This window comes from Miscanthus floridulus, chromosome 3 (genome assembly GCF_019320115.1).
Source record: "Miscanthus floridulus cultivar M001 chromosome 3, ASM1932011v1, whole genome shotgun sequence".
Classification (NCBI taxonomy): Eukaryota; Viridiplantae; Streptophyta; class Magnoliopsida; order Poales; family Poaceae; genus Miscanthus; species Miscanthus floridulus.
The window spans coordinates 114,568,522-114,640,610 of record NC_089582.1 but is presented as its reverse complement, the minus strand read 5'-3'; the positions used below and the strand labels follow the sequence as shown (position 1 = coordinate 114,640,610).

Genomic DNA, 72,089 nt, shown 5'->3' with positions numbered 1-72,089 from the left:
ACCCTCCAGGCACCATCGAGGAAACTTGGTCTTCCAAACCGGCTGATAACAGGTCCCAGTTGATTCTACATGGCGTATATTAGGGTCCCTATAGAATATTTCTTCATCGGGAACTCTTGCGTTTGCCATCTCCTCAAGCTCCTCTTGATTCCTTAGAAAATATCCAGCACGTTTACCAAGCCTTTCATGTACACTAAGTCTGCCCTCCAGCCGATCATGCACTGATGCTCTGCCTCTGATCGGCTCATTGATAAATAAACCCTAATTGCCAGGTTGAAACCTCCTTTCTGACCGATTGACCCCATAATAACCACTGCACTCAGGGCAATTTTCAACAGTTGGCAATTTAATACCTTCTTCCCAACAATGGATGAAAAACGGGCACCTCCAATGATTTTTATGCCGATACCATTCTTCCCGATGTCTCTCTTCTTGCTGTTGTCGATATCGGTCCTTACGCTGATGCCAATCCTCCTGCTGCCTTCGATGGGTAATCACAATGCCAGGTCGAGGTGGGTTTTTGGAACTACTGCTTTCTCCTAGCAAACCCTTACTTTTTGCATCATCGGTAGTTATCCGATGTTGGGGATCCACTGATGCGTTTTTCTCAGCAGCTTCTGACGTCAATACCTTGGTCTTCCCTTTGGCCTCCAACATATTTGCTGGAAAAGGGTGTTGATCAATTTTCATCGGCTTCTGGGCCTTGGAAGTACCAAACTTAATTCTCCCAGATTCAATAGCCGATTGTAACTATTGCCTGAACACCTTGCACTCATTTGTACTGTGTAAAGTTGCATTGTGCCATTTGCAGTACAAGATCTTCTTCAACTCTTCTACCGATGGGATCACATGATTAGGTGACAGCTTAATTTGGCCCTCTTGAAGCAGAAGATCGAATATTTTGTCAGCCTTGGTGATATCAAAGGTAAACTTTTCTGGTTCTTTCTGACCAAAGGGACAAGATATCGGCTTTTTATTCTTAACCCACTCAGCTAAGCCGATAACTAGTTTTTCATCAAAATCAGAATCTCCTACTTCTTCAACAAATGATATTTTTTTACTCCAATTCTTTTTAGGCTCAAAAACCCTAGTATCTTGATCAGAGATCCTTTGCACAAGATGACTGAGGCTTTCAAACTCCTGAGAAGCATATCTGTCTTTAAGATGTGGCAATAACCCTTAGAAAGCTAGATCAGCAAGCTGCCGATCATCTAGCACCAGACTGTAGCACTTATTTTTTATGTCTCGTAGCCTTTGCACAAAGCTTTCTACCGATTCATCATTACGCTGTTTCAATTTTACTAAATCGGTAAGCTTCTTTTCATGGATTCCAGCAAAGAAATACTTATGAAATTGTTTTTCTAGATCAACCCAAGTAATAATAGAATTTGGTGGTAATGAAATGAACCATGTAAATGCCGATCCAGACAAAGATGATGTAAATAATTGAACGCTTAATTCATCTCTGCTAGCTGCCTCTCCACATTGAATAATGAAGCGATTGACGTGTTCCATTGTTGATGTATCATCTTGCCCAGAGAATTTAGTGAAATCTGGTACCTTGTACTGATTTGGGAGAGGAATTAAATCATATGCAGGAGGGTATGGAGTCTGATAAGAATAAGTATTGACCTTGGGTTTTATCCCAAACTGATCCTTCATAATTTCTGCTATCTTATCGGCCCAAAAAGCATCAACCTCCTGCTGACGAACTGGCTGAATTTCTACAGGAGGTACCTACTGATATCCCTCCACATATCTTTGTGGCCCACGATATCCAGCAATCGGCATATTTGCCGTTACTTGTGGTCCATTAACCTGTTGGAAAGGATTCATCGGCTGAGCTGCCGATGCTTGATTCTGGAAACCAGCTTGCACATGACCTTGTTGAATCCCTGCAACCTGCTGATTTTGCTGAACTATATGTTGAACAGGTAACTGTTCTGACCAACCATTATTAGAACTTATCGGTACAAAACTTACCGATGGCTGGTAATTTGCTGACATTGTTGGATAATTATAGCCAGCTTGAGGCATGAACTGAACCCTAGTTTGACTCATAGCAGGGGCTTTCTGCTGCGTCGGCAGTAAGCTTGCCGATGGACTTGAATTGGGTGTTTGAACCAAAGGCATCTGGAAACCTCCTAGAGTTGGTTGCACAGTAGTTGCTGTGGCATATTGAGGCACTTGAGCCATCGGTGAAACAGCCGATGGTATAGGAGCTTTTCCTACTGCATCAAACACTTGAGGGAACCCAGGATTGAAAGCAGATGACTCCGGAGGCATACCATATCCCCACCAATTAGCAGGAATCTGGCTATTCTGAGACACAGGGCCTGACATAGCTGATGCTGATAGATCTGTATTAAGCTGAACTCGTCCTCCTGGTAGTATCGGATCTGATCGTATCGGTGTAGATTGAATATTAGGTAAGCCTGCAGATATTGGAGGAGAAGTAACTTCTGTACCCACAACGGCCGAGGGAGCCGATGGAGTATTGACAGATGCCGGCTCTGGTTGGTGATAGGTAGGCCCAACGTAATGCGGTGACGCTTGTCCTTCTTTGAGAGTTTGAACCATAGCATTATGAACAGTATTGGACAACACATTGGAATGATTAATCAAAGCATGATTTACTGCAGAATTAACCATCTCTTGAAGTTTACCAGGATTGGAGTCAAAGGTAACCTGCCAAGGCAACGGCAAATCTTGCTTCTGGATGACTTGTCCACTCTTGTTCAGGCTAAACGATTTCAGACAAAGCTACCTGTATTCTTCTACAGCCTTTTGCATAGCCTGCCTTTGCTCTTCCTTAAGATCTTCTTCTGATACCGCGATAATGTTCCCTGAATTGATCTCGGAATTGAACATATTGATCGGATTGATTGGTCCCACCAGGCGTGCCAAAAGATGTGTTGATGCAAAAGTGGATCTGCAAACACAAAGGGTAATACCCGAATCGATATCCAAAGCGTGCCAGTCGATTTGACCTATTAATCGACAAGGATGAAGATACGAGCACTTTGGTCCTGACAACAGCGATACGCCCGGAAGTCACGGCCAAGAGGTACTCACGCGGAACTCGAGAATCGTCGAAGGTCGCACTGAAGCTATGCAACTCACCGAATCAATGAGAACTCGTAAAAAAGAAAAATATGCAAATTGACGAAGTCACCGAAAAGTAAGTAGATGCAAATAGGAGTAAAAATTGGTTTTGATATTGATTCATTATTTTTATTACATTGCCCCTCACTCTATATTTATACCCTGATCTAAAGAGACATAACCAAACACAACTAGGACACCAAGTCCATATCTAAGGAAACACGTGACTCTTACATGAATCATACTCTAACAAATATAGAAAAGGAAATCAACTCCTATCTATTTCCCTATCCGCCTCAATTATGATGGAAATCTCACCAACCTCCTTTCCATCGGCATACTTCCTGTTTCATCGGCAGTAGTCTTCAAGCCTTCCTTCATCGGCATCGACAATAACATCTCCAACCTTATTGGCAACGCCCGAGTCTAAATCAACCTTTCCATCGATCATCACCATTCATCGGCAACCATCTTTACAAGCTGATTTTCATCGGCTGTCAGCGTATACAATAACTTTCCTCTGCCAATTAGCCCACTCTGATCATTTTGACATGTGCAAAAAACGGTGTCAACAATTGTAAATCAAGCCCGGGCTCCATCCATCTCAGTCGAATCAAGCCACAGCCGCCAGTACTCAAGTCACTCACAACCACCCAACCAACGTGGTTTGTGCAACAACAACCCATCAGACAACCGTCAAGGTAGAAACGGTGGCCATGATGGTGGTCGGGACGACAACCGCCGTCGGGATGACAACCATCGCGACTTCCGGGATGACAACCGCCAAGACAACCGCAATAATTGCTGCGATAACCATGGTCATAGGGTTAATTAGGGTGGCAACCGAGATCGCCGTGATGGCAATAACGATCTCCGCCATTACCTCAGAGAACGCAATCTGCGCGATTGCATCAACCAAAGAGCCAATGATCATGTATCCCACAAAAGCTATTGCTGTATGGAATATGATACTGCCCACGGCCCTCCGGATTTGAAGCAGTTTACTCCACATGTTCGCCAAGTCATATGGCCCAAGAACTTCAAGCTTGAAAAACTTTAGAAGTACGACGGTTAGGAGAACACTAAATTATTGGTCATGCTCTATGAAACCTCATGCAGATCAGCCGTGGCTGACGAGCATGTCATGTCTAACTACTTCCCAATTGCTGTTGGTCATGCAGGTCACCAATGGCTGGTCAGCATGCCGGTGAACTACTTCAATTCTTGGCAAGAGCTCAAGCAAGCTTTCATCGACAACTTCATTGCCACTTGCGAGCAACCCGACAACAAATATGATCTACAGCGGATTCGAGACCAGAAAGATGAGCCACTACGCGAGTACGTCCGACGTTTCTTGGAGATGCGCATCAAGGTCCTGTCAATCTCTGACAATGAGGCAATCGAGGCTTTCATCACTGGTCTCCGCTTCCACGATGCCCTACAGGACAAGCTCCTCTACAAGAGACCTGAATCAGTCACAGCGCTCCTGGCCACTGCCAAGAAATATGCGGATGCCGACGATGCTAAGAAGATAATCATCGAAGAAGCAGCAAGAGTTCCATGCTCCGACCCCCCCCCCCACACCATGATGACTACCGCGACAACCGTGGTCGAAACGACAATTTTGATCGCCGCAACCAGCGCAACGACCCCCATGACCACCGCGACCAGCGTAATCAGCGGTGTAATCGCCATGACGATTACAGGGGTAAGTGTGCTCAGGAAGACAATGGCAAGGTCAACACCGTTAAGAAAGGTGGTAGACGTCGCAACTATGAAGAAGACTATGCTAAAGCACTGAAAGGACCCTACCAACTCCACCCCAAGTCAAACCATACCTTGGAGAATTGCCATGTTCTCAAGTCTATCTACACGCGTCAATAGGCTCAGGATACGTCTGACAAGCCTAACGACATAGGGGAACAGTGCAACGAGGACAACGATGATGAAGACGTAGATCCCTGTCATAAGTACGTCAAGCCAACCGATTGCGTCCATGCCATCATTGGAGGCAAAGTGTCCATAGAGACCAAACAAGAACGCAAGCTACTCGCCCGTGCCTACTTAAACGTGGCCAACACCGACAACCTCATTGCCAATCCGTGGCTCCCTCCTTGGTCTCACCACGAGATCTCCTTCAGTAGAAAGGATCAATGGGCCGTAATACCTGAGCTAGGATGTTTTCCTCTGGTTCTTGATCCTTGTATCAATAGGGTCTAGTTCGATAGAGTGCTGACTGATGGTGGTAGCTCCATTGATATACTGTTCAAGAATAGTTTGCTAGCTCTAAAGATAACCCAGGCTGATCTCAAGCCATATGAGGCACAGTTCTGGGGTGTTCTCCCCGGACAGAGCTCTACTCCTCTTGGGCAGATCACGCTACCTGTGCAATTTGGTACCCCAGACCACTTCCGCACTGACTATGTCAACTTCGTGGTCACCGACTTTGAAGGCACCTACCATGCTATCCTTGGTCGACCAGCGCTCACCAAGTTTATGGCCATACCTCACTATAGGTATTTGGTGCTCAAGATGCCTACTGAGAAGGGGGGTTCTAACTCTTAAGGGCAACATGTACGTAGCTTACACCTGCGAGGACGACAGCTTCAAAATAGCAGAGGCCCACGACCTCTCTATTTGCATGGCCAAGACCACGCTCGATGCCAAGAAGACCCCAGCCGACCACCTAGAGATCCCAAAGCTCGAGGCCCCACACAAGAACATCAAGTCCAAAGAGCACAAAATGATTCAGCTGGTCAACAGTGATCCCAGCAAAATGGCCCTTATCGGGGCCAACCTGGATCCTAAATAGGAAGACGCACTCGTCTGGTTCTTGAGGAGCAACATGAGCGTGTTCGCATGGAAACCTGCTGACATGCCCGGTGTACCTCGGAACTTGATCGAGCACTCCATGAATGTCGACAGCAAGGCCAAACCTATCAAGCAAAAGCTACGACGGTTCGCTTGTGACAAAAAGGAGGCAATTAGGGTAGAAGTTACATGGCTTTTGGCAGCCGGATTTATTAAAGAAGTGTATCATCCGGAGTGGTTAGCCAACCTGGTTCTTGTACGCAAAAAGAATAATGAATGGATAATGTGCATTGATTACACTGATCTCAACAAACACTGCCCTAAAGACTCCTTCGGCTTACCTCGTATAGACGAGGTCGTAGATTCAACTGCCAATTGCGAGCTGCTTTCCTTTCTTGATTGCTACTCTGGTTATCACCAGATCGCTCTTAAAAAGGATGACTAGATCAAGACATCGTTCATCATGCCTTTCGGAGCTTACTGCTACACAACCATATCGTTCGGGCTCAAGAATGCCGGGGCTACCTACCAATGTGCCATATAGGCCAGCCTTAAAGACGAGATAAAAGATGACCTTGTTGAGGCTTATGTTGATGATGTAGTTGTCAAAACTAAGGAAGCATGTACCCTTGTTGACAACCTCGAACGCACCTTTGCAGCCCTTAATACATTCCAATGGAAATTAAACCCAAAGAAGTGCATCTTTGGTGTTCCTTCTGGTATACTACTTGGCAACGTCGTCAGTCACAACGGCATACGCCCTAACCTAGAGAAAGTCAAAGCTGTCTTGGACATGAAGCCGCCCAAAAAGGTGAAAGATGTTCAGAAGCTTACCGGATGCATGGCCGCTCACAGTCGTTTCATATCAAGATTAGGCAAAAAAGGATTACCGTTTTTAAGCTGCTCAAAGCATCCGAGAAGTTTGAGTGGTCGGAGGAAGCAGACGTTGCCTTCCCACAACTAAAATAATACCTTACGTCACCTCCGGTCCTCACTGCTCCCAGAGAAGACGAAACCCTTCTGCTTTATATTGCGGCAACTAATCGAGTGGTCTCCACTGCCTTGGTGGTCGAGCATGACGAGCCCGGCCATGTCTACAAGGTACAATGACCAATCTATTTCATCAGTGAGGTACTCAATGAATCCAAGACTAGGTACCCTTAGATTCAGAAATTGATCTATGCCATACTGATAACATCCCAAAAGTTGAAACATTACTTCGACAGATACCGTGTGGTGGTCATGACTGAGTACCCTTTGGGAGACATCATTCGCAACAAGGATGTGAATGGGCGCATCATCAAATGGGCAATGGAGCTATGCCCTTTCTCCTTGGAATTTGCAAGCCATACTACAATCAAGTCTCAGGCACTTGTCGATTTCATCGTCGAGTGGACAGACTTAAGCACACCTGCCTCTTAGGGGCCCGATGAGTATTGGAAGATGTACTTTGATGGCTCTCTCAACATCGATAGCATGGGAGCAGGAGTCCTTTTTGTGTCACCATCCAAGGAGCAGCTCCGATACGTCCTCATGATTTATTTCCTAGTGTCTAATAATGCCGCCGAGTATGAGGCATGCTTGCATGGTCTGCGCATTGCGGTCGAGCTCGGTGTCAAACGTCTCTATGTCTATGGGGACTTGGCTTTGGTCATCAATCAACTCAACAAGGACTGGGATACGACTAGTGAAAAGATGGATGCATACTGCAAATCGATTAGAAAGCTAGAAGGCAAGTTCTACGGCATCGAGTACACACATGTGGTGCGGGACAAAAATCAAGTAGTAGATGTGTTGTCAAAGTTAGGATCATCCCAAGCTCAAGTCCCACATGGCGTATTTGTTCAAGACCTGCTCACACCTTCCATCGAAGAGGAAGATCCCACGGTCGACAAGCCTCTAGACCAGCTTTTGGTGGCTACGGTTCCTGCATCAAACACCATCGAACCACCTCCGACCACTAAGAAGCCTGACTAGAGAGTACCTTTCATCAAGTACCTGATAGATGGTAGTAGTTACACCGATCGGATAGAAAATAAACGCCTGATGCGTCGCAGTAAGCAGTATCTGCTCGTCGATGGCAAATTGTGGCGCAAGAACGCAAAGGAGGAAATCTTGATGAAATGTATAACCTAGGAGGATGGCGAACATCTCCTAGACCAAATCCACTCTAGCTCCTATGGCAACCATGTGGCCTCGAGAATGCTAGTTGGCAAGGATTTCTGAGTTGGGTTCTATTGGCCGTCAGCTATAGCCGATGCAGAGAAGCTAGTCCACCATTGTGAGGGTTGTTAGTTCTTTGCCAAGAGAATCCACATACCAGCACATAAGATTCAGACAATACCAGCCTCTTGGCCCTTTGCATGATGGGGACTGGATATGATCGGGCCCTTCAAGCCGGCTCCTGGGAAATTTATATGTGTCTTTGTGCTGATCGACAAATTTTCTAAGTGGATAGAGTACATGCCTATGGTACAGGCATCTTTAGAAAAAAGCCATCATGTTCATTACTAGGTCATCCACCGCTTCGGCATACCCAACAGCATCATCACTGATCTAGGTACTCAGTTCACCGGGAACACTTTTTGGGACTTCTACGATGAAAGGAGCATAGTAGTAAAATACGTCTCGGTGGCGTACCCTAGAGCTAATGGACAGGTCAGGTGGGCAAATGGTATGATCTTGGACACACTTAAGAAGAGGATGTACAGAGAAAACAACAAAGCTCCCGAAAGATGGCTCAAAGAGTTACCAGCCGTGGTCTAGGGCCTCAGAACCCAGCCCAGTCGCAATACCGGCGTATCACCATACTTTATGGTTTACGGTGCTGAGGCAGTGCTCCCAGCAGATATAGCCTTTAGATCAGCACGGGTAGAGAACTTCGACGAAGACAAGGCCAATGAAGCGAGGGAGCTAGAAGTGAATAGTGCAGAAGAGAAGCAGCTCGATTCTTGCGTACGTACAGCCAAATACCTTGCTATTTTGCGTAGGTACTACAACAAGAACATTAAGGAGTGGTCCTTCATGGTTAGGGACCTAGTCCTGAAGTGGAAGACGAATCAGGCTAGTGTCCACAAACTCGCAACTCCATGGGAAGGGCCCTTCATGATCAAGGAGGTTATACAACCAACGTCTTACAGGTTAGTTCACCTGGACGGTATAGACGTACCCAATTCATGGCACATCAACAAGCTTAGGCATTTCTATGCTTAACTGTTAAGCTGTGTGCTCCTCTTGTACTTTCGATTTAATTCAATAAAGCTATTATGATTTCTCCGACCACTCTAATGTGTCACTTCGAAGTCTACTGTTATTCTAACTCAACCAGTCAAAATCGACCACCATTCCTTCCTGGGTTTTTGGAGCAGGCCCTGTCTCCAGTTCCTCCCAACGCGTGCATGGGATCTGTTCTCTACGCTATGAGTGATTGGTAGGTACCCTCTAGTTTGACTTGTTCATGTCTATGTGTGCATAGGTTACGCACCTCACACTCTGACCATAGGAAAAACCAGAGCCATACAAATCTGTCAGGATGACATGTCGACTAAACTGGTACAACTAAACAGAACGCTAACATGTTCTCACTTAGTTACACCAACACGAGATCCAAGCTTAAATACGTTTTCTACAAAACAAACAAGCTTTTACAGATATACAGTTACGTTATTACAAGCTTGCCTGAAAAGGTCTAAGTTTACAATAACACAACTACATCTTCTTCTATAGCTATTCTATTGGCTGGTCGAGGGACGCGGCACCTGCTGCTCACTGGTCCTGACATCGTGCTCGAGTCTCGAGGACTCTTGTACTAGTCTAGCTAAAGAAGATGGCCCCGCCGATGCCTGGCTGGTCGAGACCACAGGCCTCGCCGGTTGGCACAAAACTAATGGCTCTTCCAGCTGACTTGTTGATGGCGTACCTTGTATATGTGCTGTCCCGTCTCCACACAGGTTAATGTCGCCAATTATTTTTGCTGACAAGTCCAGCTGGGTCATCCAAAGCTCCTCAGCCTTGTCTGGATCTACCTCCTTCGGGTATCTAGCCTCTAGGCGCTTGAGATCGATCAGGGGGTAGTGAGCACGCACCATGCTTAGCACATGTGCGCCTGTGTACTCACCCGCCTCCTTCACGAACTCCTGGAACCATCCCCATGCCTTTCGGCATCTATCGACTAGTCTAAGCTGCGGCATCCTTGGCATGTCCTCTGTAAGCGTTGGATCAATAAGGTTGAGCATCGGCAAAATGCCCGTTGCCACTTCCTGGCATCGGTTTTTCCATGTGTCTCGATCCTTGGTGATCTCTTAGCACTATGCCTTCCAGCCGTCGTGATCTTTTATCACGGCCTCCAGATGCTTTTTGGCATTAACTTTCACAACTACAAACTGCACAAGCTATTACAACGTCATACCATGACAAGATAAGGCAGGAAACAAAAGTGAGCAAAGGGGTTTGGAAAACTTACTTTTTAGTTCCTCTTTCATCTTGGCCGTGTGGTTTCGAAGCTGTGACTGGTCGTGTGCTAGTTTTCTATTGTCTTCCTTCAGGCAATCACGCTCTATGACCGCACGACTGGTCTCCTCTCGGAGATGAACCACTTCGGCTTCTAAGCCTGCACTATAGTTGTTACTACTAACAACGCAACAACACTTGTCATGCACTTGTTGTGATAAAGTGACTACTTACTTGTTCTTTCCTGCTCTTTGTCATTGAGCTGGACAACTAGGTTTTGGTTCTGGGACTCTTGCTCCCTCCTCTCATGATTGGTGGCTTCAAGTTGGTGGCGCAAGCGTTCCACCTCTGCCGTCAGCTCTTTATTGCTTGTAGTGATCCCCTCGATCTGGTCGAAGCACTTCTTATGGTACCTTGCGGTCTTCATTAAGTCCTATGTACAAAAAGCTAAGTAAGAAAGTTTGACTACACAGCAAGATCAGGTGATGAAGCAAAACATACCTAGACCTCCGTCACCAGTCGTTTCGCCGCTCGTTCAACCTTCTTGGTCTCTTCGACCTCGGGGATTTCCTCATGAACAACCCATTGGTCGTTCCACCAGCGCGACACATATACATGTTGTCGCTGGTCTTGTGGATGGCCCAGGACCTCCTCTACTTCATCCTCTTCGGCCTCCTCTTTGGGTATCGGTGCTGGTCCGGAGTTGGTAGCTTCTACGATCACTATGGCCTTTCCACGGGCCGTAGCATCGACAAACGGGCTCTGTGCTATAACCTCCGGCCACTGCTCCTCGATCTATTCCGTTACTCTTGGTGTTGAGGCATTGCCCTCAGTAGGGTTGGTGCTCGGAGCACTTGTGCTTGGCTTGGCTCTTCCCTCGACCACCTGCTTGGGGACTGTTGTCTGGCTGCTTATGTGCTAAGGCTCTGGCAGACCTTCTGCTATGGTTTCCTCCATAGCCGGCTGCTGGGCAGTCTTCTCTGAAATTACTGGCGGAGCCACGCCGCTCCCGGCTAGTTGGTCCAGATTTTCGGTGTACGCCAAACTAGTATACCCGAGATAAGTTCAGAAGGCAACCATAATCAATATAAATTGCAAGCTTACATCAAGGTTACAAATACTTACATGTTGGAAGCACAGAATGATGTGGCAAAGGCGCGTCTCTTCAGCTGTGCTTGCTCCACGTGCTGTGTGGGTGACACCTGGTCTCCCTCTACGTCCAGCACCGACGCTGGGGTTTGGTGCTCGACCCCTCCGCCACTTGTCCTCAGCTCTGTAGTGGTTGGCGATGTGAGTCCCACCGGCACGGAGGAGCCACCTTGCTTCGTCGACTCCAGTTGCCTCCTCCTCTTTCGAGGGATGAGTTGAAAGATGTCTGCATCCTCTGTGTCATCATCCGACAAAGTCAAGATCGCCTGACGACGCTTGCTGGTCACCGGCCGCTTACCAGTAGCTTTGGCTGCTGCATCCTCTCCAACTCCGAGCATGGCCCAGTCCACGTCCTCACCCCTGACGCTGGTCTGGGTGGTCGGGTCAGCAACTTGCGGCCAATCTACACCAGGGGGTGGCGACACAAACACTGTCGCTCTATCCCGACCATTAATCTGGGAAACAAATAGGAGATCACACAGTAAGTTTCTACTACAATATGAGATTACGGGTAAAAGGCAAGATGAGTTACCTTTGGGGGAGGTCGGGCGAGCTTGAAAGCGTGCTCAATATCGCTCAATCTAACATAATTTGGATCAGCTAAGTTAAATAGCTCTCTAATTCTGGCGCTGACTTTGATCTTGTCAAGCGCCTCCTGCCTCGCCCTCGTTGGGTCTGTGCTACCTTGGTACTCGTAGCCGAGATGTACCCTCCTCTAGCAGGGCTAGATCCTTCGGCTGATGAAGTTCCTGACCACGCTAGGACCGTCCAGTTTCTTCCATGGGATCATCCCAAGTATTTCTGGAATCTGTTCCAGGCGCTCGGGCTTCTCCGACCTGCTGGTCCTCTTCTCCGGAATGAACCCCACATTGCATAGTGTGATCGTGTTCGGCTCTTCGCGGATGTAGAACCACTTCTTGTACCAGTCGTCAAGCGACGTGTTCCAAGGGCAGTGCAGGTACTGGGCTTTCATCCTGTCACGGAGGTTGAGGTAAACACCTTTGGCTATCTTCGAGCCGCCGCTTCCTTTCATCCATAGACAGAAAAGATGGCGAAAGAAGTCGAAATGGGGCTGGAAGCCGCCATATGCTTCGCAAAGATGAATGAAGGTGGAGACAAGGAGAATCAAGTTGGGATGCAGATTGCAAATCCCAATCTTGTAGTATAGACAGAGTCCCTGAAGGAAAGGGTGCACTGGAACCCCAAAACCCCGCTTGAAGAAGTCTTCGAAAACCACAATCTCACCTGGTTGTGGATCGAGGTACCCCTCGCCCTCCGGCACGCGCCATCCTACGAGTTCCTTGTTGTGGACTACTCCCATGATGACGAGGTCTTTGATGGTCTGCTCGTTGCTTCTCGACTTCCACCACTCCTTCGCCATGACTCCTGCTTTCTTCTAGGCGTCACTTTTTGCCATGAATCCGGCCTTGCTGATGAAAGAGAATACAGTGGAGGATTGATTGGTGATGATTTCGAAGGTATTAGGGTTGGCAAGAGGAAGGAGAAGGCTGTGGCGGCGAATGGTAATGGGGTTCGGTAAAAAGTAACTTCCCAATTCTATACTATATTTAACCAAGAGTTCCGCCGTTTCATCTGCCCAAGATTCTTAGGAGACGTGCGCACGCGCCGCAGATGATTGTTTTCACAACCTCGAGATCTATGCCAATATATGCGCCTCTTCATTATCAGTGTATGCGCCTCTTTGTTTCTAGTGTGAGAGGGCCCATGCTGACGCACCTACTTATAGGTGCAACGTAACTGTTTGCTTGAAAGGACAAGAAGGCAGTATGACGTGCTATACCCATCTACTTTTTTGACCAGGCGTGTCAGATTGGGCTTGACAGAGCAGGAAGATAAATTAATACACAAAATAATAGTACAAGTGGCATTTAGTTCTTCAACTCACCTACCGTGCTCGGGGACTATCTAGACTACTACCGTGCTCGGGGACTGTCTAGACCACTACCGTGCTCGGGGACTGTCGAGACCACTACCGTGCTCGGGAACCGTTCCGACTTCTGCTCAGAGACTTCTCTCCTCGGCTACATGTGATTTGTACTCACGTACAGTCGAGAGGCATTTATTTAGACCTTCCTACAGGGCTTATACTTCGCATTCCAGCAAGCTCGGGGACTACATCGGTACGATGCACCTACCGGTGCATCTTGTATTGCTTATACGACGATTGGATTCTTAACTTCAGTGGAAATTCTTTTTAGACCCTGGCACCACGTGCCTATGTCACCTACTACCAGGCTCAGGGACTAAGTGGGCACACTTCACCTTGTAGTGAATGTGTTTATTTTATCGACCCCTACGCTTTGACTGATTGCCAGAATTACTATTGTACAAGGATAACTTACATTTCTTTTCAGAAATACAAGTGGGCACACTCGATAAGGAACGAAATCTTTTTCTTTTTTTTCTTTTAGAGCACCATGCATTCTTTGGACAACCGGAATCTTCGGCTATAATCATGGTCTACTGCTCTTTGTTCTGACCAGAATGCTGGCACATTCGATTAGTCAATGTTTCAATCAGTTGGAGATGACATGAAGATAGATCGCATTAGTCAAAGAAGATCAAACGGTGTGTCGCAGCATAATATATGGTGCTCGGGGACTAGCTGTGGGGGTATTAACCCCTATACCCTTACGGTCAGGCTTGGGCTAGCCTGGATCAGGGGGTCTGGCCCACTAGAAGACGACGCGTGGCCTGGCCAACCTATTTGGAATCCCGCGCAAGGAATCAAGGCAGATGTAGAGATCAAGCAAGATCTTGGTCGGTTAGAATAGGAATCCTTATCCGGCCACCTATGGCAATTGTAACTGGCTAGGATTAGTTTCCAGATCTGTAACCCTGCCCCCCGGACTATATAAGGCGGGTAGGGTACCCCTCTAAAAAAATATCTCTCATTAACATACATCAATACAATCAGACACATGACGTAGGTATTACGCCTTTATGGCGATCAAACCTGGATAAAATCTTGTGTCTATCTTGCATCACCATCTTGTTTGTAGCTTGCACATCTGTCTGCCGATAATCTACTACCTTGGGCATACCCCTAGGTAGACTACTGACCATATTTCGTCGATAGTCGGTGATGAAGTCCAGGCTTCCAAAGAGGAAGGCCTAGGATGGCTCGAAGATGGGTGGAACCCACATCCCAATAGGTGGGAGTGTGGAAAACTCTAGTGAGCCGAAGCGAGTCATATCGCTTGAGCCCGCCATGGCGAAGGTGGCGGAAAAGTGGGCCATCCGATGACCAAAAGTGTGAACGTGCAGCGTCTTCCCCACGGACGGCGCCAACTGTCGGTGCAGAAAGTGACCAACACGTAAATATTTATAGTTTTGCTATATGTTGTGATCAGAGATGGCCTAGCACTCAATGACATAGGATATATACTGGTTCCGGCAGCATGCTCTACGTCCAGTTTGAGTCGGTCGGTGACTTTATTCCTAAGCCCAGGTGTTCAAAGTTTGATGTGGGGTTACAAACGGAAGGGAGAAAGATAGGGGGTACAAGAGGTCCAGTCAGACTCTGGTCTGAAGGACCAAGAGTGACGGGAGCCCCGCTATGTGCTAAGTGTTCGAGCGTGTGCTTGTGGTTTGAACCTGATGATTCTGTTATTGTGTACTAATGAACTGATCGATCTATCTGTCGGGAGAGAGCGCACCCCTTTTTATAGATGAAGGAGATGGCCTTACAAGTGAGAGGGAGAGAGTACATATGCTACTAAGTCTTGTTGCCCACACCGGTGGGTACAAGATGATGGTAGGCGCCCATAACATTGTTTAGTGTCAAATGCACGTGGGAGGTTGCGTCTTCTTCTAGTATGGCAGACATCGGTGACTGTTGATGCCGAGAGGCATGCAGGGTTTTTTTACCATGTTCGCCTAGTACGGTAAATGCCAGTGCCCACAACACTATTCGATGCCTAGAGGCATGTGGGGGATCCTTACTGTGTTTGTTTGGTATGGGAGTTGATGGCGCCCACAACACTATAGGGAAAATGTCGACGCCTACAACATTGCTTGGGCTCTATTAATGCCAGGGAGGTCATAGGGTACTATCCTGCAGGTGTACAGGGTATGTTCCTCGGTATTACGGTTGACTTGGGTGCCCTGCTTTACTTTCTCCGTCCGTTCCTTGGTCCTTACCGAGCGGGCGTCCTTGGTCGGTTGGTTCCAGTCGGCTCTGATTGTGCCAGTCAAAGAAGAGCTGTAAGCAGAGGTTCGACGCATCCCCGGTTGGAGACGCGGGTTGGAGTCGGAAAGTGGTGTTTGGCCAGGCCCTCCAGTCGGAGAGGTCGTCCGGAGGTGGGCCGGTGTCGGAAGCGAGTGTTGTTCCGTCTTCGTGAGGCCTTCTGGTCAGAGAGGTGGGCCGGAGTCGGAAGCGAACGCTGTTCCTCCTCGGCCAGGCCTTTTGGTCGGAGATTGGGTTGTCCATCTGGCTTGTCGTTTAGATATTTTGGGCTGGCCCATGAGTTGCGCATTGCTCACAACGTTGTCTGTTGGGCCGATCCTTTATTGGGAAGCCGGTCCATGAGGGACCCCGGGTTTATGAACCCGACAGAAGCCCCTGGGCGATTTAGGTAGAATCATCTAGGGGGTTTTTATCTTGACAGCGGGTGCACGCGAGTGCACCCACGAGTGTAGCCACCGAGCCCCTAGGCGATTCGGGTAGAATCGTCTGGGGGGTTTTGTTGCCAATAGGAGACGTTTCATTTCATCGGCGGGTGCGCGTGAGCGCACCCGTGGGTGTAGCCTCCGAGCCCCCAAGAGATTTGGGTCAAATCGCTTTGGGGTTTTTTTGTCAGCGGGCATGTGTGCGTGCATTTTAGTTGAGACAGAGTCATCAACCAAGGTGTCGTGCGTAGCCGAGGCAGTTATTTTTAGGGATCGAGCAAGATGGAGCTCGTGGATCCTAGCATTGGGCGCAGCCAAGGGATCGAAACGGATTCATAGAACCATGCGTCGGGCGCGCCGAGGGATTTGGGTGAGTTGGAGTCGTGGGCCTTGGTGCAACCAAGGTGTTTTTTAGCGTCTTGAGCCCCTAAGCCCCGTTGGCCTTTGGCAGGGGTCAGTTTTGAGTTTTGTGCGTTACCCCGTCCTCGATTTCTCACAACTAGAGGGGCTGAGCTAACATCGCTTGCCTCGATCGCTCAGGCTCGAGTGACACGCTCGGTGAGCTCACTAACGGGTATGATCGAGTGAAATCCGGATCTGTCGTTCATGACGGGGTTGGCATAACCCTCTTATGGCATTCTAGTGCTCCTTAACCTGTAACCCGGCAGATGCCTAGGTCATTCCCGAGACCGACCCGGGTGGCCCACTGGCCTCTCCTCGATGGAGATTCTATGGGTTTGGCAAGATTTAGGATCGAACGAGAAGGTTGAGATGACCCTGTCTGCTTCGGGGTAGACTTGGCGAGGGCCGCTCGGGGCTCATCTGCATTTTCTCCCCTGGCTCTATTTAACGCGAGGCGGCCACGAGCCCTTCGTGGGTCGGCCTTTGAACCTCAGTCGGTCGTTGCTCATGTTGGATGAGGCAACTGCCGCTTCATGACACAACACAGAGTATTGTGATGCATTTGACTGCATACGTAATGCTTTAGCCCCTGAGCCCCCGGACGATTCGGTGTAGAATCATCCGGGGGGAGCGGGTGTATGGAATGAATGCGTGTAAGGATGTATGAATCATTATAAAGAAAGAGCGGGGGTCGGTAATGTTAACTTGATGACTCGAGTGACGGGGTTTGAGGAGCTCCAATAAAAAATGTCCGACTAAGATCCGTGCTCGTCGTTCATGATAGAGTCGGCATGGCCCACATGGGGCGTCCCTCTGCTCCTTACCTATCTCTCGGCGTTCGCTTGAGCCATTAGATTAGACTCAGGAAGCCTGTTGGTCTCTCCTGGCAGAGATCCTATTGTTTGAGTCTTTTCAAGTCCCGCCTAGGAAGGCGAAGAGCCACCTGCGCATGGTGGCGCTTTGTTTCTTGCGCCTGGTGTGCGGTAGTGGTGGGCCATACCCAGGCGGGACTTCTAGTCGGAGAGGTGGGCTAGAGTCGGAAGTGGACATCGTTCCTGCTTGGCCAGGCCTTTCCGGTCGGAGATTGGGTTGTCCTTCTAGCCTGTCATTTAGGTGTTTTGAGCCGGCCCAAGAGTTGCGCGTTGCTCACAACGTTGTCTGTTGGACCGAGCCTTTGTTGGGAAGCTGGTCTATGAGGGACCCCAGGTTTATGAACCCAACAATCTGCTAGTGTAGTTGGTTCATAGGGTTCTAAAATATTTTGCGGTTGCTTTAAAGATTTAACATGCTCTAAAAATTATTAAAGTGTGAGCTTCTAGAAAATTTTGTGGCAAAATCATGATAGTGTTAGCTTTGAAAATTTTATAGTAGCTTCACAATATTATTATGTGCTTTCTGCAATTTTTGCAGCTATATAATAATTAGTTTGCTAGAATACCTATTACGCCCTGGTTTGAAAATATATTGAATCAATAAAATGAATTAAGGATATACCTAGGGATTTCGTAGCTGAAATACTCATTGGGAAATAATGCCTCGTCCGACAGCGTGGGTACGTAGCCTGGTATGTTAGACATTAGAGTTAGCTTGTTACCTTAGCAACGTAATTGTATTTTGGAGTTGTTATTATCATGAGGATTTACGTTTTCACGTTGTATCCATGGATATCATAATAGGAACAACGATGGATCGTGAAGGCATCTGGAGTTGAGGAAGCAGATGGTGACTTGATATCATGCCACCATGATGAACAACTAACTTGGTTATATTTTACCCAGACAAGCCCCGGTGCATAACTCCTATTATTTTGCACTTTATTTTATGCTTGTGCATCAAGTTCAAGGAGTTGAATGAAACCCACTGGCATATATATATCCTTATCCTATGAGTCTTACTAGTATGACATAATCGTGTAGATTGCTATGCTATAGGACTTCAGTAGAAGTCGAGTGATTACCTGTCACTCGCGAGAGATATGAATGATATTATTGCTGTTATTATATTATTATCATCTAGAAAATATATATGAATGATAATTGGAGACCGGGCGGAATGGTACTTTGGATCTGGACTTGGTTTGGCATTCGAGCAAGGCTTGGATTGCGCTTGTTCCGCCTGTGTCAGTTTAGGACCGTCTGTTACATTGAATTCTAGTCAGGTCACAAATTTATTATCCTGAACACATACTTATTTATGGGAGCAGGGAAGGCTCGTTGCTCTCTTGTCGTAGGTTCTGGCTCTTTCTGGACCGACTGATTGGAGACGGGGATGGTGGAGGTCTAAGCACCACTCTAAGTCCGGAACTCGGGTGTGGGGGCTTGGAGTCCAAGTTTGGACGGGGACCTAGACCCCTTTGACAAGAGAGTGATGGGTTAATCCTGTTTGTGCCTAGAGTACAAGCGGGGTTTGTGTTTTGGGGTACCTAGCTGGGCACATTGATTCGTGAATCACCGGGTAATCCGGTACGACTTGTCTATAATGTGGCACCATAGTAAGAACTGGAAGATGAAAGATGATAAAATTGTCCTGATTGCTTACCACCTGCTTGAAAGTAGCATAGGTGCTTACATAGAATGGTTTGTTAATGAACTAATGATGACTGCTAATGAAATTGAATATAAGGATGCACGTTTAGTAATGCTTCCTACATATGCAATAACCCATAAGCCAGATAGCCTTGCATACCCTTGGAGTCTTTTCTCTTCTCCTAACGGGTAAGTCTTGCGGAGTACAATTGAGTACTCAGGGTTTGTTCTACCCTGTTACAGGTGACAAGAACATGTGGAGCTGACACTGGTGTGTGGAAACCTCCTGGTGGGCTCAGCGAGGATTTCCTTAACGTTGCGGACATAGCGTTTATTTGAAACTTTCACCCAAAATATTTTACAATGGAAAACTTATAACCTATTATGATGTATATAACAGATCATCATGTTAATGTTTAACTTGTCGTTAAATGATTTTACTTTCGCTGAAACTCTGATAGCATGATTATATTCCGTTGTTATAAACAATAAATATTATACTCTGATGTTGAATGGAAAGTGATGTAAGAAATGACTTAAGAATTGTGTAAGCTTTATTCTCTCATTTGTGATCCTGATAGAAAGATATGGATTTTTGGGTTCTCCCTTGGGTGTGTCCGATGGAACCGTGTAATTTAGTGCCCTTCCTTGAGTACTTAGTGTCTAATAAAAGATAAGTACTCCTGGAAGATATTAGATTAAACGGTTCTGCCATATATCAATTCATACAGAGGAAAAAGTTCTTTATTGATGCAAAAGTTGTACCTAGATCATAGGGATAGAGGAAGAGGGGGAAATAGAAATGAAATTAATAAAGAATAAATTGAAAAAATAAGTCAAAGATAGAAGAGCATAGATTCAAAATGAAGAGATGGAAACTCAAAAAGAATCCTTCCCGTTCTAAAAGAATGGGGGCAAGGGGATTGATACTAAGAAAGATTTCTTCTTATTATAAGACATGTTTTGATCCGCATATATTTAGTAAAAGAATAATCTTCTCCTTTAATCATAAATGGAAATAGTGTTCAATTAGAACATGAAAACTCAATTGGTAAAAGAATTGAACGAGAGGTGTATCAGGTGAAAATCTCATGTATCTGCCGACTTTCCACGATCAACTCCCAAAACCCAACTCTCGTCTCTATATGGTTATTTTTGTGCCAGCTAACGTATACTGTACAGATTCTAGCACAACATCCGGTTCAACCTAACCCCTCTCCTTTAATCCTTTTCACTTACCCCGGTGGCCGGCGGTGCACACTGTATATACTGGCCTTCCCACTTACCCTGTCTCCATCTGTAGAGCCTTCCAAGCTAGTCGTCACTTCACTGGTCACTCCATCTGTAGATGCGCTCTGCATCTTCTTCCCTCTGGAACACACTCCCACAGTCCCACACAGACACAGAGCTTGAGCTCCAAGCCCATGGAGAAATGGAGAGGACGCAGGCACTTGCTGCTGCAGCCGTGGTCCTGGTGGCAGCAATAGCGCTGCCGTCCACGGAAGCAAAGCTGTCCCCGGACTACTACCGGTCGACGTGCCCGGACGTCGAGGCGATCGTGCGGGCAGTGGTGGCCAAGAAGGTCAATGAGACCTTCGTCACGGTCCCGGCCACGCTCAGGCTCTTCTTCCACGACTGCTTCGTCGAGGTGAGCAACATCCATCAGTGTCTGCACCTGCGCGTTCGGGCAATCTGAGGCTCTTTTGGCCGAGATCAAGGATCCATTTATAAATTAGAACACGGGGATTTCTATCGAACACGGAGGGGATTGTTTTGATCGATTCCTGTGAAGATCTTGTGTTTTAAACACCTCGCTTTAGATTTTACCCATTGAAGTTTCTTGATTTGCAATGTCGTAGAGGTTCAGTTCGACAAGGCTTTTCAACTGCATTCAGATCAACCTGCAGGTTACTGTAGCTAGACAATCATTTCATACTGAACTTTTAGACTGACGCGACAGTAGATTATTGGTCCGAATGACAGCTCGATCGTTAGCTTCTACTGTAATCACGCACTCGTCGGCTGTGCCATGTGACTGCACGACCTTTTTCTGTCAACTAGGCTGAATTCTATCAGAGATTCAGGTCAGATGTGTCGGACGTCCGTCCCTGCTGACAAATCAGCCACCGACCCATTTGTCATCTTCCGACGAGCCGAATACGGAGTTTCATGCTGTCCACGTCATCGTTTCGTTCCACACTCAACGCCCGATTAGTTTTAGGAAGTTGGAATCTGGGGTTATCGTAGCACTTTCGGTTTTATTTGGCAATTAGTGTTTAATCATGGACTAATTAGGTTCAAAACGTTCGTCTCGCAATTTCCCACCAAACTGTGTAATTAGTTTTTTTTCGTCTACATTTAATACTCCATACATGGACCGCAAATATTCGATGTGATAAGTACTGTAGCACTTTTTTGGAATTTGGAGTTTAACTAAACAGCGTCGGGGTGAATATGTTTTCTTGCTTGCGCGGGGTGAAATTGAAGGAAACTGACATGTTTATGGTGAATCGAATCGACTTGCAGGGGTGTGATGCCGTCGGTCATCATCGCGTCCCGCGACAACGACGCCGAGAAGGACGCGCCCGACAACGTGTCCCTCGCCGGCGACGGCTTCGACACCGTGGTGCGCGCCAAGGCCGAGGTCGAGAAGAAGTGCCCCGGCGTGGTCTCCTGCGCCGATATCCTCGCCATTGCCGCCAGGGACGTCGTCACCATGGTCATTCACTCACTTCTTACAATCTTACTGAGCCATGGCAATTCGGTTTAATTTCTGATACTACTGTGCATGTGCATTGTGCAATGGCATGGCAGTCGTCCGGCCCCCACTGGACCGTCCAGCTCGGCCGGCTGGACGGGCTCGTCTCCAAGGCCGGCAACGTCGCGAGCAAGTTGCCGGGATCCAACATGCGCGTCAAGGACCTCGCCTCCATGCACAACCTCACCACGCTCGACATGGTCGCGCTCTCGGGCGCGCACACCGTCGGGTTCGCGCACTGCACCCGCTTCACGGACCGCCTCTACCACCACGGCGTCGGCGTCGGCCACGGCGGCAATGGCGCGTCGGTGGACCCGTCGTACAACCCGGCGTACGCGCGGCAGCTTATGGACGCCTGCCCGCCGGACGTCGGCGCGGACATCGCCGTCGATATGGACCCAATCACACCGACCGCCTTCGATAACGCCTACTACGCCAACCTCGCCGGCGGCCTGGGCCTGTTCACCTCCGACCAGACGCTGTACAGCGACGGCGCGTCGCGGCCGGCGGTGAGGGGCTCCGCTAAGAACCAGACGCGCTTCTTCGAGGCGTTCAAGGACGCCATGGAGAAGTTGGGCAGTGTTGGGGTGAAGACCGGCAGGCATGGGGAGATCAGGAGAGACTGCACCGCATTCCACGAGTAGATCGAGGATGCTGCATACTTGTGCAAGTGCAAAGATTAATTTGGATATTTTGACCCATTTCTTTTGCAAAACAAAAACAAACAAAAAACACACAGCCACGTACGTAAGCAAACACACCCATGTTCACGTGACAGCACACAACGCTACCCTTACCCTTTGGAATGTCTACGAGAGATTGGGGTAGCAAATACGTATTATGCAAACTCAAATGCACGCTTGGTCGCGCGTTCGCGCAACTGCGTGACCCGATTCTCACGTGCGGAAAAAAATAGACGTTACGCCGAACAAAAACGATAATGCTTTGACGGGGACGTCCGTTCGGGTGTGTATGGTTCGGACGCTCTCGTTCCTGGACCTAGGCATCGGTTAGGCCCAACAGGCGCAACGCCTGTTGTTCTACTCCCATACATTTTCCCCACTCGCGACCACTAACCTCGTCCGCTCGTAGCGCTGCGTCAACTGCGCATCCGCATCGTCCACCCGCCTACTATGCCTCGCTACCGTGACCCATCCCGCGCTGCACCCGCCCCAATCTAGCGCTGCGCCTCTCCCCATACCGCACCTCGCGAGGCGTCCACTGCCGTGACCCATCCATCTCGCTCATCGCGGCCATGGCGTGCAAAAAGCCACCACCACCCCGGCGCCATTAGGAGGTCGCCGGTCGTTGCATTCAATGTCTCCTTAAACCCGAGTTTACTGGCTACCATAGTCCTCCACCGGTAGGCCATGGCCGCTGACAACACCGTGTTTCAAGTGTTTCAGGCGTTTCAGACTTATTTTAAGTGTTTCATCTAGATGTTGTAAAAGCAGATTTGAGATGTTTCATATGTTACAATGACAATATACACATGTTTCAAGCCTATAATCAAAGTGTTTCAGTTGTTTCACATGCATGTTTTAAGTGTTTTCATCTGGATGTTGCATATGTTGCTATGGCTGCACACACATGTTTCAAGTGTTTGTTTTCATGTGTTTCAGATGTTTCAGACTTATGTTGTAAAAGTAGATATGGATGTCGCATATGTTACTATGGCTATACACGCATGTTTCAAATGTTTCATTTGTTTCAGTTTGTATGTTGCAAATGTTTTATCTTTATGTTTCAAAACTAGATCATGTGTTGCTCATGTAATTCGTGCTGGTGTTTGGCGGACAACAGTCTGCTGTTGTCGGGGCACCGCCGTGGTTCACGTGATTTGCGCGAGATGGGTGCGATAGGCTTGGTGCTGTTGCGGGGGCGCCGCCGTGGTTCACGTGTGGGCGCAGGGGCGCGATTCTAGACGTTGGCACACGATGTAGGCGAGCGCGGGATGCGATGCGGGCGGGCGTCGGGTGTAGATGTGGAGATCTATTTGGGACTGTCGACAAAAGATGCTCGGCAGTCCTCTGAGGGGTATCCCACGAAGGTAGATTGATCGGTGGAGGTGCACGTGATAGGAACCGGATAGTGACACAAGGCGCAGAGACAGCGATTTAAACAGGTTCGGGCCGTCTGATTGACGTAATACCCTACGTCCTGTGTCTTTAGTGTATTGTATTGAATATGAGATGTATGTAGATCGATGTCCACTATGGGACCCCTGCCTCTCTTTATATACTCTAGAGGGGTAGGGTTACAAGGAAAATATCCTATTTGGTACTATACAATATCTTACGGTGCACGTCGACCAGTGCCATGCACACCTTGATCTTGTGGGCTAGGCCACCTCTGAGGGTGCAGGCCATGTCTTGTCTCGTGGATATCGGGGGCCATACCCCCACAGCTAGTCCCTGAGCCTACTAGAAGATGAAGAATGAATCTTATAGCAGGGTTAAAGAAAAAGAAGTCTGAAAGCTTACCGACGTCGTCTGACATGCGTGTATCAAGACCCTAGACGTGCTGTCCAAGATTAGCACCCTGATCCGAATAGCATGGAGCAACTTGATAGCACACCGATGAGGCGTAGCAAGATCCGACCATCGAGGGAGTCCTCGATGTAGCTGGCGATGTCTGAGCACCGAGGAGTCCCCAGCGTAGCTGGCGATGTCCGAGCACCGAGGAGTCCCCGGCGTAGCTGGCGATGTCCACAAGGTGAAGTGGGGTGAAGTGTGCCCACTTAGTCCCCGAGCACGAAAAATCCGAGCCCGAGGAGTAACCGACGTAGCTGGCGATGTTCGAGCACCGAGGAGTCCCCGGCGTAGCCGGTGATGTCCGAGCACCGAGGAGTCCCCAGCGTAGATGGCGATGTCCGAGCACCGAGGAGTCCCCGACGTAGCTGGCGATGAAGTACGAGCAACGAACAATCTGGTCAACTGGTCGGCAGCGAAGTGAGCATTGAGTAGAAGCGATCGACGAACAGTCCGATCAACTAGTCGGCGATGAAGTCCATGAACATAGCGGTCCGACCAGTTGATCGGTGGAGAAGTTCGAGCACCAGGTGGTCCGATCACCTAAACGATGATCCTACAATACAAATATGTAGAACGGGTAGTACATGATGTAAAAATATATGAACTCCAGAGAAAAATCAGCAATGACGATGAAATAGCATATGCAGCTCGGCGATCAGTATGTGTGAAGATATATTTATATTTAATATAAACCGCCTAACCAGTTAGTGTGTAGCTGAGTCTCAAGCCCTAGCTAGCCCGTTAACTATAACGCGGAGCATGAAGCCCGTGTGCATGTAGGAAGAACAAAGCATCGCTAAGGAGCCACCGCCGACCACCCATAATGCAGAGGGCAGACGCTCGTGCACGTGTAGGGAGGAGCCAGAGATAGGGCCGTCTCTGGGGACATCCGAGCATCAACATGACTGTTCGGAGGTTCAGAAAATCTTTTGGAGAGCAAACATGGAGAAAACAGCTCGGAGAAATATTACGACGATATATAAAGATCAGAGAATATTTAGAAAAATATTAAAGCATGACTTAGCTTGATTCATCATGGCCGGGTGAAGGAGTCGACGAGTCGTAGTATCCGAGGAGATGGATGTTGATGAAGTAAACTAGTCGGGACTCGTCCCTGACTGGGTCTTGATCGCATCGAATTCGTTCCCAAGTAGTTCTACGTTGAACCGAGTATCTTGCACAGAAAAGCATCCAATTAGGTTGCCTGTTACTTGCTTGCGTGGTCATATAGATGCAAGTACATGAAGCCTGCACGTGATGCATGTATATGCAAGTTGATCTCAACCATTTCCTGGTTTGGCTTGCATGATGTCATCTTCATGGTATTGTAGATTGCTTTTGTTCATAACGGATCATGATTGACTTGCATGCCTGACGTACGACACAGGTAGATGCAGGCATAATGATTTGACCTTGCTTGTTTGTCGTGAGAAGTTGTACACGTATGTGAAGCCGTAATATCTTGAATATCTTGGCTAGATGTCGCGAGACGACAAATTGCTGCCGCCGCGATTGATCTTGAGATCCTATCTGGCCCGCCATGGATGAAAGGTCGAGATGGCGGACTAGACGGGGGTGAATAGTCATTTCTAAAATTTAATCGCATCGGCTAACCGAAATAAGTGCGGAATTAAAATTATCGGTCTAGCCAAGACTACACCCCTCTATCTATGTTCTCTAGCACCTTGCAAAAATCCTAATTAAGCAACAAAGGTGCCGGGCTAACTAGAGCTCACCTAACCAATTCTAGGAGCAAAGGTCACACAAACTTATGCCACTAGTATTTCAAGCAACGAGGAAACTCTTACATATGCTAGTAAGCAAAAACACAAATCCAACTAAGCTCACTAGCAATGGTCAATAACAAGGCAATCAATGTCAAATTAGAGAGCGTAAATACTTAGCTACACAAACTAAGCAAAGTAACTAACAAGGTTATACAAACCAAATTAGCCACGCAAGGAAGCTACTTCTATGCTACACAAGCAAGAAGGTAACTAGTGAGCTACATAAGCTAACTAATTACAAGAACAACTACACAAGCACAATGTATATAAAAGTAATCACAAGCTTATGTAAGGGGATTGCAAACCAATAGGAAGAACAAGGTTGACACGGTGATTTTCTCCCTAGGTTCACGTGTTTGCCAACACGCTAGTCCCCGTTGAGACAAGCTCCAAGGTTGCCGCCGGTCCTCTTGCTAGTGGTGACCCACAAGTCACACTCTCCCATGTGGAGTGCTTACCACAAGCTCTAGCACTTGATCCGGCCGAACCACTTGTCGCCCTTCGTGTCTCGCTTTACTAGTGTTGCTCTTCACGGCTTTCACGGGGCGAGCACAATGCCCCTCATAAAGCTCTTCTTCGAAGCACCGCACAAGCTTCTTGTGGGCTTCCACGGAGACCACCACCAAGCCATCTTGGAGGTGGCAACCTCCAAGAGTAACAAGCACCATCGGCTTGTAACTCGATCACCTAGTACCACTCGATGCAACCTCACGATACAACCTCACTAGAATCGCTCTCTCACACAATCGGATAATAACTATCAAGTATATGTGAGATGGAGGGCTCCCAAGCAGTCTCAAGCATGGACACAAAGTCCTCGAGGTGCTCAGCACCAGCTATGGCTGAGACACCCTTCTATTTATAGCCCCACGGGCTAAACTAGCCGTTATCCCTTCACTGGGCAAAACTCGAGTTGACCGAACGCTCTGGTCAGATCGACCAGACGTAGGACCCCCAGCTTCCGATCAATGGATGCTCACCATGTGTCGCCTCCGTTCAACTACTGAGCGTCCGATCTCAATGGTTAAGTTGTGACTGGACGCTGCACAGTGAACGACCGGACGCTGCTGTGCCAGAGTCCGGTCGTTTCCAAAGAGCTCCCCGAGCCTCTGTTTTGCGACTAGACGCGTCCAGTCCACCATGACTGGACATAGACCAGCGTCTAATCAGTTTCATGCCTGCACGCCTAACTCCAGCGCCACCTGCATCATCATATGTCCGCATTGACCGGGTGCACCCTGCCAGCGTCCGGTCACTTTTAGCGCCAGTGTCCGGTCGAAGACCGAGACCGCGCGTTCACTGCTGCTACTGACCGGACGCATGACCCCAGTGTCTAGTCACCAAGCGACCAGCGTCTAGTCACCTCTGTGAGACCCTGTCTTTTCTGTATAGGGCGTCGGTGGCACCGTCGGACTGTCCGCCGGTGGAGTTTCGAACCCTTGCCTTCGTTCCTTCACCGAGTTGATCCACATCAACTCTAACTTCATCTCTTTTGTAAATGTGTCAACACCACCAAGTGTACACCACCATGTGTATGTGTGTTAGCATTTTCACAATCATTTTCCAAAGAATTAGTCACTCAACTTGCCACGCCACTCAATCCTAGCAACGATGCAAAGTTAGATCATTAGAGTGGCACTATATGACCGATATGCAAATAAGTTTGTCTCTCTTGATAGTACGACCATCTATCCTAAACCCGGTCATAAACTTCTCTACACACATGTGACTGGTGAAATGAAATGCCCTAGGTTATACATTTGCCTTGCGTATTCCATTACATCTCTTCCAATGTCGATGCAACACATGCACCAACACGATCAACAATGATATGATCCACTTCATATCATCACGTGATCATATTGGTTCATCGATCTCGACTTCACTTGCTTTTCATCGTTGCCTTTATCCATCGGTGTCAAGTCTTGCTTAAGCTTCACCGCCACGCGGTCCATCGCTCTAAAGCCTCCGACTTGCCCTTCACGCTTATAACTGGTCCATCAAGCCAAGTCATGTCTTGATCTTCTCCACCTTGATCACATGACTTAATGTCATGTCTCATTTGCAATGAGCTCCTTCATTATCACATGTGTGAGCTTTGCAACATCTCCAAGCCATTTTCATCTTCATGGTCTATGTTGCCCACACACATGTACCTGTAGACTAATCACCTGTGTATCTCACATAAATATAATTAGTCCACCTAGGTTGCCACTTAATTACCAAAACCACACAAGGACCTTTCAATGGATCAACACGCACGAGCCCCTACCTGGCGTGCCAACTGTCGACAAAAGATGCTCGGCAGTCCTCCGAGGAGTATCCCACGAAGGTAGATTGATCGGTGGAGGTGCGCGTGATAGGAACCGGATGGTGACACAAGGCGCAGAGACAACGATTTAGATAAGTTCGGGCCATCTGATCGACGTAATACCATATGTCCTGTGTCTTTAATGTATTGTATTGAATATGAGATGTATGTAGATCGATGTCCACTAGAAGGCCTCTGTCTCTCCTTATATACTCTGGAGGAGTAGGGTTATAAAGAAAATATCCTATTTGATAATATATAATATCTTACGGTGTACGTCGACCAGTGTCGTACACATCTTAATTTTATAGGTTAGACCACCTCTAAAAGTGCGACCCATGTCTTGTGGATACCGAGAGGGACGGACGCTGTCTCCGGAACTGACTTGGTGCGGAGCGAAATGAGTTGTGTTCGTCGGGCGTGGGTATGGGAGATGCGTTCGGATGGACACTGTGTTCTAAACGTTCGACCACTAGTCGTCCTGGAAAAAAAGACACGAAAAAAATAGGAAATAAAAAAACGTTACGCCGAAAACAAAAACAAAAAAAGGAGCAGAAGGCCAACCACGAGCCCAATTTTTCACAAAATATTATAGGGATAACACGGCCCAATGTTCTCGTGTCATTAGGCTCCAGTTTCTCCTCCACGCCGCCGCCGCCACCTTCTCGACCCTTCCATTCAATTCGTCCCATCCGCCTCTTCCGCTGCTGCGTTCTTCCCACGCACAAAGCCCTTAAACCCTAAAGCTCACCGGCGGCGAGCGGCGGAGACCATCAGATGGACCCGGACGGCGTGGCGAAGGCGTTCGTGAACCACTACTACACGACGTTCGATACCAATCGAGCGGGCGCTGGTGGGGCTGTACCAGGAGGGCTCCATGCTCACCTTCGAGGGCGACAAGTACATGGGAGCCACTGCCATAACCGGCAAGCTCACCTCCCTCCCGTTCGCTGCGTGCAAGCACCAGGTCACCACCGTTGACTGTCAGCCGGCCGGCCCTACCGGTGGCATGCTCGTCTTCGTCTCTGGCGCCCTGCAGGTCGGCGAGGGAGAGCACCCCCTCAAGTTCTCCCAGGTTAATACCCCTTTGCCCTCTGACCTCATCTCATTCGTTGCCGTACATCCATAGCTGGAATGTTCTGATTTCTGACACTGTTGGAACAAGATCTATCTGTATCAGTCTCCTAGAATGCGTATTTGGATTTATTTTCTGACAATTAGTTGCGAAGCTGTAACTACATTTACATCTCTGTCGCATAAATATAAATTGCTTCCCGTAGCTACTGTGTCACGGTCTGCATTTGGATTGGTTTTACTTCCCATTTACTGTCGCTGTAACCCATCAGTTCTTATAAGTACTTTCTTTGGTATTTATGTTAAGCTTATTACTCGTTGGTAGTATTGTGGATTTACTTTACTCAATATCTGTTTTTTTTCTTTTCCTTGCGGGCCTGGTGCAAGCGGTACAGTCTTACCGCCTGTGATCGGAAGGTCCTGGGTTTGAGTCGCGGTCTCCTCGCATTGCACAGGCGAGGGTAAGGCTTGCCACTAACATCCTTCTCCAGACCACGCACAGAGCGGGAGCTCTCTACACTGGGTACGCCCTCGCTGGAGGTCAAAAGATTGGTCTGTCGTTCATGTCTGGATAAGTGATTTTTGTGTTGTTCAGACTGTCTCTAGGATTCACAATGTGATCTGTACTTTCCAGGATTTTACATTTGGAGGGGCTCCAATGTTTCACTCGTTATTTCTCCCACCTGGAACACCAGTCGTTTCTTTCTGAAACTGAAGTATATGCTGACCTTAACTGTGCTATTTCCAGCTATATAATACTAGCATCTGATCTGTTGTGGTGGAGGGATTTGAGTATGCGATGATTTGGAGTTCCGTAGATATTGTCTGTTATCATTGATTTTCTTAATTCTGGAGATGCATGTCTTGAGGATTCTCTTTTTAGTCTTTTCAGTATGTGTTGACTGTTTTGTCATATGAGGCAAGCTTCGTAGGTTTCTTTTGATTCTCTCAGAGTTGTCATGTTCTTTGTAACTACCTTTTATTTTAGGTTCACAAGTATATGATGATGTGCCCTTCATGAGTCTGATAAGTCTGGGTGCGATCAACTGAGTTAATCAACTTAGCATAGCACACTTAGCATAGCACATCTGTGATTGGGGATGCCAAATACCCTTTTGGTTTGGTGATTTTAATTTGTAAGTTTTTTTTTCCTTTCTATTGTATCATTATGTGGATTCTCTTTGTTATCCTATACTGCCTGCAATGTGTGGACTGCTTGGGCTTTACTTTATGGCTGTGTTCATGCAGTTGGCTGTGTTTCAATGAACTGTGTCAGTACTTTTTTTTTGTTGCTTGTGTTCCATAGATCAACTCCATTGAATCCAAACGGGGAGTGCTTTCAGTTTTTTATTGTGTTAAGCTGTACAGAATGTTATGTTAATACTGATTACATCTGTTATGGTCTACTTACTTGAAGTGTAGGGTTTTTCATTTCGTCTCTATTTACTTCTATTGATTCACATGCACGAACAAAATTTGTGACATCATAACCTGCTGTCTGTGCAGATGTTCCATTTGATGCCAGTAGGACTTGGGGAATTTCTACGTGCAGAACGACATGTTCCGCCTGAACTATGGCTAAAGACATCAACCCGTTCGCTTCGCTGAAAAAACAAGCTGAACACTGTTTCGGCTGATTTATTGTTAGAGAAAAATACTGTTCCGGCTGAAAAAATAAGCTGAAAAAGACGGATTACAAGAGAAGCGAACAGGGTCAAGACTTTCTATCTGCCATGGCAGTCTGATAGTGTCTTTTTTCCGGAAACAATGTAGTTTATTATTGTGTTGAATGATGTAAACTTTATGCTGCTTTAGTTTCAGTGATTGAGTCATATATTGCAAGGAGTTTTGGGTTCTAATATGGAGCAGAATGTCATTTCCCTTGCCTGCTGTTGGTTATATACTTTGGATCGAGCTAGGAACGATGATATACGTGACCGTCTAGGGGTAGCACCAATTGAAGAAAAAAAATTTCAACATCGGTTAAGGTGGTTAGGCTATGTCCAAATAAGACTTTCAGAGATACTAGTGTATTGTGGAGTCCTAAGCCAAGCTAATAATATGAGGAGAGGTACAGGTAGGTCGGAATTGATATGGGAGAGACAAAAAGAGATTAGAAAGCTTAGGATATACCTAGCGATCTATGTTTCAATAGGAGTGCTTGGAAAGTAGCTATTGAAGTGCCTGTAGAGGACCGTAACGCCTAAGAGGAGGATTCAATTAGGCAACTTAAAATTTTAACTCTAAATTTTGGTCTCTTTTTCTAACCTTAGCAAAACCTATACAAAAGATAAACTATCTAAATGTGCAACTACGGTTTTACTAGTGTGTTGCTATCTCTACCACAAAAGGAGTAAAGTAATCAATGTAAATGTGGAAGCTAAAGAGCAAGGTAGAGATATGCAAACTCCTGTCGACGACTCCGGTATTTTTACCGAGGTATCGAGAAGTGCTCGAGTTTCTCCCTAGTCCTCGTTGGAGCCCCTTGCAAGAAATCCCTCGCAAGAGCCAAGCTCCCGGTTGGGTAACTCCGTGGATAGCCTCGGGCCTTCCCCACGCGCAAGTGGATCTCCGACATGCCTTCCGGCAAGCCTCGCCCTGATGCTCCCCGCCGTCTTTACTATCAAGCTTCTGGCCAAAACGCCGTGGACCTTGTTTCCTCCGGATCATCACGTCGCCTTTGTCCAAGTCACGTCTTGCACCCTATTGAACTACAAAACAATCACTTACAAATTCATTAGTCCAATTTAGTTATGTTGGTTATCAAACACCAAAATCCAAAAGTAAATGGGCCTAGGGTCTATTTTTCTTATAATCTCCCCCTTTTTGATGATTGATGACAACACGATCAAAGCAAGCAAATAATAAAAATTTGAAATTTAAAAACTATCTACTTGTTAGAATGCAATGCAAGAGACAGGGTTATATGATGCTAAAAGATACTACTTGCAAGACTAAAAGATACTACATAAAAACTTATCTTGCTCTTACAAATGTCCTCATGTGGCATTATGGATTTAAGCCTTGCTTCCTACAAATTCTTCCCATTACATAGGCAGTCCATAATCCACTATCCTCCCTTTCTCGGACCATTACCACTTGTAGACACCACTTGTAGGCCATTACCACTTGTAAATTATTATGATCCTACAAATTAGTGCTTGCTTTTGGTCCTCTAAATTCTTCCTCTTTGAAATCAAACACCAAAAAGGAATATATTAGTAGCACAAGGGAGGGTCAAACTTTATGATTCTTTGTATGTAGAGTGGAATAGGTCACAAAATTTGACTCTCACATTATATAGACTAAGCTCCCCCTAAATATATGCATACATATGGTAGAAGGCAAAGCATATGCATAATTGACAAATTGTTGCTCAAGTGAATTTAATCTATATAATACATGGAGAAAGCATATAAATATGAAAATAAAATCAACATGATGATATCGGTTTTAGAAATACCACATGTGGAAACCAATTCGATTTCTACCACTTGTAATAGGTGGTGGATATTTGAAGTATGATGCTTAACTCCCGAGACTCTATTTTCCTTGCAATGAGACTACTATACACATGATAAGCTTGAAAAAGTGTTAGTCTCAAAGCATCCAACTTGTAGAGTAACCTCCCCCTAAATTTGTGCTCACAACTATGGAATACTTGTAGGAAACATGCACATTGATTTTAGAATAAAAAATATCACTTGAAAGATGACATCATATGAATGTGAGAGTAATTTTCAAAGGCGATATTCAGGAGAAATTATCTACAATTTGGACTTTGGCACATATTAGATGAAAAATTGAAAGACAAGCTATGTGCCGTGCTCCTAAACAGTTTTAAACCATGTAGAATTGCTCCAAGGAATAAAAATAAAACCGAGTAAGCCTACCATAAGATATACCTAGTGTATGTATGACAGAAAAGATATAAGCATGCAGATACAAACCTAGACATGAAAAGTAACTAGATGCTTAAAGATGCCACAAGTAGAAAATTAAATCTAGTACCACTTGAAGCAAATTGAATCTAGTTACCTAACATGGGAAGGGGAATTTGGGTCCATAGTATTTACTAACCCACTTGGTAATGATTTTGTCCATCATGATGCACCCCATGAAATACATCCATACTTTGCCAAGTCTTCAAATTCCATAAAGTCCATCGAACTTCTCACTTCCCTTTCGGGATCCAAACTTTCTTGGTGCTCTTCATGTTGGAAATGATTTTCTTTGGGACCCAAAAGCGTTTGACTCCATTGTTGGCTTGCTTGTTCACCTTGATAGCCACCACCTTGTCATTTTTCTTCTTATTTAACAAGTATGGTGTGGAGGCCTTGTTGTCCACCTTGTTGGTGTAGGTGTTGGAGAGCTTGCTTGTTTGCTTCTTCTTTTTCTTCTTTGCTCCTCCCCCATTCTTCACCTTGCACTCATAGGACTTATGATATTCCTTGTGGCACACGTAGCAAACCACGGTTTGTCCTTCATTAAGCTTCTTCACTTCCTTGATGGTGTTATCTTGATGAAGTTGAGCTTACTTCGCCTTGCCTTTCACTTGAGTCAAGTCCTTGGTGAGGCGAGCTATTTCTTGCTTGAGTTGCTCATTCTCCTTTGTAACCTCTTGTGTGTATGTATCTACAACAACTTTCTCAACACAAACTTGGTTGCACAAAGATGAGTCTAAACATAAATCATTACAAGAAGTAGAGTCATCCTTTTTAGACATGTTAAAGATAGAAACTTTCTTTTTAGATGCCTTGGTGGGGTTTGTACTAACGGCTTTAAGATTAGCAACTTTATTAGTTAGCTCATCACAATATTTGCACACAGTTTCCATTTTAGCAAGCAAACTTTTATAAGCATCTTGTGAGCTAGCTAACTTTTCTTTTAATTTTTTATTTTTCTTTGCAAGTTGCTCATCATTGATTGTGCATGTATTTGTTGTTGCACTAACCTCAAGTTGCTCAATTTTAGTAGATAGTTCAACATTGAGATTAGCAAAGTTCTCATATTGTTCAAGCAAAGTTTTGTATGCTTCTTGTGAACTATTCTAGCTTTTCTTTTAATTTTTCAAGCTTCTTTTGTTGACTAGTGCAAACTTTAGCATAATTAAGATTTTGTTGCACAATTTCATCATAAGAAGGCATTTCATCATCACTATCACTCTCACTAGAGGATGAGCTTTTGTTACCTCAGCCATAAGGCACATACGAGAAGAGCTTGATGATGAGTGCTTGCGGCCACGCCTCTTGTGATGGTGTTCTTCTTCACTTGAAGAATCATCTCATGACCTTATTGATGTGAGGGCTTGGTTCTTGCATGCCTTCTTCTTTGTCTTGGGTGTGGGCTTGTTTGGAAAAACTTCCACAAAGTGCCCTAACTCGTCGCATCCATAGCATCCTCTCTTTCTTTGCTCATTTCTTTGATTTGTGAAAATGAGATCTTAAATTTGGATGAGCACACCCTTGACATTGAGCCTTTGGATCATCTTCTCCACCTTGTTGATTAGTTTGATTGATTCTTCATCAAGGTCGGAGGTGGAGGAGGATGATTGATCATCATCACTTGAATCTTCATCATCATCATTGTCCTCATCTTCTTCTTCGTCTTCACTTGAGGAGCTTGAGCTTGAGCTTGTCTCAACTTGCTTGCCATTCATCTTCTTTTTCTCGCTACATGCGAGAGCTTTTCCTTTGCTTGATGAAGAGGCATCTTCTTGATCCATCTTACGTGACATTTCAAATGCCACTATCTTACCAATGACTATGCCCGGGGTCATGGTGCTCAAGTTCTCCATGTTGTGAAGGATGCTGATGATGCTTGCATATTTCTTTTGTGGTAGCACGAAGATGATCTTCCTCACGATGTCCGCATCATCTAGCTTTGTTAATCCTATTGAATGGAGCTCATTGATAATTAGATTCAAATGAGAATATATATCACGAACAAGCTCATCATCATTCATTTTAAAGGAATCATAATTTTGTTTAACTAGACAATGTTTTTGCTCACGGACATTAGAAGTGCCATCATGGAGCTCTTGAAGTTTTAACCAAATTTTAAGTGCCGTATTTAAAGTGAACACTTGGTTAAACACATCCATGCTAAATGATTCAAACAAGCAATTTTTTGCTCTAGCATTGAAATGAATTTATTTTTCTTCACTCTTCGTGGGTTTATTGAGATTCTTAATGGGTTTCATCCCATAAGAGTGACTCTCCAAACACCCAAATCAACCGCCTCGAGGTGGCAAGCCATTCTAGCTTTATAATAGGGGAAGTTAGTGATGAGGACATCACTACTTCATCGCATACAAGCCAAGGAGAGGAGGAGGTCCAGCATGGGTGTCCAATTCATCTTTTTTATGGTGGAAGCCCAATCTAACTCAAGTTCGAGTCTGGCTCGAGCTCTAGGACCAGTCTGCTTTAAACTGGTCACCTAGGACGCATCCGAACTCCATTTTCGACGATCCACATATGGTTGGAAAGCTAATTTGATAAGAAAGCCAATCCAAGTGGTTTCACGTCAAAAGACCTTTGGAATCAACAGAAATCGTCGAAACAAGTTAGCGTCCAGAATCTGCTAGGGTGCTGCGACACCGTCTTTTGGTCCGTTGTACCGTGTATCGTGTTTAGGCCCATTAGGGGGCACGTCCAGGGGTGACACCCAAGACTCTATAAATAGCAGCCGTCGCTTTCCTTAGGGTTTGGGTTTTGTTTAGTTCTTCATTTTCTTATGAAACAGACATCGTTTTGCTGTAACTGTGCCGCTAAGGCTGCTTGCTGTGAACCAGGGTCCCAGCTCTTGATCTTGTTCGCCTGTAGCGATTAGTCCTTTCGAATAAAGACTTGAACTCCTTCTTGATTTCATAAGCCTCATATTTATTTGTAATTCCAGATTGCGTTCATCTCGTTCTTACTTGTGTTCTCGATTCGCTTGCAGGAAAGCCTTCTCGGCAAGGTCAATCGCGTTCGCGTGGTTGATAACCAACGAAGCAGTGGTGTAACGGTTGTGGGGGTCCGAATCAATCTTGGTTCGAAGTCTAGATCGTGAACGTCGAGTCTCCACCAATCGACGCTATCATACCTTTCGGAAGATCAGGCCTAGTCTACATCAAGTGGTATCAGAGACCTTGTTGCCCATTAGGTATAACTTTGTTTCCCCCTTTAGATTGTTACTGTTTTTGTATTACCTATAGTCCACAAAAAGCAAAAAAAAATACACATCGTCACATATTCCCTATCCTATAGTCTCATTGTGCCGTGCAATTTTCTCTTTTCATGTTGTTGAGTTTGTGCCCTAGGTCAAGTTCTTGTTGCTGGTTTTAGATTGTTTTTTAGTTCAGTTTGTGTTTTCTCCTTTGTTTTTCATCATAATCCGTGAACATCTCCAAGTCTTGTTGAGTTTCCTTTGTATTCATCAAACCCTCTTATTTGTTACACTTGTCTTCACTATTTTCATCAAATCCTTGCTGCCGTGACCAATTTTGCGCACATTGTTCCCGTTTTGTTCTATAATTCGGAGTCCGTTCTTAAAACTGGTCTAGTTTTCGCATACGAACTCAGATTTCGATGTTCCATATATCAAAACCGATCAGAAAAAATTTCGGATCTGTCCATCCCTACTTTGACATGGTCGGAGATTTTTATTTTGGTCAAAAAGTTGTCACAAGATCCTCTTTTCGTGGTCACAAGGACTTTGTCGATTTCAAGCACGTCTTCTGGATATTCCACAGGCCACGACTTTTACTTGTTTGAGCTCATATTTTCTGTGGTTACTTCTTTTGTGCTTCTAAGTAAAGAAAAAATATCAAAAAAAAGAAAAAGTCAAAGAATCCCAAAAAAACAACGACAGCCTAAAAATAGAGAAAAAAGAGAGGGGCAAAAGTGGAATAATATCTAGAGGAGCACATAGAGAGCGCCATTTGGGCTGTGTTTGCATGTGCTGATTTCTACCTTGTTTCTAATCATATTCTTGCTGTTCACATCACTTGATACATCTGGTACTTGAAACGTGAGTAGGTCAGCAACTAAGACAAGTACTTAGGATACTTATTCAACTTTGCTATTCAATTACGAATATTGTTTTTCCTTGCTACTATATTGTGCCTGTCTAAGCTCCACTTTCTTCTAACTAAGTATAGGTTCGCCTTGCAACTGTTACACTCAAGCTACAATGGTATCACAATCACCGACCGATTGCACTGCATGTTGCTTTGGTAAGAACACTTGTAAGACCGTGGTAAGACGCTTGAGAGTTGAGTGCCTTATTTTTCCTTGTCCACAACCTAAGTAGTTGGTAGGGATAATACTATTTGTGTTGTCTTTTCCTTTCTACTAACCATGTCAGGAAAAGCCGGAGGCAGCGGCCAAGGAAACGAGGATGCACCTATAGATTTCAATGACTGTGTTTCTAAGAATGAGCTTTATGCCATTCTTGATGACAAGTTCAATGAGATCCTTTAACAAATCACCAATTTGGCCAAAAGGATTGAAGATGTTGAACAACGACATCCTGAACCATGTCCTAAAGATGATGATGATGATCTCTCTGAGGAGGACGATGGCGATGCGGAGGCTGAAGCCTAAGCTCAATGACGTGCTGAGGATGCACGTAACCATAATCGGTTGAACTTTAACTGACACGGTATGGGAGGTAACAACCAAGGTAATAATGATCTTTTCTCTAAAACCAAGTTTAAGATACCTCCTTTTTCTGGTTCTGCTAATCCTGAAGCATATTTAGATTGTGAGATGGCTGTAGATAAAAAATTTAGCTCCCATCAAGTACCTAAAGAATATAGAGTTAGACTTGCTACTAGTGAGTTGACTAGTTTTGCTCTTTTCTGGTAGAATGATATTTGCAATAATGCTAATGCTAATGCTCAAATACCTTAAACCTGGACTGTACTTAAACGACGAATGAAATCAAGATTTGTTCCTCCATACTATCAGCGTGATCTACGATTAAAACTACAATATTTAAATCAAGGTAGTAAAACTGTTGAGAAATATTATCAGGAGCTTTTAATTGGTCTAGCACGTAGTAACATACAAGAGGATGATATGGATAAGTGTTCTAGATTTTTTGGAGGTTTGCGTCGTGAAATACAAGATGTTCTTGACTATAAAGAATGGACTAGATTTTCCTAATTATATCATTATGCTATTAAAGCTGAAAGGGAAGTACAGGGACGACAACCTAGGCGATCTATGACTCCATCCACGACTCCATCCATTCCTTCACGTCCAACCGAGGTGAGTAAATTTTCTAATGTGCAGACACCACTAGCGCCTGTAAAGAAGAATTCTCCTATCACACCTTCTTCCAGTGGATCTGCTACACCTTCCTCTAGCAGCTCTTCTAAAGTTGTGTGTCACCTCTGCAAGGGCATGGAACATATTGCTAAAGAATGCCCCAGCAAACATGCATATATTGCTACTAATGATGGTGGGTATGCTAGTGCTAGTGATGAAAAGAATGAATTTGCACTTGCAACTGATCTTTATGCAGATAAATTTGTGGATAGTGCTGAAGATCCTGATGAGATAATTGATAGTGTGGCATGCACTGCAGACTACAAATCAATCCTTATTCAGCGTGTTTTGAGTACACAAGTTAAGCTAGTAGATAAGCTACAACGCCATAATTTGTTTCAAATGTTCCTCATTGTCAATAATTTCCGTGTTCGTGCTATAATTGATGGAGGGAGCAGCAATAACTTGATAAGTTCTGAGCTTGTCAAGACTCTTGGTTTATCTACACGTGCTCTTCCACATTCATACCATGTTCAGTGGTTCAACAATAGTGGTAAGGCAAAGGTAACACAATCTGCTCGTGTGCAATTTTCTATCGGGTCATACCATGATTATGCTGATTTTGATGTCGTGCCTATGCAAGCTTGTTCACTTTTGTTAGGCCACCCTTGGCAATATGATAATAATGTTGTACATCATGGTAGGCAAAATAGATATACTTTTATGTTTAAAGGAAAGACCATTGTTTTACTTCCTTTAACACCTGCTGAAATTGTACAATATGAAAAGGAACTTGCTGAAAAGAAAAAGAAAGGCCATGATAAAGACTTTAGCAAACCAACAAATGAACCATCAAGTAACATGAAAAAAGTTTTATTTGCTCTTAAATCTGTTCTTGCTGATCATGATGAACCTTGTTATGCTTTAACTTGTACATCGCCTATATGTCCACTTGGTCCTACTCCTAGTGCTATACCTCTTGTTGGTACTAACCTTTTACAGGAGATGGAGGATGAATTCCTAACAGGGAAGACACCATGGCAGCCACCTTTGCGAAGGATAGGGCGCCAAGATGAACGTCTTCTTTCGGAACCATCGTTGCTGTTATCCAATAGAGGAGACGATCTACTTCAGTTGAGGACGACTAGTCTAATCAAGTGGTATCAGAGACCTTGTTGCCCATTAGGTATAACTTTGTTTCCCCCTTTAGATTGTTACTGTTTTTGTATTACCTATAGTCCACAAAAAGCAAAAAAAAATACACATCGTCACATATTCCCTATCCTATAGTCTCATTGTGCCGTGCAATTTTCTCTTTTCATGTTGTTGAGTTTGTGCCCTAGGTCAAGTTCTTGTTGCTGGTTTTAGATTGTTTTTTAGTTCAGTTTGTGTTTTCTCCTTTGTTTTTCATCATAATCCGTGAACATCTCCAAGTCTTGTTGAGTTTCCTTTGTATTCATCAAACCCTCTTATTTGTTACACTTGTCTTCACTATTTTCATCAAATCCTTGCTGCCGTGACCAATTTTGCGCACATTGTTCCCGTTTTGTTCTATAATTCGGAGTCCGTTCTTAAAACTGGTCTAGTTTTCGCATACGAACTCAGATTTCGATGTTCCATATATCAAAACCGATCAGAAAAAATTTCGGATCTGTCCATCCCTACTTTGACATGGTCGGAGATTTTTATTTTGGTCAAAAAGTTGTCACAAGATCCTCTTTTCGTGGTCACAAGGACTTTGTCGATTTCAAGCACGTCTTCTGGATATTCCACAGGCCACGACTTTTACTTGTTTGAGCTCATATTTTCTGTGGTTACTTCTTTTGTGCTTCTAAGTAAAGAAAAAATATCAAAAAAAAGAAAAAGTCAAAGAATCCCAAAAAAACAACGACAGCCTAAAAATAGAGAAAAAAGAGAGGGGCAAAAGTGGAATAATATCTAGAGGAGCACATAGAGAGCGCCATTTGGGCTGTGTTTGCATGTGCTGATTTCTACCTTGTTTCTAATCATATTCTTGCTGTTCACATCACTTGATACATCTGGTACTTGAAACGTGAGTAGGTCAGCAACTAAGACAAGTACTTAGGATACTTATTCAACTTTGCTATTCAATTACGAATATTGTTTTTCCTTGCTACTATATTGTGCCTGTCTAAGCTCCACTTTCTTCTAACTAAGTATAGGTTCGCCTTGCAACTGTTACACTCAAGCTACAATGGTATCACAATCACCGACCGATTGCACTGCATGTTGCTTTGGTAAGAACACTTGTAAGACCGTGGTAAGACGCTTGAGAGTTGAGTGCCTTATTTTTCCTTGTCCACAACCTAAGTAGTTGGTAGGGATAATACTATTTGTGTTGTCTTTTCCTTTCTACTAACCATGTCAGGAAAAGCCGGAGGCAGCGGCCAAGGAAACGAGGATGCACCTATAGATTTCAATGACTGTGTTTCTAAGAATGAGCTTTATGCCATTCTTGATGACAAGTTCAATGAGATCCTTTAACAAATCACCAATTTGGCCAAAAGGATTGAAGATGTTGAACAACGACATCCTGAACCATGTCCTAAAGATGATGATGATGATCTCTCTGAGGAGGACGATGGCGATGCGGAGGCTGAAGCCTAAGCTCAATGACGTGCTGAGGATGCACGTAACCATAATCGGTTGAACTTTAACTGACACGGTATGGGAGGTAACAACCAAGGTAATAATGATCTTTTCTCTAAAACCAAGTTTAAGATACCTCCTTTTTCTGGTTCTGCTAATCCTGAAGCATATTTAGATTGTGAGATGGCTGTAGATAAAAAATTTAGCTCCCATCAAGTACCTAAAGAATATAGAGTTAGACTTGCTACTAGTGAGTTGACTAGTTTTGCTCTTTTCTGGTAGAATGATATTTGCAATAATGCTAATGCTAATGCTCAAATACCTTAAACCTGGACTGTACTTAAACGACGAATGAAATCAAGATTTGTTCCTCCATACTATCAGCGTGATCTACGATTAAAACTACAATATTTAAATCAAGGTAGTAAAACTGTTGAGAAATATTATCAGGAGCTTTTAATTGGTCTAGCACGTAGTAACATACAAGAGGATGATATGGATAAGTGTTCTAGATTTTTTGGAGGTTTGCGTCGTGAAATACAAGATGTTCTTGACTATAAAGAATGGACTAGATTTTCCTAATTATATCATTATGCTATTAAAGCTGAAAGGGAAGTACAGGGACGACAACCTAGGCGATCTATGACTCCATCCACGACTCCATCCATTCCTTCACGTCCAACCGAGGTGAGTAAATTTTCTAATGTGCAGACACCACTAGCGCCTGTAAAGAAGAATTCTCCTATCACACCTTCTTCCAGTGGATCTGCTACACCTTCCTCTAGCAGCTCTTCTAAAGTTGTGTGTCACCTCTGCAAGGGCATGGAACATATTGCTAAAGAATGCCCCAGCAAACATGCATATATTGCTACTAATGATGGTGGGTATGCTAGTGCTAGTGATGAAAAGAATGAATTTGCACTTGCAACTGATCTTTATGCAGATAAATTTGTGGATAGTGCTGAAGATCCTGATGAGATAATTGATAGTGTGGCATGCACTGCAGACTACAAATCAATCCTTATTCAGCGTGTTTTGAGTACACAAGTTAAGCTAGTAGATAAGCTACAACGCCATAATTTGTTTCAAATGTTCCTCATTGTCAATAATTTCCGTGTTCGTGCTATAATTGATGGAGGGAGCAGCAATAACTTGATAAGTTCTGAGCTTGTCAAGACTCTTGGTTTATCTACACGTGCTCTTCCACATTCATACCATGTTCAGTGGTTCAACAATAGTGGTAAGGCAAAGGTAACACAATCTGCTCGTGTGCAATTTTCTATCGGGTCATACCATGATTATGCTGATTTTGATGTCGTGCCTATGCAAGCTTGTTCACTTTTGTTAGGCCACCCTTGGCAATATGATAATAATGTTGTACATCATGGTAGGCAAAATAGATATACTTTTATGTTTAAAGGAAAGACCATTGTTTTACTTCCTTTAACACCTGCTGAAATTGTACAATATGAAAAGGAACTTGCTGAAAAGAAAAAGAAAGGCCATGATAAAGACTTTAGCAAACCAACAAATGAACCATCAAGTAACATGAAAAAAGTTTTATTTGCTCTTAAATCTGTTCTTGCTGATCATGATGAACCTTGTTATGCTTTAACTTGTACATCGCCTATATGTCCACTTGGTCCTACTCCTAGTGCTATACCTCTTGTTGGTACTAACCTTTTACAGGAGATGGAGGATGAATTCCTAACAGGGAAGACACCATGGCAGCCACCTTTGCGAAGGATAGGGCGCCAAGATGAACGTCTTCTTTCGGAACCATCGTTGCTGTTATCCAATAGAGGAGACGATCTACTTCAGTTGAGGACGACTTCAATTCAAGAAAGAGAGGATGATAAGGACATCACTACTTCATCGCATACAAGCCAAGAAGAGGAGGAGGTCCAGCATGGGTGTCCAATTAATCTTTTTCATGGTGGAAGCCCAGTCCAACTCAAGTTCGAGTCCGGCTCGGGCTCCAGGACTAGTCTGCCTTAAACTGGTCATCCAAGATGCATCCGGACTCCGTTTTCGACGATCCACATATGGTTGAAAAGCTAATTTGATAAGGAAGCCAATCCAAGTGGTTTCACATCAAAAGACCTTCGGAATCAATGGGAATTGTCAAAACAAGTCAACATCTAGAATCTACCAGGGTGCTGCGACACTGTCTTTTGGTCCGTTGGACCGTGTATCGTGTTTGGGCCCATTAGGGGGCGCGTCCAGGGGGGTGACACCCAAGACTCTATAAATAGTAGCCATCGCTCTCCTTAGGGTTTGAGTTTTGTTTAGTTCTTGATTTTCTCATGAAACAGACATCGTTTTGCTGCAACTGTGCCGCCTAGGCTGCTTGCTATGAACCGGGGCCCCAGTTCTTGACCTTGTTCGCCTGTGGCGATTAGTCCTTTCGAATAAAGACTTAAACTCCTTCTTGATTTCATAAGCCTCATATTTATTTACAATTTTAGATTGCGTTCATCTTGTTCTTGCTTGTGTTCTCGATTCGCTTGCAGGAAAGCCTTCTCGGCAAGGTCAATCGTGTTCGCGTGGTTGATAACCAACGGAGCAGTGGTGTAACAGTTGCGGGGGGCCGAATCAATCTTGGTTCGAAGCCTAGATCTTGAACGTTGAGTCTCCACCAATCGACGCTATCATACCTTTCGGAAGATCGGGCTTAGTCTACATCAGTTAGTGCCGTCAAAGTGCGGAGGCCTAGAGGTATCCATCCCAACCACTCTAAATAGCATCGGCTCAACGACAGTTAAGCCAAAGGTCCAAATTGAGCCAACCGGCTCTAATACCACTTGTAGAGGACCGTGACACCTAAGAGGGAGAGGGGTGAATTAGGCAACTTAAAGTTCTAACTCTAAATTGTGGCATCTTTTTCTAACCTTAGTAAAACCTATGCAAAAGATAAACTATCTAAATGTGCAACTACAGTTTTGCTAGTGTGTTGCTATCTCTACCGCAAAAGGAGTAAAGTAATCAATGTAAATGCGGAAGCTAAAGAGCAAGGTAGAGATATGCAAACTCCCGTCGACAACTCCGATATTTTTATCGTGGTATCGAGAAGCGCTCAAGCTTCCCTCTAGTTCTCATTGGAGCCCCTCGCAAGGGCCAAGCTCCTGATCGGGTAACTCTGTGAATAGCCTCGGGCCTTCCCCACGCGCAACTACGCAAGTGGATCTCCGACATGCCTTTCGACAAGCCTCTCCGGGATGCTCCCCGTCATCTCCATTATCAAGCTTCCGGTCGAAACGCCGCGGGCCTTGTTTCCTCCGGTACACGGTGGCGGCCACACCACAACCACGGTTGGTGTGATCTCGTAAGATTACAAGCACCTCCGATGTACAACGATGGTGCGCGCAAGCACCGAGTGGTAAGAGGTATGCAAACCTCACTAAACACTAGGCCTAAACCTAGAGTAAGCGCATAAGCGGTGGTCTAATCAACCTAAGCACTTCGCAAAGCACCTACGCTAATCACCTAATGAATCACTAAACACTATGCAAGTGGAGATCACTAAAATGGTATATCAACACCCTTGATATGTTTTCTTAGCTCCACACACCTCACATGCCCGGTTGGGGGGTTTATTTATAAGCCCCACTGAGAAAGTAGCCGTTGGGGATGAAATCCCACTTTTCTGCTACTGACCAAACTCTGACCAGCGTCCGGTCATGAAAACTACTCTCTAAAACCTTACTGATGCTGACCGGACTCTGGCACCCTGCGTCCGGTCACTTTGTTGCTCAGCGTCCGGTCCAGCGTCCGGTCGCTGCTGCTGACGTCTGCTGTTGCCGAGCCTCTTGATCGGAGCGTCCGGTCACTTTCCACCAGCGTCCAGTTACCTCTGTGAGCTCATTTCTTCACGATCTTGTGTCCAGCTTGGCTCTTATCTTCGTGCTTGGACTTTGCTTAATATCTTGGATCTTCTCTTGTGCTTCTAAGGACTTGCTTATGGTGTAGATCATTGGATCATCACGTCGCCTTCGTCCAAGTCACGTTTTACACCCTATTGAACTACAAAACAATCACTTGCAAATTCATCAGTCCAATTTGGTTGTGTTGGTCATTAAACACCAAAATTCAAAAGTAAATGGGCCTAGGGTCCATTTTCCTTACAGTGCCTGAACCGTGACTAGGGGCTCTCGATGGGTTTCAATTTTAGCCTATCCCAACTTGCTTGGGACTGACAAGCTTTGTTGTTATTGTTGTTCAGTTGGTTATATATTCTTGTTGGTTATATACTCTGGCAGCCATGTCAGGTTTATGATGAACATTACCAGCAAGTTTGATATCAGAGTTTCTTCGTTACTTCAGACTTTCAGCCTGTTCGCTTGTTGGTTTCAGTCAGGACTTATCAGTCAGTTAACAGTATTTTTTCCTCACAACAAACCAGCACCCGTCGAGCTTTCCCGCCGAGAAACTAACCAGCGAACATGCCGTTTGAAAACGTACCGTTTTGACTTTTGGGATTCTATGGACTACAGAATCTACTTTGTTCTGAATCTCCATATCACATCACATGCCGAATGCGCCTGATTTTCGTATCTACATACGAATGAATATACGAAACAAATCTGCCCGCCTGTGGACTTCTCCCTTGCCTTGCGTTCCTTTTCTCAGTCACACTCGTACGCGGCCAAGCTAAAACCGTCGGCCGTTGTTGCGGAGCAGCAGGACCAACGAGACACGGAGCCACGGATTTGGCACCCGGGGTGTCAGTTGCTTGTTGCTTGACGGGATGCCCGTACCGGCGCTTACTAGCGTTGAGCTTTCGTGTGGCAGGGCGTTGCTTCACCAGGTTGCCCTCCTCTTGCTTCCGTAGCCATATCAATCTTTTGACCCAACACCCAATCGTTTCTTTCGTGGCCCTACCCCAACGCTCCCATTATGGGCGGTTATCCGTAGCAGCCTGCGTGCCCGATAGCCTTTTGGTGCTCAGGAAGAACTCAAGAGAGAGCTTTCTTCAAGATCTGTTGTACTTGCTGGTTTTGGACCGGCGATATTTGGGATTAGAGATGTTTAGGTAGGAGACGGTTGATGTGAGCGACAAGCTCGCTACAGTTCTCAGCGTAACATCACAAGCAGAAGCCAGATGATGAAAGCTCACGCAGTACGATTTCTGTCAAGATCGGTGAGGAAAGCACCTTCTATTCTCAATTTTCAATTTAGGGCTCGAGTACACAAGGCATACAGAGTCAACTGTTAGTGGCACTTTAATTTTACAAGAAACGGAGATTACATACATCCACTCCTCTCAAAGTCAAAACATAAGCGAAGTTGGGGCATAACAGCACAGTCAGGTGAGAGACCCAGTGGAACAGCAATACTGGTGAGACGACACAAGCTCACCGATGAAAAGGAAAACGTATGGGATTTCTTCTTTTTTTTAACCAAGGAACAACATTTCTGAAACAATTATAAGCTCCACGTGATGTTTAGACCAGATCATCTTTTTCCGTATGTACAAACAAGTATCCTCCTATTCACAGCATAAAACCATTTCAAACTTACTGCGGTGTTACATGGTAAAAAAGGTTGTCCAGGAAGGAAAATATAGGTTGGCAACGACAACAGTCTGCTCAAACTCCCCTGCTTCTATACACCTCCGTGGGAGCCTTACTTTGTAGTTGGCTTCACATCGACATGAATGAAGGCTTGGAAAATATATGCCCTGTAATAAGAAGTAAACAACCGAAAGGTCATATTACAATATTACAGTGTTGTGTTGGACAGTCAAACAAGTGAAACAGGTATGTACAATGATAACGACGTAGGATTGACACTAAAGGAATAAAGACAATGGAAGTTCGCCGATGTGGAGTCATTCTAGATGGTAGTACTAGTACCAGTTCATGAACACACGGTTAATCTAACTGCTTTGTATAGAATAGAAAAAAAAATAGACTATAGACTTTTCACTTGCTTACTTAAATATAGTTTTTCTAGCCTAGAGATAATCGAGGCTGGAGATGACACTGAGGTTAAACTGTACAGTTATGTCAGTCTTTATCTCTAATATTCTGTCCCCATTGGAATATAAGGAAGCTTGATAGTGAAATGTTGGAAGGAAATGGTACAGGCTGAGCCCACTTGTTTGTAGTTTCTCTGCTCTTTAGCTAAGAGTCTAGGAAAGCTCTTGTTCTGCAAAATCATGAATCCTAATATTGTCTTCATTGCAAGCACTTTTCTTAAATTGCCATCCCTGTCTCCCATGATCCCATCAGCCAAGCTAACAGGGCTGGTTTTCCCCCTTGGTCTAGAATTTAACAAGCACTAAGCAAGCAGATAATCTGTTTTCACCTTTTTGACTTTTCACATGCATATTCTTTACTTCTCTCTCCTTCAGTTCCATTTGTAGGTGACACAACCACACTGTTTTCCACCCTCATATCTCGTCAACTACAGTTATCACAATCTTTCCAGATCTAACTTACAGAACTAGACGTCTAAATTACACTCTGGATGAACTTGCACTAGCTTGCAGCAACAGGCAGCACCCATCACTTCCTGAACCCTTTTCCCCCTTTTCCCTGGGCTGGGCGGTGCCGGGCACTTAAATCCTAAGCTAGTTTTGTTAGCCAAGCAATATAGAAATATAAAAAGTGAGGTATAGCACTTTTCCAACTAATTCCTGGAGTCTGTTCACATTGTCTGGAAATCAAATAGCCACGATTTGATGCCCTCTTGAACTAAAATCGCCCGAACTCTATTCCTAACTTGCAGCAATAATCTATTCTACCTTTAACGTTCACAACAATTTCAAGCGCCCAAGGAACTTATTAGGTCCGTGAAAATCTAAGCGAAGAATGCCAAATTTGGTGCAACTAACCCCAATCAGAGTAAATGAAATCGATTAACTCTCGTATTCATCACGAATCACGTCGAATTCACACGGAATTCGGATACTGAGCACACCAATCATACAAGAGAAGGGACCAAAGGGGATCGTTTCGTTTCATCCCCAAACATGTAAATCGGCGAGATCACGTACATGGGGAGGATGCCTCCTTGGGCGAGTCCGAGGCGGAGGGCCAGAGGAGGATGGCCCTCCAGATCCCGGAGAGGTTGGTGACGAAGCCGACGAAGAGGAAGAGGAAGCCGAGGCCGACGACCCAGGGCATGAGGAAGAAGCCGAGCATGAAGGTGACGGAGCCGCAGAGCATCAGCGCCATGGACGCGCCCAGCAGCATGGACGCCACCCCGGCGGGCGTCACCTGCCGCGGCAGCAGCGGCCGCGCCACTGCCCCGTCGTCCGGCGACGCCCGGAGGACGGTGAGGAGGAGCGCGCAGAGCTCGTAGAGCAGCCGCGACTGGTGCGCGTCCGCCGCCGCCGGCCTCATCCCGCCGTCCCTGTCTGCCTGGAGTCTCGAAGGGGGGATGGGGACGCCGAAATGGTTTGCTTCGCGTTGCGTTTTCTCGTTGCCTGGCGGCTTTTTTAGTTGCCTGGCGGAAAGGAAGACAGCGAGGCGGATCTGGAGACGAAGGATTAAAGCTAGGGAACATGGGCGCTGTTGATATAGTGCAGGGGCCCAGGGGGCATGGGCCTACTGTTTTTTTTTCCCAGAGGATAATTGCGGGTATTCTTTATTGGTTGGCTCATTTCGGTGTGACGTGGATAACCGTGCAGCTAGTTGATTGCCTACTGTAGTCAAAGTTTTACCAATCCCGCGGATTCTGGTAGAATTTGAAAGAAAACCCTTCAATTCTAGCCGCTTCTCCAAAGGATTTCCAAGTGGTGGAAAACGCTCTAAATAAAAGCCCCTCTGAAAATTATGGCAGTGCTCCTACTCAACTACTCCTATGGCCGAATCTCAGTTTTTGGTTGGTTCTTGTGGGGCCACAATTTTTTTTATTCCCGTGGAGAAGTGGATTTATTGATTCTAAAGGCACGCATGTAGACACATACTTATATGAATTGCTAATAATGGTCACATCGACTCTGTTTGGTTGATTTGCTTCATAAATCTAGTGCATCAGCCCCCACATCTTTTATTTCTTTTTTGCTTTGAGTGATTTAATTTAATTGATTTAAACATCTAAGAGTATATAAAGCCATAGAATTGAGAAAATGCACGTAGTTTTTTTTTCAACCTCACGTTAACTTATGATGTAGTGCTAGTGTCAAAACTGGATTAGTTCCTGAGTTGACAAGGGCTTGCACACGGAGCCAACGATTCATAAGTGTTGAGAGGACCCTATAAAAAGCAGAAAAATGAAAAATAGGATGTTTAGATGCTCATAATAATAGGATCCGATGTATACTTGGATATGCATGTATATCTATGAGCAAATTGTTATTAAAAAGATGAAAACACCACTGATCTCACATGATCCTCGTTCACACAAATTAATTAATGTAGGTGGTTGCCCCTTCCATTACAAGTTTACAGTAAATTTGAAGGTTGTACGCAACGAAATCATGCGATGGCAACCTGCCGTCACGCTATAAACATTCAGACAGTGACGTTTCTTCATTTTGTTTGGCCGAGTTAAACGTACTTAGCTGATGTACACCCTAATAACTTGCTCTGGTAACATCGATCATCGACCAAAACTTTGTTTTGCTACTCCTAGTTGGGTTTTTTTTAATAAAAAAACAACTCCAATTGATACTACTCTGACATTGTTCATAAATAATTTATGGAACAAAGAATTGATTTAGAAGCTCTATTTTGTTTAGAGGTACTCAACTTAAACAAATTGATGTGGAAGCTAAAGGCCACATTGAAAATTAAGAACCCCCTTTAGTATCTTCGCTAATGTAACTAGTTTGATTCTGATATGCAAGAGAAAATATGGAGCCAAACATCACTATTTTTTAATAAGTTTTGTTGTGCTGTAATCCTGTCAGATTTGTGTGTATATATATAATGAAAAGAAAAGAAAAGACTTGTTTAGTCAAAAACCATCACACTCATAAACAGGAGAGTGGCACGGAAGCAAATGTCGGGACTGGACCGGACCGACTCGCTCGCTCGCTCGCTTTCTGATCGAGAGCCCAACGGCCGATCGAGCCCGGGAAGCGGCTGCAGCCTGCATGCAGGAGTAGAGCGCGTGCGGACTAAGGGATGAAAACGGATCGGATCTGGACGGATATCACAGATATTATATTTATTTTTATATTTTTGTCTGGATTCAGATTTAAATACGGATAGTGTCAACTATGTCGGATAGGATACAATGAGATATCGACATCATAAATATGCGATTTGAGTATTTAGATACGGATACGGTATCGGATATTGGATATCCGGACTTTGATATGGACAGATCTCAACTCCTCTAAACGAATTCGGTTTCGAATACGGTCGAAAAATATCCGTACCGTTTTCATCCCTAACTGCGGACCTCGTCGTCCTGGTGGTGGCATACGGTACTCGGTATGGTCGGGATTTGCGAGGCGAGACCTGGCCGCCTGCCGAGTTTTTTGACCGTGACCGACCGAGGTGGGTCAAGGAGCGAGGCTGCCTTGCCGCCGCACGGACGCGGGGACGGGACGACGGTGGGCACCCGGATAAGCACCGGCTTAGCCGCACTGTTCACGTTCGCGCGGCACGTACGGGTCGTCGCTGGACGCGGCGTCTTTTTCCCCAGGGAAGACACACGGGCTCTTGATTCTGTAGTTAGTGGTCAGTTGCCTGGTCCGGAAGGAATTAGCCATTTAGACCACCTCACGCGGCTCTCGCTGGTTGTTCAGGTGGTTGCGTAAGTCTTTTTGGTGGATCTCTGAACCGGCCTCAACTCTAGCTCCTTTAGGTACATAGTGTAATTTTTTAAAATATAAATTAGGAGCCCATACAAAAAGTCAGAATAGCATTTAACCGTGCCAAATAAGCTTAGCCTGTCCGTTGCCTCTCCTCGCCTCCCCCACCATACTCGGCATGAGCCGCTCCCTGTTCGCTCCTCCTCATCCATGCGAGGGTTCTCCAACATCTCAAGCCGCTCCCTGTTTGCTCCTCATCCATGTGATGGGCCTCTAGCACCGACCGGTTTTTGCGTCCCCTTGGTGTGGTACCAGTGAGCTGAGGGAGGATGAGTGTTGTTGAGGACCATAGTTGTGTGTTCTTTGCAATCAGCATCGCCAAGCCGAAGCCTCACCCTCTTATTTGAACCGCTCCTAAAAATTCATTTACAGAGACGTTCTCGTATTTGAACCGCTCCTGATAATCCATTTTCAGTGGCGGTTCATGTATTTGAACTGCCCCTGAAAATATATTTTCAGGGGCGGTTTTCCTACTGCAACCGCCCCTGAAAATTGTATTTTCAGGGGTAGATTTTCTAACAGAACCGCCTAGAAATGGATTTTCAGGAGCAGTTAAAAGCCCGTCGTTAGAGACGTCCCATCTTTACAATCGGTTTCATAGTTGCAGTTGGGCAAATTGCCCCTGAAAACCCAATTTAACCGCCCCTAAAGAAGTTTTGTGTAGTAGTGCCATGAATTCTAGTAGTCTCAATTTGAGCATAAGACACTGTTTGAGGTGTTTGTTAGGAATTTTATGCTTTGGCCATCATTTATGCCGCAAGCATCACAAGTTTTATCGAGGGATCGATAAACACCAAACAAAATTACCCATCAAGATCACGTCCTTGTGAATATCTAGGGATTAGGGGGGAAAAGTGCAGCAGACTAAGCATATGACATGGCAGTGGCAATCCTTTTCCATACCCCTTGGCTTTTTGCAAAGGAAGGGACATCCTGTCCTGTTTCGTGCAAATCCATCTCACGCCCTGGCAATGGAAGCTTGGCCCTCCCCTGATCAGTGACCCTCCAAGATTCCTGCCCCCAGCTTCGGTTCTTCATTCCCTGCCAGCTACTGCAATCAGTAAGCATTGTAGGGGCGGCTGGCAATGGTTTGTAGAGGCGGTTTTGCCAGCCGCCCCTACCACACCGTCTCTACAAATAAACGGTTTGTAGGGGCGGTTCCCAAGCCGCCCCTATAAATCGATTTGTAGAGGCGACTTGTGTCACCAGCCGCCCCCTATAACTGTATTTGTAGGGGCGGTTGGTAACACCAGCCATCTCTATAAAAATAATTTATAGGGACGGTTGTAACACCAGCCGCCCCTATAAAATCCTATTTGTAGGGCGGTTCACTCTATAACCGCCCCTACAGTACATTTTCACAACAAATTTTTTTTTGAAATTTGAAAATTTAAATATGACCCGAACATATAAGAAATAAAAAAGATCAATAAACCAAAGCAGTTCTATAAAACAATAATATATAAAAAAACAAGTAGTAGCAGTAGTAGAGGCCTTAGAAACATGTCGATCATCATTTGAACATGAACTTGAAACATCAATGCATCATAACAGAGAAGAGAGAAGAAGGTAATGTAGGGACGACTGCTAATGATGTCAAGTTCTTCACAAGTTCGTGATCATCAGCTCATATTCCATATAACGTATGGACTTGGACAATTTCATCATCGACAAAACAAAGGAGAAGAAAGGAGAGGGGAGATTTGGCAAAAAAAGCAACAACTGCTTAGCAAACATAGAGCAACAGCTAATGACAAAAATAGCCAAAAAACATAGGAAAGGGAAGCTTTTGACGAGCATCATCCTCACCTGATGAAAAGACATGTAAAACAGTTACACAGAGAAACGCAACTTCATAAAGCTTATTACCAAGAAGCTTGCAACATTCAAATGCAATCGAAGAATTGAGATAGCAGGCTCCGTTTGACAAGAATAAGATACCAAAGTGCAAGCCTGCTACATTGCTTGGAACTGAGCAAGAATTGAAAGTAATTGCCAAAGAATAGCTACTGATGATGAAATGTGCTTTTCACAGCTACTAACATGGAACAATGAAAACTTCCTAATAATAACAGTGTAGGAATCACTTGATAGATGAAGCCAGCTACATGATGTTCATCGGAAATGACAAAGCTGGTGTACAGCTTTTAAAGTGCTCAAACCCTAGAGCTATCAAACAAACATCCATTGTTCTTCATTTCATTTTATCCAAGAACTACAAAGCCATTGGTTGTTACCTTCTATCATCACAGGATAGAGGTATTGCCAGCAAAAATATGTAAAACAAAGTGGTCAATTCTAGTCATGATATTAAGGTCAACTGCAAGGTTATCGACCAAGCTAGAAAACGGCCACTAAAATCAAGTGTTGAGGAACCTCCTTTCCTTCAGCAATATTTTCATGCACATATATGAAGTCGGGAGAAAGAGCGAGAAATGGCAATATATAGTGGTAGCTCCACGCGGAGGCGGAGCCTGGTGATGGGAACATCATCCCAGCTGGATCATGCAGACGTGGATGGGCATCGCATGGTTCCGGCGCGCCTGTTGATTTATTTATTGAAGCGTGCTGCGCGTGGAAGATGTGGACGGTGGTGAACCAGAACCGGCTCGCTCGCTTTCTGATGATCGAACCCAACGGGCGCGGTAACGCGGGCGAACGGCCTAATTTGCTTACTAGTTTGCAGGATTATTATACAACCCTAGTTTTTACTAGTTAGTCAACTGTATTCGTTGATGGTCACTGCATCTCACACCTATTTGTGCCAGAGTAAATGTGGATAATTTTAATCAAATAAATAAAGGCTGTGCCAGAGTAATTATACTAGAACCAAGCATACGGCAATGTAACATTCCTCTATCGCCATATCATAAGAATATACTGCTTTTGGGATGGTACAATTAGATTGACAGAGCATTAGTTAACCACTCCTAGATTTAGGATGGTCCAAGTTTAAACCATTTTTGAATTTTGAGTGTTAGTACCTAAAATTACAATACTCTTTGATTTAGGATGGTCATAGGTAAACCCTTATAGTAAGTAGTAACTTAGAATACAAATTCTTTAACATTACAATATTGATGCAACATTATCATCGGGAAAAGTATTGTCATAAAATATAAATTTTCTACTGTGGACAAAGTTTTACTTCTTGACCATGTTGATGCCTCCGGTACATATTTGTTTTCAGTAGTGCATGGCTTTGGTTGAAACTAATCACCATGTTTTTCCATTTGACAGGTATAGGGGTATGCAAGGTGCTACTTGTGCCATCGTGTGAAAGTTCTTGCTTTTGTGAAGCTCTGGATGGATAATTTTTTACCAACTCAATGAGCAATCGGTGCGTTGCTTATGAAAGCTACAGAAACTTTATCTACACTAGCAATTATTTTTCTTTTTAACTAGAAGCATACCCCATGCGTTGCTGCAGGATTTTCTTAAAAATAAATCTGTTATATACATAGCATTACTCTATGGTATTGTATATATATGAATTTGATTTGCATGTTATTTTGTTGTATTAGATCTAGTAAAAATTGGTAAGCTACTAGAAGAAAAACCAATAGAATATTTGATTACATTATAGAGAAATAGGTGATGAAACAAAAAAGCATATAGATGACATGCATGTAATAGAATAAAGATTAAAAGTATTGCAAATGATAGAGATGACGTGGATATTTTTTTAATTAATAAGGGATGACATGGATTTAGTGGGGAATGATGTGGACACCTTGCATAAAGAGAGAAATCATCTAGGGGAGTTTAGCTTTATAAGAGTATATGATTTTGCCATCCGTATTTTTTGGTGCTTGTGAATGTTACTATATGTTAAGTCTTCTTTTCACTTTTCAAATCTAGTCGTTTTTTCCTGGACATGGTTTGGGTGGCCCAAGCAGCAACCGACTCCCGTCCGGCCTGGTTATCTAGGCACCTGGTTCTATGTGTCTTCGTCTCTCTGAAACCCTCCTCTCGTCGTTCTCGACGAACCCGGGTTGAACCCATCCTACTCCACGAACCAGAACCCTCAGAGAAAGAGTAGGGCAGCGCGAGGTGAGGAAACACGATGCCCCGCATCCGCCTGGCGTTGGGTCACCGGCACCAGCACCGGCACCCCCTCTGGCCGGTTCACAAGGAGAAGGCCCCTAGCAGATTTCGAGGTAATTCTTTTCTTGCCCTCGGTTTCATCACTTCTGGTTTTTCCCGAGCATAACATTTTGTAAATATTCACACCTGTGTCCACCAAAATATGTTTAACAAATCGTCTACACAACTATTGTAGTTTTTGCACCGGATTTCTTTGTTGGATCTAGTTGGGTGTCATCTGCAAAATTTATTCTTGTTTTAAAATGTTGGATCTGGTTGGGTGTCGTCTACAACTATTTTATGCCAAGCAGTATATGATTGGTGCCTCTTTCAAAATGTTTTTCCTACCGGTTGTTTCCTTTCCACAACTCGAAAATTATTCTTGCGTCCTTAAATTTATTTTGGATGCTATGTAAGCACTCCCTGAAATTTATTCTTTCTTCCTTTTGTTCAAAGTACTGTTGACCATAATTATTTATATATTGTGGCCATTTATACATAAGGATGAAAGTTGTTGAACATAATTGTTTATATATTGTGACCATTTATACAGAAGGATGCATGTTGTCATTTTCTGTACTGCATATGTAAATAAGATTAATTTCTTTTGTTCAGTGTTCTTAATGAAATATTAATTGGCATTGTGCTAATTACGTGGTAGGGGTTGCTTGTTCGCTATGCTTTTGTCTGTCTAGTGCAACACTACTGGACTCGCATGAGGACCAGAAACCCTCGGCAAAGGCTTTGCCGAGGGCTGCCCTCGGCAAAGACCCCTCGGGGAATTTTTAGACGGCGAAGGGGTCTTTGCCGAGGGCCCTTTATCGGGCACTCGGCAAAGCCTTTGCCGAGGGCCAGGACGGCCCTCGGCAAAGAAAAGAAGCCATCACGCGCCGGCGCCGTTGGCGGTTTCTTTGCCGAGGGCCGACCCTCGGCAAAGAAATGGTTTTTTTTTTAAATTTTTTTTGCCGAGGGCCGGCCCTTGACAAATAATTTTTTTTTAAAAAAACCTTTGCCGAGGGCCTCCTCCCTGGCCCTCGGCAAAGAAATTTTCAGAATTTTTCCCAAAAAAAACTTTGCCGAGGGCTATTGCCAGGGCCCTTGGCAAATGTTTTTTTTTAAAAAAAATTGTTTACTGAGGGCCGGCCCTCGGCAAAGAAATAGTTTTTTTTTGAATTTTTTTAAAAACCTTTGCCGAGGGCCTGCTCCCTGGCCCTCGGCAAAGAAATTTTCAGGATTTTTCCAAAAAAATCTTTGCCGAGGGCTATTGCTAGGGCCCTCGGCAAAGGACCCTTCTTTGCCGAGGGCCTTGGTCATTGCCCTCGGCAAAGAGACAAAAATTTATTTTTTTTGTTTTTTGCATTCCATCGACACAAGCATTTCATATATATATACATATATATATCACACTGAACCCATTTTCTCACAATATATCACAACCATAATTGTGAACCACAAATCATAATATATTACAACGACAAGTCTCATATTCATCATCATTCACATGTTTATTACGATAAGTTAATGAAATCCAAGCACAAGTCACAACCATAAATCACAAATCATGCTAAAGTCCAACCACATCACCTAGCACGAGTCCTCATCAAGCTAGCCTATGAGACGATGGTGAAGGAAAAGCAGGATCACCCGGTGACACACTAGCGGGTTAATTGGAACCCGCGGACGGAAGCTGCACAAAGGAGCAGAGATTGCATGTGTGAGTAATCCAGAAAAACAGTTTTGGAACTTAGAGATTGCATCTAGTAATCTAGGAATACAAAAAGATTAGACTCAATTAAAAATTTCGGCAGCACCTCCCCTGCACGGGGAGGTTTCCAAAACCTGCAAGAAACGACGGCACGAACGCCGACATCCACAACGGCACGAACGTCGACATCCACAACAGCACGAACGCCGACATTCACAACGGCACGAAGGCCGATATACATGCAAAGCACAAGCGAAAAGTGAACTTTCATACTTACAGGAGTAGCTATAGGAGTAGGAGGTGGAGGAGCTGAAAACTACACAGGTACACCCGATGCTTGCCCAAGACTTTGCATGATCACCATCATCTCCGCCATCTGCTTCTGCGCGGCCTCGAACGCGACCTTCTAGGCCTGCAGCTGTGCGGTCAGCTCCGTGTTCTACTCTTGACTTTGCCTTCTTGTTTCTTGCAGCTTGGCCTGCAATATTTTACTCCAATGTATCAGTAATGCAAATCTAATTTAGGTGTGTAAATATCTACGTACGACGAGTAAAACATGAATTACCTGGAGTGCTTGGACCTGCTGCAGTGCTGGAGAAGGCCGTAGATGTATGGGCTGGCTGGAGCTCGTGCTCCGTCCTCGGATAGCGTCGACGGAGGGAACAGTGGTGGAGTCGATGGCGCCGTCTGCAATCCACAGCCGCCCGTGCTTCTTGCCTCCTTCGAGCCTCATGATCGCCTCTGCATCAATGGGCTCAGTGCGTATATTGTAATCTTCCCCATAGATCTCCCTTACCGTTGACGTGTACTCTTGGACTTTAGTGTACACGTTCGGGTCGGAGTACACCTAGGGCGGGGCAGCCGGGTCAAAGGAGATAGAGGACGACGCCCTGCCCATGTGGGACATAGCCCACGCAGAGAACTCCAAGACCTCCTCGCTTGGGTGCGCAGCCTCCTGTGAGAAAGACGGGAAGATGGTGAGAAATCAAGCAGAATTGAGCGTCAAAATAAATGAAAGAAATCACTTACGTATGCTTGTTTGTATCCGGGGAGGCTACGGCTGCCTTGATGATGAGTTGGACCTTGCCTCATCAGACGTTGTTCCTGCTGCCTCTCGTGCGTGTCAACAAAGTCCTGTGATAACCACTTGTCCACGATCATGGCCCAGCACTCGGGATACGATCGGCACCACCAGGGAATCACCTACAAGTCATCGAGTATTTGACATATAAGAAGATGAAATTGAACCTACTTAATATCAAAATGAATCATTATGAATGTTATTCGCCTACCTCAAGGTACTGGTCCCGGGTCAGCGTAATCCGTCTTGCTTGAGGCTTGGGGAGGGACTGCCTAAGTACCGACCTGTAGTAGTCTATGTGGGCTTGGACGCGCCCATGGTGGTGCATCTCGGTGACATACTTCCTATAAGCTGCGGCAGCCGCCCGATCCGCCTGGGCCTCAAGTCCTTCTTCGGCCTTGAAATATTTCTGTATACAAAACTGATGTATCCATTCATTATTTCAATAAAAGATTTAACCAATGAATACGATGTATTAAGCAATGTTGTGCGAGAGAGACTTACCCAAAACTCCACCAATACTCGCTCCTGCTTGTTGTGGTAAGTGTCATCCGTGACCAGCGCGTACCTGTCCTAGTTGGAGGCTGGCTCCCACACCATCGGCTCTTCGGACAGTTGCACAATGCTGGGGTACCATTTCCTACACAAAACACCAAGGATGCTTGTGGGGGTGCGTGCTGGAGTACCCGACAAAACCAACCAGGCCCTGCACAAGTGATTAAGAAAATTTATCAGTTTCTCTTAAGATTTCCAACATATCTTATGAAGTAGTTGTGATAACATCCATAGTTACTTACCTCTTTGCCATAGGTCAAATCACTGAGCGGTTGTGAGGAAGCGGAACCGGAGGGAGGCTTGCGGGACCTCGCTCGTAGAGAGTCCGGGTAGCGGTACCCTCTCCCTCGCCCTCGAGCGCCTCACCTCCCTCGCCCTCGAGCGCCTCGTCTCCCTCACCCGTCTACTGACCCCTCTTGTCCTCCAACGAGGATGTGGCCGTGGCCGTCATGTGTCGAGGGAGGAGACCGCTGCCTCCTGCGGCGGCTGCCCCTGGTTCTCCTCTCATCACCTCCTACGGACGCTGCCCCAGACGACAACCCCTCACCTCAAAGGAGAGGGCGGTCTCTCCTGTAAACCAAGGGCGTGTCACAGCGTGGACATCTGCTCGCCATCTTTGTCCAATCACCTGTAATCACAAAGAATGAACAAGACTAATTAGTACATATATTAGAAATAGATTCAAAATATATAAACAAAATACAAATTAAAAAACCACAGTATTACATGTATTAGGAATAATCTTCATGATTGGGATCATAGGTCTCATCATCATAGTCAAAATTGTCCAAATGGGCAACACTATCCGAAGGTTCTATGTTGTCATCGTCGTCATTGCCTAGAAGTAACCGCTCAAGCATTGCTATGTCCTTGGCATTTACCACCACATCTCCATCGACCTCGTCATCAACCATTTCGTTGTCTACTTCTATTTCGATTGCTTTGGGTAAGACTATCTCAAACGTGCCTGGTAGCCCATCTTCTTGATAGAACTGTCCATCATATGTGTTTGTGTTGAAGTTATAATCATCATCGTTTGGGGTAGGTAGTTTACCATGTGGAGATACCTAGTGCACAATAGCCCAACCCTTAAGATCCTCTTTGTCTTGGTTGGCGTATCGAGTATAATACATCTGCACGGCCTGTTGAGCCACAATGTAGACATCTTTTCCAGGATAGATGGAATCTTCTCGAATCTCGACTAGCCCAAGATGAGGGGTTCGTCTCGTTGATCGAGGATTAAACCAGTGGTATTTGAACATGACAGGTTTAAGAGGTTCGTCTCCATGAAATGAGAGTTCATAGATTTCCTCAACTCTACCATGATAGTTGAGGCCATCAGTGCCGGGCGTACAAACTCCGCTATTTGTGGTTTTTCGTTTGGGCTGAATCTGCTCGTAACTTGTTGTGTGGAAGTGATATCCGTTCATGTCATAGCCGGTAAATGACTTCACCCTAACATCACATCCATTTGCAACCTGTTTCAACTCATCACTCATGGACGAATCGGTCTGGGCCTGCAAGGTGAAGCATGATAGATCGTTATATTAATCAAACGTACAATCACCTTGGATGATCGAACGTACGAGCTAAATTGGACATTACCTTTTGTTTGAACCAAGAAATGAAATTAGGCCTCCCCGCTCCCGCACCCCGTGAAACAAGGGTGTCTTGTTCATACGAGGTAGGATCTCTTGATTGATGCTAGAATTCACGAACAAATTCCCTATCCGAACGAGAATCAATGGGGTTGGATGCAGAATAGTGACAGCATATTGAAATAAGTTCGTTGAGAACTTACTTGATGAACGGCTGCACCTCGGTAAGGTTATTCAACACATATAGCATGATACTGCGCCACTCTTCATTTCCCAATAGCTTTGGGGTTGATCCACTTACGCTGCCGTGTTGGCCTTGGAAAAGGCTCAGGGTCGATTTATTTTCGCCAGTATTGTAACAAGGGGGTGGATTATGATTACTAGGAAGGTTCGGCTTGTAGTATAGCATTGTGAAGTTTACCACCTCCTCCCGAAGGCATGCCTCTACAATGGAAGCCTCAATTCTGGCTTTATTTGTACATTTTTTGTGAAGAGTCTTTAGACACCTCTCGATTGGATAGCACCAACGGGCCTGCACGCCCCCCCCCAAATGTGCCTCGGATGGGAGGTGCACAATCAGATGTTGCATCAGCAAGAAGAAGCCAGGTGGAAAGATCTTCTCCAGCTTACAAAGCAATACAGGTGCCACTTTTTCCAAGTCCTGAGCGACGGTCAGAGATATCTCCTTGGCACAAAGCTAGCGGAAGAAAAAGCTCAACTCTGCCAGCACTTGCCAGACATGCTCAGGGACATAGCCTCGGACCATCGCCGGAAGAAGTTGCTCAATCCATATGTGGTAGTCATGACTCTTCATCCCGTTGACTCGCAGAGTGCCTAAGTTCACTCCCCTGCTAAGATTCGCTGCATATTCATCTAGAAACATTAACATCTGGATCCATTTTAGTACCTCCCTCCTTTGATCAATTTGCAAGATGAAATTGACCTTAGGCCTTTTCTAGTTCTTGTTTCAGCCACTAGGAGGCTGCATCGCTTGATTCGGTCTATCGCACAACGTCGCTAGGTCCACTGTAGCCTTAACGTTGTCCTTAGACTTGTTAGTCTCCATGAGAGTTCCCCAAAGTGCCTCGGCGATATTGTTTTCAGTGTGCATTACATCAATATTATGTGGTAGAAGAAGGTCATCGAAATAGGGGAGCCTCGTCAAGCCGGATTTATGAGTCCACATATGTTCCTCACCATATCCCACAAAACCACCTTCTTCATTGGGCACGAGAGCATCTATCTAAACACGAACCTCGGCACCAGTCCTCAAGTGTAGTTTAGGGTCTATCACTTTGACACCTTTCGTAAAGCTCTTGATGTCTTCTCTAAATTCATGGTCTAGAGGGAGGAACTGACGATGCTGGTCGAATGACGAATACTTACCACCCTTCTTCAACCAAATGAACCTCATGGCTTCCTTGCATACTAGGCATGGGAACTTCCCGTGACCACACCAAGCGGTGAATAACCCATACGCTAGGAAGTCATGCAGGGAGTAGTGGTACCAAACATGCATTTTAAAGCTTATCTTTGTAGCTCGATCGTATGTCCATACCCCCTTCTCCCAAGCGTGGATCAATTCATCAATCACAGGCTCCATGAACACACCCATATTACTCCCTGTGTGTCCAGGAATTATCAATGACAAGAATACGTTATGCCGTTGAAAGGAGATGCCGAGAGGGAGATTGAGGGGGATAACAAAAATGGGCCAGCATGTGTATGGGGCAGCCATCATTCCATAAGGATTGAACCCATCTGTTGCCAGCGTGACACGTACATTACGGGCCTCAGCTGCTTTGTCACGATATTTGTCATTGAAATACGTCCATGCTTCAGCATTAGATGGATGTACCATCTTTCTAGGATTGTACCGTTTGCCATCTTTGTGTCATGTCATCTGTTTCACGGATTCCTCAATCATGAATAGCCGTTGGATCCTTGGTAGGAAAGGAAGGTGCCATAGCACTCTCGCGGGGATCGGGAGCTGCTTCTTCTGACCATCACCAGAGTCTACCTCTAGGTACCTAGAAGATTTACACTTCGGATAGTAATTTACATCCTTGTGTTCTTTCCTAAATAGGACACACCCCTTCAGACAAACATGTATCTTGTCATATGGCATCTTAAGCATACGAAGGAGTTTCTCTGCCTCGTACAAGTTCATTGGCAAAGTGTGTTTCTCCGGTAGCATGGTGCCAAACACGCCCCACATCTTATCGAAGCCTTCTCGACTCAGGTTTAACTCGGCCTTCAACCCCATTACGCGTCCAATTGCATCCAGCTAAGAAATCATTGTACGCTCGTGAAGGGGTTTCTGTGCCGAGTCCAACATTTTGTAGAAGTCCTTTGCGGATTCCTCCATCTCCTCCTCCTCACGTCGTTCAGCGAAGTGAGCTTGGTGGGCATCATCTAGCATGTCTGCTACCCCGGCATCATGATCAAAAGTCTCGAGGCGTGGTCTCACCACCTCCGCTCTTATATGATCTGCTTCACCATGGTAGATCCACTGCTGGTAGCCAGGCATATAACCATTGAACATAAGATGTCTACCCATGGTCTTCTCGTCTACTTTTCTCCTGTTGTCACATTTGCTGTAGGGACACCAAACTAGAGAATGTCCTCCTGCTCCTGGGCCAAATGCATGTTTCAAGAAACCATCTATCCCCTTCACCCATTCATAGTCGTAGTCACTCCCGCTTCTCTAGCCCGTGTACATCCACTGACGGTCCTCCATCCTTTAACATTTACAACATAGAGTATTGTGACCATCAATTGCATCTATGCGGTGTTCCTACTGTCTAATAGGTGAGGATAGGTCCTAATCCCACCCGCGGATGTGTAGATGAGGTCAGTTTCCATGCTCCGCTCCTCTCCGAGACAGAATTTTGGCAGCACATCCCCGCTATTCTCCCGATACACGTCCTGCAAGGGAGAGTGTGTATCCGGAGAACAACAGGGAGGTGTTGCTGAAACTCCTTCTCGGACCAGAGCGGACCATGGAAACTAACCCATCTACGCATCCATGGGCTGTCCAAAAAACATGGACAATCCAAAATAGATACGATCATAGATACGCAAAGATCCATATACCTATGACTGTATCTCTTTCGGACGGGAGACGCCTAACTGGGTTACGCGCGGGCTACGACAGACATGTAGAAAAAGAGGTTATTTATACCTAAGGTGTCGGTGAAGTAAGGCTAGCAGGGCAGTGGCGAATTGACGTAGTGGCGAGGCGACGCAGTGTAGGTAGAACCGCGACGTCGACGAAGACGATCGGGGTCCTCCGGGTCCCCTCCAACATACTCTTCTCCTGCATAAAAAGACAATAGGTTATTGTTTGTTCAAAATTTCGGCAGCACCTCCCCTGCACGGGGAGGTTTCCAAAACCTGCAAAAAAACGACACGATGACCGACATTCACAACGGCACGAAGGCTGACAACCACAACGGCACGAAGGCCCTCATATCAACTTACGGCACGAAGGCCCACACAACCACATACGGCAAGAAGGCCGACAATGAGAGTTTTACCTAGGGTTGCGGTGGAGTCAGGCGTCGCGGTGTGGGGGTCACTTTCTTCTCCGGCGAGGTCAAGGGGCATTGGAGTACTCCTCTCCCCCTCTTCCCTTTCTTCTCTCCTTTTCCTCTTCTTCTCCTTCTCTTCCCCTTCCTCCTTCTCCTCTTCCTCTCCTTTTCTTCCCCTTCCTCCTTCTCCACTTCTCCTTCTCTTCTTCCTCCAACTTCACCCTCTGCCTCCTCCCCTCCAACAGCAGTCGGCGATAGGGGAGGCCTAGGGGCTAGGGTTGGGGCGGGAAGGCCGGCGAGGAGGGGTCGCCGGAGGGCCGGCCGGGGCGGCCGACCTCCCCTTACTCGACGGAGATGGGGAAGGGAGGCAAGGCGCGACCTCGGCCGCCACTAGGTGTGGTGGGGTGGCGGGGCACGCTGGGCGGCCGAGCACGGGGCAGTGGGGCCCGCGGGGTGGCCAAGCGCGCAGTGGCAGGCGCGCGGCAGTGGGGTGCGCGGCGGCGGTGGTGGAGGCGCGCGGGGCGGCCGGGCGCACGGCGGCGGGGTGCGCGACGGCAGTGGTGGAGGCGCGGGGTGGCCGGAGTGCGCGCGCGGTGGTGGGGCGCATGGGGCGGTCGGGCTCGGGGCAGCCGGCGCGCGCAGCATCGGGCGCGCGACGGCGGGGTGTGCGGCGACGGTGGTGGACGCGCGCGGGCCGGCCGTGAGCGGGCACGTGGGGAGGGAGATGTGGTCGATCGGGATTTTTTTTGACAAGATTTCGATCGGGAATTTGGGCTGCGGCCCGATTTAGGTTTGGGCCCTTTGCCGAGGGCCCAGATCCAGGGCCCTCGACAAAGATTTTTTTATTTTTTGCAAAGAGCCCTCGACAATTTTTTTTTGGTTTTTTAAGCCCAGTTTCTTTGTGGTGCTACAATACATTGTTTTGAACTCAATTTTAAAATTTAGGCCAATTTTGATTTTTTTTTATATTTCCTTAATTTATTTCGATTCTTTGATTTTTTTTGAATATGTCAAATTTAAACTACAGGTGCATGGAATATTGCAATGTAGTGTTTCGAAAAATGTTATTCATGTTAATTGGTGCATGTTGAGTCCCTATCCATGAACTCGCATCAAATTTCACGCATCTTCTTCGCGTAACACGACGACCGACTTATCGGAAAAGTGTTTTAAAATTATATAAAATCCATACGAAGTCTGAAAATCATGAAACTTGGCGAGATGTCATGTTATCGCATGTGTAGGCTGTGGTAAAAAATTGAGAAGGTTTCAAGCGAGTTACGACATCGGATGCCTGAAACCCAGACAAAAAATTGAGAAGGTTTCGAGCGAGTTGCGACGTCTGGGTTTCAGGCATCCAATGTCGCAACTCGCTCGAAACCATCTCAATTTTTTACCACAGCCTATACATGCGATAACATGACATCTCACCAAGTTTCGTGATTTTCGGACTTCGTATGGATTTTATATAATTTTAAAACACTTTTTCGGCAAGTCGGTTGTCGTGTTACGCGAAGAAGATGCGCAAAATTTAATGCGAGTTCATGGATAGGGACTCAATATGCAATAATTAACATGAATAACATTTTTCGAAACACTATATTGCAATATTCCATGCACCTGCAGTTCAAATTTGACATATTCGAAAAAAATCAAAGAATCGAAATAAATTAAGGAAATATACAAAAAGTCAAAATTGGCCTAAATTTTAAAATTGAGTTCAAAACAATGTATTGTAGCACCACAAAAAAACTGGGCTAAAAAAACAAAAAAAAATTGCCGAGGGCCTGGCCCGTGGCCCTCGGCAAAGATTTTTTTTTAAAAAAAAATCTTTGCCGAGGGCCTATCCTGGTCCTCGGCAAAGGGCTTCTTTGCCGAGGGCATCGCCTCGGGCCCTCGGCAAAGACGATTTATAAAAAAAAAATTTGGCCGAAAAACTGGTTCAAAAAAAACTTTGTCGAGGACCTAGTCTAGGGCCCTCGGCAAAGACTTTTAAAAAAAATTTGCCGAAAAACTGGTTTCACAGAAAAAAACACCTTTACCGAGGGCTTAACGGGTGGCCCTCGACAAAGCTTGATGGGAATGGCCGCCGTGACCCAACGGGCCTAATTTGCCGAGGGCATCTTTGCCGAGGGCCATGGCCCTCGGCAAAGATTTGATTTGCCCTGGGCCTGTCTTTGCCGAGGGCCGTACCCTCGGCAAAGGCCTCTTTGCCGAGGGCCGTTCTTTGCCGAGGGCTCCTATGGCTGGCCCTCGGCAAAGAGTGTCTTTGCCGAGTGCCCGAGATTTGTCCCTCGGCAAAGCCTCAGGCCCTCGACAAAGCACGCGTTTCCAGTAGTGCAAGAACAGTGCTTGATTGTTGATTTTATGTATGACCTTGTTCTTCTTTGTTTATGTAAAAGTATGTATGGTGTTTTTCTTGTGTTACTACAACTGTAGCTATAAAAGATGCTTTGAAAGACATTGTGCTAACCTTTTATTTATCATTTGGTTTTGTTGCATATTTTTAACCCTTCTCTAACGAACTGATAATAAAAATACCCACTTGTTACAGGAGATCCCATAGTTTGTGTTTTATAGACTATGTCCAGTACATTGGCTGGTAATGCAAAAAAACAATGGAATGCCAAGTGTCACATTCAGGTAAAATAACACTCTTTGACAAGTATACTTTGTGTAATAGCCTTGTCAAGTTTTGTGCTTGACATTTGTTGAGGTATCTGGGTATAGCTATTATTTTTAACTGTTCAACCCACAGGTGGTTTCGTTGCTTTGAACTCGCATGCTATGATTGGTGCATTAGCAGGCCCTGCAAAAAGTGTGCCATCAATGTCAAATGCAGGTAAATTGTTACTCTGTTCAGAGAACATTTGCTGGTCCATTTTCAAGGACTGCTGTCATTTGATTTTGTTTCTAATTTTCAACCTTTCTTCGACAACGTGATCTTATAAGATCCACTTGTTATAGGTGCACATATGGATTTTGTTTCACATTCTATGTCTCGTACATTGGCTCATAATGTGAAAAAATCAGGGATGCCAGTAATGTCACATTCAGGTATGTTGACATACTCTGGAATGCCATAAGTTTTCATGCTCATAGTAAATTCAAAGTAACACTTCTTTTGCGAATAGAAATTTATTGCAAAGGTCTTAGACTACATACTTAGACAATCCCTTCATTGCAGGTAAACTGACAAGCACTGCATTTAATCCTGCAGGTTCTTCATCAGTATCTGTATTTGTCAGCGGTCCATTCTTGGGAACCATGTTTCCTACATTGGCAGGCGCTAGAAAAAATCCCGCAATGCCATTAGTGCCAAACACAGGTAAAATACCTATTATGTGAACATATGTTGTTCCGATTGCATTTCTTGCTTTGAACCTGACAATCTACCGCACTTGTTGCAATTGGTACTTCAATCTCTCGGATTACCTTGTGTGGTCTATATAGATCATTTTCTACAAAAGCAGTTACATGCTAAGTAAACATTCTCCAGTTTTGAATGTGGTTGTTTCTCTTTTTTTTCATTGTGACTGCTACCTTTCTTTTCTTTTCTATTTGCATTTCTAGTTATTTACTTGGTATATTTTCTTATTGCATAATGCACTACAGGTTCTGATAGCCTTCATGATTGTCCTGAAGATCATATTGTGGAGCAATTGCCTCATGAAGTTAAGATTGGTGATAACCTATACTTGGATGAAAGAATATCTACTGAAAAAAGCAAACTAAGGCTAATATATGTGGTTTTAAGGACAAATACTCTAAGTTTGTGAAGCCAATTCTTACTTCGCGATGCTTAATAGCTCCTACTGGTTTGAGTGATCCATCAACTGTATTTATCCTAGATATCTAAATATCTTTGATGTTATGTCATATGAGGATGGTGTTAGAGACTCTTTAGACTAGACACTATTTTTTGAACATTTGACTAAAAAGGATGGTATATATCATTGAGGATAAGGATAATGAGGATAAGGATAATAAGGATTTGTAGTTATCCATTTCATCCATTGAAACATTAATTTACGATCATAGAATTAAGGGTCCTGATGATGGCACTGTTGTTGATTTTTACAATGGGGAGTGTGACGCCACATTTGTTAAAAATACAGCTAGTTTGTCATACATCATTTGCAAAGGCGATACCATTATTTTTAGTATTTATTAGAATATTAGTTGTAAATCAGCAACTGAAGTTGAAGCTTTCACTACATTTGCTCTTCTATCAAAAGGGAAAGAATTACAAATTTTAAAACTGCTGCTATGCTCTGATTGTGAGGCTATATCTAAAATTCTTAGTGGTCAATTAATTAAGGTCATCCTCAGCGGAATACATATCTGATGCTTAGATCCATGAGTGTTAAATAATTATTGAACTATTGATTATTGAGTGTTTATCACACAATAGTATGTTAAATAATTATTGAGTGACAAAGATCTATGAGTGTTGATCACAATAGTATGTTAAATAAAGTGTTGGAACTAATGGTTCTAAGGAGAGAGGGAGGGAGGGACGAGAGACCTCGATGGTGGAAAGGGGCGCACTACGGTTTTGAACAAGTGGAAATGAGTGGGAGGTGAAATCCCTTGCCCTCATGCGCATGAGCACTTATATAGGCAATGGCTACTTACAAGTGGTCCTTGGTGAGGTTGGATTTCATATGACACTATGCTAGCTGCTAGTTGGGCATCTTCTAGGGAGAGATTTGGCCCATATACCTCATGGGCTCCCACAACAGTAGCCCCTCTACTGTTAGGCTATATATGGTATAACATAACTGTCGGTGTTTCGTACAAGCACCGGCAAGTAAATTTATAGTAATGCGCGTTAGGCTCGGATGGTGCGCTAAAGGACACAAGATTTATACTGGTTCGGGCTGAATATCCCTACGTCCAGTTTGTTGTTGCTCGTGTTATTAGCACCGTGAATGGTTCAAAGTAGAGGATACAAATGATCGAGAGAGGGACAGGTCCCAAGTCTCTGATGGAAGGGTCGAAAGGAGGCCAAGAGCTTGGTAGCAGCTTGACTGTGTGTGTGTCTTGCGTTGTTCGGTCCCCCTTCCTTGTTGGAGGAAGTGCATCCCCTTTTATAGATGAAGGGGACAGCTTTACAAGGGTGAGGACTTAGATGCGGACTCCACCTAGCCTTGTGGCTCACGTCTACCTAGCTCGGTTACCCATTCTGATGGGTGTGAAAGGATGATAAGCGCCTACAATACTGTCGATGCCCCTGTAGAATGTCAGGATGTTCGCAGAATACTGCCCTACGCAGGGTATGGGCCGCAGTACAGTTGTTTTGACATATGAACCTGGCCTAGCCTTGCTCCGCACGCCTCCTGGCTCCTATGAGTCTCTATCGGAGGGACGCGGGTCAGGGTCCGGAATAGCGCCGTGGGCAAGGCCTTCTGATTTGGTGGACCCGAGGGGTCGAGAAGCGGGCGCCGCTCCCTTGGGTCCATAGCGTGGTGATGGAATATCCGTCATTCGTGGAGATAGCAAATCCTTTTTTTGGAGTATAGCGGTTGTCGTATATCTTCGTCGGGTTCCGTGTCCCAGAGCTGAAGGCGGCGCCTACAACTCTACAGGGCGTGGGGCACGTGCCTGCAATACCTTTTGGGCTCTGCGGCGCCCGAAAGGGTCTAAAGCACCCGTCTAGTCATTCCCTAGCAGTACCTTTCCTACCGGGGCGCAGGGTATGGTCCTTGAAGCCATGGTTGACCTGAATGTCTTGTCTTGCTCTGTACCCATCATCATGAGGGAACGAAGGAGAAGTTATCAGGTAAGATGAAACCAGCCTTTGGACATCGAACGGGGGTGAGGTTTGTCCTCGGTCATCGGGCGAGATAGAGTCCAGTCCTTATCCCTTGGGCGTGACCGAGCCCACCCCTCGGGGGTTGGGCGGGGCGGAGTCTATCCCTCAACCCTCGGGTGAGGTAGAGCTGTCCCGAAGGTGTCGGGCAGAACGGAGGCCCACCCTTAGCCCTTGGGCGAGGCGAGGCTAACGCAAAGACATCGGGTGAGGCGGAGACTAGCCCTTAGCCCTCGGACGAGGCGGGGCTAGCCTAAAGGCATTGGGCGAGGCAGAGACTAGCCCTTAGCCCTCGGGCGAGGCGGGGCTAGCCTAAAGGCGTCGGGTGAGACGGAACCAAACTTTCATCATTTGGGCAAGGAACGTAGCGGCGCCTTTGTCCGTCTAGAAGTTTTTAACATTCGATGGTTATTGGTTCCACCTCCTGGGGTACCCTAGTATTAGGTCCCCGACAGTAGCCCCTAAGCCTCTGGGTGATTTGGATAGAATCGCCTGGGGGGTGTTCTCGATTTCATCGAAGTTACTTTGCCGGAGGGTGCGCGCGAGCGCACCCGATGGGTGTAGCCCCTGAGCCCCCGGGTGATTCAAGTAGGGTCACCCAGGGGGTTGTATCAGACCCTTTGCGGGTAAGGCTGAAGGACTTAGTTTTTCACCAACTAGATATTTTTTCGAGGGTGTCGTAGTATCCCGTTCACGGGGATCTCATTCAGAGCTGACCTAACTGGGGCTTGACCGTGGATCGAGATCCCAGTAATGCTTGCGCCCTTGATTTCGGATCGTTCGCGGATCCATCCTCAGTTGGGCTAGCCGCCGACCTTCTGGGCCTTAGGTGGGCCAAAGAGAAAAAAAGTCTTCATGACCTGTGTTTCCCAGATGGGTAGAGAGTCCGGATTCACCTGGGGAAGGTGAACCATCCACTGTGATTTTTGGTGGGAGAGGATAGGGACTGCGGGTGCGTGTCCCGTGATATGACGCGGCGGTGCACGTGGCAGGCCTGGAGATCAAGGCGGACGGTTGCCCTTCTCGCATCCATCGCCCCTATAAAACCACAGGGTTTGCCCCCAAGGTTTCGTATTTTGCTCCCTTGCCTTTGTGTCTGAAACATCCGTCGACAATCGCCCCAGCCTCCTGCGCCTGCACCACCACCATTGACCGGCTTGCGTCTGTGTTGCAGCCACAGTCAAGCTTGCGCCTGTCTTGTAGCCGTCGTCGAGCTCACGCCCACCTTTTCCCCAATCGCTTTAATGGAGTTGTGGGGCAGATCTAGCATCACCTATCGGCGTTTGGAGGGCCTTGTCCACCGTGACCTTCTCCATCCATTGTTTGCCATCCAGGAGTGGCTGATACCTGGTGACAAGGGTGAGCCGACGCCGCCCGAAGGGTATGTCGTATCTTTCGCCATCTTCCATGAGTGGGGATTCGTGGTACCCGCGCATAGATTCCTTCGAGGGCTGCTGGATTATTATGAGGTGGAGCTGCAGCATCTTACTCCCAATGGGGTTCAACATATGGTGGTGTTTGTTGCCCTGTGCGAGGGTTTCCTAGGGATCGATCCCCATTTTGATCTGTGGTGGTATTTCTTTACCGTCAGTTTGTCGAAGAGGAAGATTGGGGGGGAGGATGTGAGTGTGCCGATGGGATGCACCAGTGTTCATCTGCGCCATACCTGGTCGAGGGGTGACCCGTTCATGCGTCTGGCAACTTCTAACAAGGGATGGCACTCGCAGTGGTTTTATGTCAGGGATGATGTGAGTGCCACCCTGCCGAGGTACACCGGGCACCTTATCGAAGAGGCTTTGGAGTCATGGGCTTGGGGCATCTAGTTCAAAGATAAGAAACACCTTTCTGACCTTCTTTCCGCCCTCCAAGTCCTAAAGGAACGGGGCATAAAGGGGGCAGGGATTATCGGCGCCTATCATGCGAGGAGGGTGGCTTCGCTGATGGCGCGTGCGCTTTCCCTGCATCGGATGGTGCTCGGGATGTCGTTCGAGGGGACAATGCTTGTTGACGAGGCGCTCCCTTTCTCAGAAGTGGCGCAGCGCATTAAGGAGGCGACGGAGCCGACGAAGGATTCCGCTGTAACACCTCGGGTGTTTAAATACTAAAACTGGACATATCATCATATGCATTGCAAGGCATTGGTCATATTGCAAAATTTTATATGCATTCACTAAAACAAGTTTACATTTATGTTATAAGTATTGCTTGGTATTGTTTGAATCAAGTTTGAAACCTTCGTATTGATTTGAAATTCCGAAAACCCTGATTTTCAATATTTAAACCCTACTATGAAAATCCATTTCAAAATCTAAGCATATTTTGGGGTTGAGCCCAAAAGCAAAAGTTTAGAGCTTGACAAGTTATACAAAGTTTGTTTTTGGAGTTTTTCAAGTTGTTTAGAAAAATTTGGAGTAATTCGAAAAGGCGTAATTCGTTAAATTTCCCTATTCAAATTCAAAAGTTCATTTCAAAATCTAGACCGAATTAGGAGTTGGTTATAAAAACAAAGTTGTAGAACTTTTGATTTTGAACAATTTTTG

The 72,089-nt window shown here is 45.5% G+C and overlaps 1 protein-coding gene and 2 pseudogenes across 1 annotated transcript; 2 read left to right on the top strand and 1 right to left on the bottom strand.

Moving 5' to 3' along the window:
* The first annotated feature begins 20,416 nt into the window (after positions 1-20,416).
* LOC136546570 (peroxidase 55-like) lies at positions 20,417-22,506 on the top strand (annotated as a pseudogene).
* A 6,594-nt stretch (positions 22,507-29,100) lies between these two features.
* Positions 29,101-31,387, top strand: LOC136546569 (nuclear transport factor 2-like; annotated as a pseudogene).
* Positions 31,388-46,728: 15,341 nt separating this feature from the next.
* LOC136546568 (uncharacterized) lies at positions 46,729-48,876 on the bottom strand. Its single transcript, XM_066538544.1, has 2 exons — positions 48,405-48,876; positions 46,729-47,084 (listed from the first exon to the last, which is right to left on the bottom strand). The coding sequence occupies exons 1-2, from the start codon at positions 48,751-48,753 to the stop codon at positions 47,047-47,049; spliced, it is 387 nt and encodes a 128-aa protein (XP_066394641.1). The 5' UTR covers positions 48,754-48,876; the 3' UTR covers positions 46,729-47,046.
* Positions 48,877-72,089: the final 23,213 nt, after the last annotated feature.

What these genes read in the sequence shown, in the direction of transcription:
- LOC136546568 (XM_066538544.1), bottom strand. Translation starts at nt 48,753, where the DNA reads ATGAGGCCGGCGGCGGCGGACGCGCACCAGTCGCGGCTGCTCTACGAG. An exon ending in CAAGGAGGCATCCTCCCCAT is followed by an intron (nt 47,085 to 48,404) that starts GTACGTGATCTC and finishes TTCTTATTACAG; the next exon opens with GGCATATATTTTCCAAGCCT.